Raw genomic sequence first — 52763 nt, 5'->3', positions numbered from 1 at the left:
CTCATGTGATCGTGCAACTGGCTATGCAAGGCTGGAGGACACAGACCATTTATTTTGCTCTGCTTCCAATAGTCTGAGAGTGTTGGAGGGGAGGGGGTGAAAGCATTAAATATCAGCAAATTACAAATAGCCAGGAATAAGTAGAAACAAGCAAGCACAGCGTTGCAGGATGAATAGTAAAACACGGAGTGGGTATGTGCACTTTCCCCTTGCCATGTGAGTGGACAAAGGGCAAGGATTGTGAGATTTAGTGAAGAATGCAGCACACTGCTGATCAGTGCTACTGATAGTGGACACATGGCCACGGTGCGAATGACAAACAAAAGACACATTATATCCAACTGATAAACAAATGAATGATAAGGCCAAAAACAACACAACCACGCACACACACACACACGCACACACACACACACACACACACACACACACACACACACACACACACACACACACAAACAGTTTTGCAACACATTAGTAGTGCAACTAAATGATGTGTCTGTCATGTGTTATTTGTGCTGACTGTGGTTGTTTTCCACTGCTTGGCATACTTAAAGAAACAGTTTCCATTTGAAAGAACAGAGTGATGTCAGCAGTGGATGTTTGGCTTTACTGGCAGTTATGGAGGGCACTGGCGCCTTTACATATACCGACCGCACTGTGTTGACCCAGCGGCCTCCTGCCCCGCTGCCTTCAGTGCACAGGAAAGTCAGTTTCCTGTTTTTCTGCCCCATCAGTTTGGAGAACAAAAGTACAATACTGGATTGACACAGGAGCATGATCAGCAGCCAGCACAAGTCCGTCCTGCACACCATCCAGTTATATATTGTCACATTTACACAGTAATGAAGATAAGGATGCTTCACGTCAGTACATCCTATTAACAGACGTCACAGTCAGTACTAACCCAAGTTAGTCCAGCACAGACGGCTGTAAACATACTGTGTGATACTATTAATAAACTAAGACATGCAGAATAAGGTAATGGTTTGAACTGAATGGACAGTGAAATGGTTTCCAAATAAATATGTCAGTGAGATTTATGCTACGTTTTTACAAAGCTCCCAGATGAAACTAAGAGGCAACGATAAAACTGTGAGGCGAAAATAAGATCATCTTGTAAAATCGGTGAGCTCCAGAACCAGAAGAGGTGAGACTGTGCAGCACAGAGAGAGCAAGAAAGCCAGGCGCCTTTTACATCCCGCCATTGTCCAGCTTCCTAAGGGCTCCAGAACCAGGGCTTCCTCAGGACACAGGGACAAGGTTAATAAAAACAGCACACACACACACACACACACACACACACACACACACACACACACACACACACACACACACACACACACACACACACACACATTTCACAGCACATAAGCTGACAGAGCAATGAGTTCACCACCTTACAATCTGTACCAAATACTAAAAGTATTAGGAGTTCATCAAGATTAAATGCACTGTGATTAATCAGTTGCAACTTAACTTTGCAAGTGTTTTAAATGAGGGGTGTAGAACTCATTTTACATCCTGGGCCACCCGCGTGTACAGCCAGATCAGTGAAAGTGCCCTTTCTGTCATTGAGAAGAAATAAAATATTGAATCCATGAGATGTTTCTCCACTTTTTCTACATGATAAGGAAACGCTGTTGTAGTAACGTCTTGATGTTTCCCCAAATCTTATAAACAGTACATTTGCATAATGACTGAAACCAGCCCAGTGAAGGAACAATGGGCTGGGAGGTCAGTTCCTTAATCATAATTATGCAAATTCTCATGACCATTGATCAACAACCACTGACCAAAGACCACTGATCAATGGCCATGAGTACCATTCACAGAGAGTTGGGGAATGGCTGCAATCACAGCATTGTAAGATGGCGAAAGATGTACCCTTAGGCCCCCTCCTCGATTCAGAGACGGTCTTTCCCTTTTCACGTAAATGGCCTCCTTGCCTCCACGCTCAAACCAGCGTTCCTCCCTGTCAGGATGTGTACATCCTCATCATTGAAAGAGTGTCCACTGGCCTGTAGGTGTAAATAGACTGCAGAGTCCTGGCCTGACGAGGTAGCTCTTCTGTGTTGTGCCATCCACTTCGCCAGAGGTTGTTTGGTTTCCCCGATGTATAAATCCTGGCAATCCTCCTGGCACTTAACAGCGTACACTATGTTACTCTGTTTGTGTCGGGGGATCCGATCCTTGGGGTGGACCAATTTTTGGCGCAGCGTGTTTTGGGGTTTAAAAGCCACAGAGACCTGATGTTTAGAAAAAATGCGTCTCAACTTCTCCGATACTCCTGACACATATGGGATCACTACAGGTTTTATCTTGGGCAGTGGTTGTCCTTCTCTCCTTCAGTGTATTGTCTTCCACAACTGGTCTTGCAAAGATTGTACTGCTGGAAGTCCAGGGGTATACAGAGTCATGACTCTGAGGCACAGGGGTGCTAGATGAATCCTACGAAAATGACATGAAGATCCCAAAAAATATCGACTTTTAATTTTTTCTGAAAACAAAGTTTTTAAATTATATAAGTTATAGTGATAACTACAGGGACAAACAACCCTACACCATGTGAGAAATTATCCCACTATCGGGATGGTTGTCACAAAGTATCAGTATCATTAATGTTTCGTTTTTGTTAAAATTAATTGCAAAATAGAAAACTGTAAAAACAAAATGAACACACACACGCACACAAAAGACATTTCTATAACTCACAGTGAAAAAACAGGAATTGTTTTTTAATTATTTCATTGTTTATCTGGCGTAGTATGAATGGGGATTTCTTTATCTGCAGGAAAAGCTGTAAAACTTATTAAAATACATTTAAAAGTGCAAAATTTATGCTCTCCTCGCCTGTTTTCGAAGATATCCATTGGGCAGGATTGACTCTGTGCAAGGCCGATTCTTGCTCCCAGGCCTTGTGTTTAACATCCCATTCCATACCTTTAGAAATCTGACAGCAGATATTTTATCTTCTGTCTCCCTAACCGAAATAAATATCGAGTTTTCTTTATCGCAGCGTTTTATCTTCAAGTTTAATAAACCACTTGTTATTTATGTAATAGTTAATCCCTTAAATTGGCCTTTTAGCGAACTTCAATTGTTTCCTTATGGCTACTGGCTCATACCATGGGAAACAGCGGATGGGTGTTTCACGCGAGCTCTAAGATTGAAATCTTTCCACGTTGATGCCAGCGGACCTGGTGAAGAAATATCACTGAGCCATAAAGGCAGGGCAGCTTTTAATCTCGTGGCAGAACTAGCTAATGCCTTTCAAGGCAATTGCTGTGAGGTTGAAAACAGGTGAATTCATGAGATGTTTCAATACATATTAACAGGTGAAAACCGTGGAAACAAATCCCTCCACAGTTTCTAAATTAACATGGCCTCAGCAGCAGGTTCACCGTAAATAATCCAATTAATTTATTTGCTTACGTCGATTTTCCAGAAGAGGGCGGTGTCATATCAGTTTTAGCAACAAGCCCAGCCCAGCACTGCTAAAACAACAAAGTGGTTTTATGAACGCTCTCGACCTTCTCTAAATAATTTTGTTTTAAATATTACATGCATCTCTTGAAAAGTGACAAATGTGTTCCGGCCCAGTTTCAATTCAAGATGGCTTTGCAAATGAATCTAAAATTCTCATCTTTCTGTTAGTCTTCCTTTGCTTTGGAAATCGACTTAAAAGGAAGGACTCGTGAACACGTATCACTTATTGCAGAGTGATGTAGGGTATAGTATCCCCAAAGCGCTCACAGCAGCCCAGAGTGACGTCGTTAACCTAGGATAGAAAAAAGAGCGCAGTCAAGTTGGGCTCAGAAACCCGGAGCAGTACCGGAAATGACTTTACTTTCATAAAAAATCAGTTTTGAGTAACCATAAAGCTTGAGCTTTCAGAAATCGTCAGTGACACTTTCATATATATATGTAAATGTTATATATATATATATATATGAATGTAGTTATGATATTCAGCCTAAAGTCTAATATTATTCGAGAAAGGACTGAGCTTGTGGGAAAAAGTTACGTTACAATTACAAAAGTATTACTTCTTTTTTATGTGGGCTTAACATTTTAGTTCAAGTCACGTACTTAATACATTGAAGACACAGTAATAACGTACAGTTGGGAATGGGAATGTTTTGTAGCCAGGTTCTGGTTTAATGCAGGTTTTGCTTTAATGGTGCATTGAATTAGCTACCACTTAAATAGATATTTCAAATCAAAATCTAAATTAAATAATAACTTAGTGTTAGCTTATTATAAAAATATATATGATCAAAGACTGTTATCGCTGAAACATCGATTTAGGTTGAAGTTGTCAGCGTTTATCAATGATATTCGAGGTGCATGCATGTCTTTTGTAGGCTAATATTTTAATTTCAGATATACCAAAATCCTTGTTTTTCCTTTCTTTTCACGCAACGTTCACATGCTAACACGCAAACGTGTTTGCTTTATTTTGAAAACCTCAAACGGAAAAATATATAGGGAGGCTGTGTTTACAGCGCGTGAAAGGCGCACGATGACACGCCAGGGGAGCGCGGCGGAGCTGGGATCAGCCGGCAGCGAAAATGTGAAGGTGGAATCCGTGTGAGCAGCATTGTGTGTTGTCACTGGCGTCTTTGGGGAAAAAAGAAAAAAGAAGAAGAAGAAAGAAAATAATAATAATAAAGGCAGCCGACGTTCACACAGCAAGAGAGGGAGTTTTATTTGGATGTTGTAGCTGAGTACGGGTATTATCCTACCTTCTGTTTCTTTTTTCTTATATTTTTATACCCCTCTATGCCCACCTTCTTCTTCTGACAAATTGACTGGAAGCAGTGCTGCTGGGAGTGAGAAGCATCATTTGCGTTTAGTGGATTATTATTATTATTATTATTATTAATTTTATTATTATCAATAATATTATTTCAAAATTGCGAAGGAGTAAAACTGCCGAAACTGAGGAATTCCTCGTGCTTTATGGGATTATTTTCTGACGAAGCCGCTTTGTTTTGGATAACAACCGATATTGGGCATCATGAGTTCCAGTGGTAAGTGAATGTGCGCTCCACCTCTCCACTTGAAGCGCAGGGACGATTTATGTAGGTGAGAGCCGAGAGAAGTGCCATAGAACAATAGTAGTCTAGACTATGTCACGTTTGCTCAATTATTTATTATAAATAATAAACATTTTAAAATAAGGATGACTTGCAATTTAATGTAATAAAAATAGGAAATTGGCATTTTTGCATTAAGGAAAAACAAAACAAAACACAAAAACATACAAACACACACACACACACCAGTGTGACTGTGGGTGCCAAGTCCTTATAATAGACTTGGAGCAGGTTTAGAGATTAGAGCTAAGTATATCTCGAGGTCAGAGTGGCATTTGCCCTGAGTTCATCCAATGAGGAGCATTTTTGAAATTCTTCATCCACATAACAGTTGTTTTCTGGGGCCTTCACTCGCTTCTTTCACTTCCTGTCTTTCATCTTCTTCTCTCCCTCCTCATCCTCCTTCCCATCACTCTTGAGGGAACACCCAAGCCTCCAGCTGTTGCTTCTTCTTCTTTTTAAAAATCCACCTGCTCCTTACTGACACATTCCTCACAGGATCAGTAAGGCCTTTGGTTGAAAGTTCCTAAGCTGAGCGTTTGGGACTTTAGTTGTGCATCTGTCAGCCTCGGGGGCTCCTGTCATATTTACCTCAGAATGGCTCTGGGACAGCCATGATGCTAAGCTGACCTTGTATCACCTGACTCTGACCCTGATCCTCTGTCAGCTGAATCAGGGCTTTCCCCGTAGGGCTTGTAGGGTAATGTGTATTTGTTTTGTTTACAAGTCAGACCGCATGTGGATCTCAAGGTTAACTTTAAAAGAAAATTCCACCACCACCCCACCCCACCCCACTCCACTCCACCCCCGCCCCTTAGCTGTCAGTAAGGCCTCTTGAAGTTGATGTGCACCAGGTGCTCCGTGAACTGATGGTGTCAGGCGCTTCCTGTCCACCCTCTGGTATTACTGCCTGTCATTGTGTGGCACTACATTATTCATCCAGTGCTCTTAACTCTGTGGCACAGAGTCTTGCCTGACAGCCCGGTGTCTTTGCCATTCGTGCCAGGAGTGATGTGGCAGCTTCTTGTGGTCTGAGTAAATGACTATAATTCCTTTGTTAAGCTTCAGAATGCTTTTCTCAGCTGACACAGAAGGAGGGGGAGGAGCACACGCGGCCAACATGTGAAGAGCTGTCCAAAAGCTCCCCTGAGTTAATAGCGTGAGCTCCTACAGGTTTACACACAAACACGCGCAGAAACAACATGTCAACATGTGGTGTTTGATGTGTCAGAATTTAAAAGTGTTTGTTTGTGTGTGTGTTTGTGTGTGTTAGCGATGACACAGCAGGCAGATGGTGGTGTGACATGTGTCTCTACTCTGGCTTTAGGCATTGAAACAAAGCAAACACGAACATGTCCTCTTCTCTCCTCTCCTTCAGTCAGTCAAACGTGTTTCCTTCTGCTTTCAACACTTTTAAGGTTTAGACATGAACGGGCCTGTTAGGCTGTGCTGTGTGCAGTTGTTCCGCTGCACTGGGTGTTATCAACGCACATAGAGTAATTACACACAGCTCTGATAGTCTGTCTTCATCTTCTGGTCCTTCTGTCTGTCATGGTCACCAGTTTTTTGTACGTGCGTGAGTGTGTCTGGTCTGGTCTGGTCTTATTTTCCATGTGGCTGACAGACGGTGCAGTACCCTGGGCACGGGAGGTACATTTCTTGCAGAAGGAGCCTTATTTTTCAATAATTAGATATAGAGAAAGTATGTGGGTAGCTATGATGACAGATTCTGAGTTGTTTTTGCAGAATTGGCTCCAGACAGTTAGTGTGTTTCAGGGAGTGATAAAACACATGTTGATCAATATACTGATCATCGAGCTCAAGGACCTGAGGGGATCTGCAGAGCAATACATCACAGGCAGCTCTGACACGTCTCCTCCTTGCTCTCTGTCTTTATATAGAGAAAAATTCTAAGGCTATTCAACAAAGTGCATTCAGAAGACTGTAGCTGCATAGTGCAGCATATGGGGACTGTAAAAATGTTTCCTCTTTGGCTGTCTTAACTTAAAAAAAAGTTGTATTGTGTCTCATGAAAAATAACACATATGGTTTAAATGTTACAGCAGCAGTTTCCAATATGTTGACCATTTGGATTTATTATTTAGTCTTGTGCAAATGCTTTGAAAATACAGCAAAGTCACAAACAAAAACCAAAGAGACTTGTTGGAATGAAACCTGAACCTCTCTAAACTGCCGAAACATTATTGCTAGCTCCTACGTGCTCTGCTGGCTTTCCTCCTACGGTCATGTACTGGTTTGTCAGTGCAGTGCTGCCACATGATTTAGGTAACTCAGAATAACAAAGAATGGAAATGACTGCAGAAGCCAGCCCGTACTTACAGATGCTCCTTCCAGCTATTTCAGCTAGTGTCAGGCCAATATCTGATAATGATGTTGCTGCTCTTCTAGTCACGTGGAAATGAAATTTGATGCAAATATTCATGTTCCCATACATTATATTCTAATGACTAGCTTGTGCCACCATGAGGTCAAAGGTGGACCTGTAGTGCTAAAACACCAAATACCTGCCTAATGAGCATCAGCTGTACTGTCTAACGAATGCTTGTTGGAAAATGCTAGCATAATAAATTAAGAGGAGAGTGATATAGATGTCTGCTGGAACTTCATCTTTCAGGGATTTGCTTGAGATGTGCATCCTAAAGTGCAGAATCAAGCAAACAGATCTGATTAGATCAAGAAAATCTGAGAAAAAAAATCTGCTTTAAACACAATTTGATTTGCGTTAGCTTTAGCTAAATTTTACCTTTAGTTATATAACAAGTTGCTTATTTACAGCTTCAATATGAAATAAAATAGAATACGAAACAGGCAATCAGTGAAAGATGACTTTACAGATGAGCAGCTCATTTGACACTTGAGGGCCATCCATAAATGACCTGCTGCCAGATGCTATCCTTATTGGGCCCAGGAACACTACGGTAATTAATAATTATGTTAATTAGGATAATTAATTGATTTATTACTACATTAATTAATATTTTTTGTTTATTTTGCTGTTTTATTTACTGTTCATTGTTTTCCTGGTTTTATGGGTAGCATCTACTGGAGCAGGGCTAGTGAAGGAGGAGAAGAGCCGTGTCATGTGGTGAACAGTCCAAACCAGAGCCAAATGCTATTTTCCCTCTCGATACAAAATGCCTTATTATAATAACACAGAGAACAAAGATGCACAGATGCAAACACAGATGCTGGTATAGACTGATGAATATTCATATGCAGTAATCACATACAACTGGTGTGTTTTTCTTACAGGCCGACATTAAAATCGAGCACATGTTTTTTGTTGTTAATTTGCAGCGGAGGCCATTGTTGCTGCTTATAGGTGAGGTTTTTTTCTTTTTCATTTCTTTCTTTACAGTATTAAAAGCCACTTTCAAATCATAATAATAACATTTAGCATTTGTTTTATCTTAAACTGTAAGTGCTCTGTTCATTTCATTGGACAGTTTAATCAGTAGACTCTTTTGAGCCAGACCGCTGTTCTGTCCTCAAGGATGCCGTCTCCACGACCTTGGCTTCTGGTAGGACTGAGTGATTATTCAGATTGTCAGTAGCGACCTGACCCTTCTCACTCTGTGGAGCAGCAGGATGTTTGTGATACAATTGGACACTACCATTGCTCTGATAAATGCTTCTACCCAAAGGGGATATAAAGACAGGGGAAGGGGGAAGGCATGGAAAAACATGACCACTGGCCTCTTTAGATCACAGACACGGAAGATATGATGTTGCTTTGTTGTGAAATTATATATCAGAATTACAAAAGCATTGCTTATGATTTATGTGGTGTTGCACTCACAAGTTGATTAACTGTTAAGATTATTATCAGATAACAAACTTTTTTGATCATCTGACAGATGTTTCCTTGCTATACATTACTGTGTAATCTTTGAACATTAGAGAAACCAAGACATTCTTCAAATCTTTGTTTATGGGCCTTTTTGTCCAAAGTTTGGTCTTCAACAAGTGAAATGCATGGCTGACTTGGCAATTCAGGAAAATTCCACTTCTTTGCTTTAATAAACAGCTTTGGCTCTATGGTTTGGATCATTGTTCATCTGTATTATGAGACGTCGCCCAATCAATTTGACTGCATTTAGCTGGATTTAAGAAGATGTCTCTGAATACCTCAGAATTCTTTTGACTGCTTCTGTCCTGTGTCACATCATCAATAAACACTAGTGTCCCAGTGCCATTGGCAGCCATGTACACCCAAGCCATGGCACTGCCATCACCATGTTTTAGAGATAATATGATATGCTTTGGATCAGGAGCTGTTCCACGTCTTTTCCATGCTTTTTTCTTGTCATCATTCTGGTAGAGGTTGGTCTTGGTCTGGTCCAAAGAATGTTATTTCTAGAATTGTGCTGGCTTTTTTATATGCTTTTTTAGCAACGTCCATCTAGCTTTTCTATCCTTGAGGCTTATGAGTGGCTTGCATCTTGCAGTGAACCCCTCCTGTATTTACTTTCTTGCAGTCTTGAATTTATGGCGGACTTGGATATCGATACACCTCTCTTAATTTGTAAAATATGTGTACACACACACACACACACACACACACACACACACACACACACACACACACACACACACACACACACACGTAGAAAAATATTTAGTATACACATCCAGAAATGCATATACTATTATATATTGTACATATATTTATTAGTTTCAGATGTAGCCATTCTTGTATTTTGCTTGTTTACATTATTGTATTTTGCACAACTCTGTTGCTTGTGAAGCTCGCACACAAGAATTTCACTCACATGTGCTGTACCAATGTACCTGCACATGTGATGTGACAATAAAAGTGATTTGATTTGATTTTGATTTGACCTCTCCTCCTGGAGAGTGTTGTTGGTCACTTGGTTGGCTGTTATGAAGGGGTTTCTCATCACCATGGAAATGATTCTGCGATCATCCACTGTTGTCTTCTGTGGACATCCAGGTCTTTTTGCATTGTTGAGTTCAGCAGTGCTGTCTTTCTTTCTCAGGATGTACCAAACTTTAGATTTCACAACTCCTAATATTGCAGCAATTTCTCATATGGGTTTTTTCTGTTTTCGCAGCTTTAGGACGGCTTGTTTCACTTGCATGACTGCATGTTGTCTGTTTACAGCAAAATCTTCCAAATCAAGCACTGCACCTTAAGTCAACTCCAGACCTTTTATCTGCCTAATTGATAATGACATAATGAAGGAATTACCCAAATCTGGCCCATGTTAAAGAGCTGAAACTTGTAAACTCTTCATCCAATTTAATTGTGGATACACTAAAATGAAAGCTACGAGTCTACACATTATGTCCATGTCCATTATATAACTATAACTGGAAAATATTTCAGTAAACAGTTTAAAAAAAACAACCCTTCAGTACGTCAGTATCCTAACTACATCAGTTCTGGGATCTTTTTTTCCGATTGTTTCGCATTGCAAAAGAATAACATGGAGCTCATGGCAGTCAAATGTTTGTACACTTGAGTCATCTGCAGTCCTTATTTGTACTCTGTTTTTACACTGTTTTCATACTTGGACAATGAAAACCTCTGTAGGCCTACTCTTTTCCTGGTTGTGTCGTTAAGGGAATCGATAAAGAATGAGACCCATGAGCAGAACTGATAATAACACTGGTATCAATAACATTTTTTCAATATCTATGCTTGTGGTTTTACTCTCCAGCCTGTATAGACAGTAACAATAGCTGGACCTAGGCTGAGTATTTTGTTCTTGATCAAATACTGTAATGCTTTTTAAAATTTGCCACCAAGACACACATGTGACTTCAGGCTTGTAGAAAACAAAAGCTAATATAATTCACAGAGAAGTTGGGGTTTTTCCCAGTCATTTTAACAAAGTGAGTCTTTTAGAGCCAGCATCTAGCTGCCGTACTTCTCAAGTGGCTCCAACTTTTGGCATTGCTGGTTGCCGCTTGGATTTCATGGCACTTTAGAGTTTTATAAGAGGATTTAGTGTCTGGATCAGAAAACGGCAAAAAACAGAATTTGAAAAATTCATCAGCAGCTTTCTCTAAAGGGCTTGAGTTGTCGCCCAGATACATGAACGACATTAGGCATTGATGTTTTGCTACCAGCTGTCTAATTGTCCAGGAAGATGCCTGCTGAAAAATTATGGATGAGATTCTCACAGCTTGTGATAGATTATCTGCTACCTTACCAGACACTACAGCTCTGTTGCTAAACTACAAGTTGATGGTTTTGCATCAAAATGACTGTCAGTCAAGTCTTTTTGCAAACTTCTCAAACTGCAGTTCCTATGCTATGGATTTTAAACAATAAAAATTACAATTTTAAGATGACTACCAAATAAGTTTCCCTCTGTAATGAATTCACCTTGATTTAAGTCTTGTGCCTGTGGTCTTTGTTCAGTAGAGATCAATTTCAATTTGTTAGAATTCAACAATGAAATTTAAGTTTTTGAAAACCAAAGAAAAAGCTTTGGAAACTAATCGCAGATTGCAAAGCAGTTCTTTTCCTTTTAATAATTCATCTTAATTCCTAAAGGTCTTTGTATTGGCTCGCTTAGAATGTCCTATTCTTTTTCTCATTGCTACCCAGCATCCCTCATGACTGAACCCACAGCATGTCTTTCCCTGGGGCTGTCAGGTCAGGGGTAGAAATAGCAGCAACCTCTCAGTCCCTGGGGATGTTGTCTGCCTCTCTGACCAAAGCCCTGTTGTTATCACCTGTTACCAAAGGCTGTATTCTTCCAGGCTACTCTCAAATGATTTGGAGTCAGTGGATTAAATTGGTAGTCTGGTGGCCATAATTTAGAAGAACGACTCAACACCTCACTAGGGGAGAGGAAGGAGGATTGTTAGAGAGGTGCCTATAAGGGGCTTGGACTTGGAGAGCTTTGCTGCAGTTAATGAGAGTGAGTGTGTTGACACAATTAGATAGAGTTACATAATGCTTCGGCTCCTGAGCTTCTTTTGGACCTGGATCCTCGGCTGTCTTTCTCTTTCTGTCACAGACATTCAAGAGGTTAAACAAGCACCTAGATCATTAAAACAGACTTGTTGAGTGTTTGAAAAAAATTCTTGCCATTTACCTCACCCCTGCCTATAATTTAAGTACCTGTTGATAACTGCCATTCCTTACCACGGTCAGATTTGAGCTACATTGTTAATTTTTGTACAATGTTACCTACCTGTCTTGTGTGCCAGAGGTTTGTTCTGGCCCAGATTAAGAAGGTCAGACCTGTAAGTAAATACTCTGTCTTTTACAGGTGTTGGCACAGGCTTACATGTTCTGCCGTTAGCTCCCATCATCTCTCATGTCCACCTGCTGGGAACAGTGTTAATGAATAGTTGTTTTTTACATTAATAAAAAAAACTAAAAAGACAAAAAAGAGATAGTTTTACGGAAGTGCTATTGTTTGAACCATCGCCTTTGCACTTATCAGTCAGGTTAGTGCTGCCAACATTGTGAGGAAAGTTATGGATTTACAGAGGCTCCAGTGTGGGAGGTGGGGAGTGGGAAAAATATGCTTGCATATTTCCAGTGCCCACAACTCTGTCCAGAGTGAGAAAATACACAGCTACAGTTATGCCTACATGCACGTCCTCGTGTTCACGTGCACAGTGAATATCCTGTTGTCAACTTCGAGGCACGCAAGGAGCGCTCAGACTCTGAGATGTGCAAGGCCCTTAGACTGTTTAAGTGATGCCAGCCCTTTGGGATTCACTCGGTGAAATGGAATCGGTAGCACTGTCATGGCAGCCCATATGCTGCTGCTGCTTTGACTTTAGCAGCGCAATCCTTCACTTAGCTATTCAGGTATTCAAGGCCAGCTGGTTACCCAGCCATTACACCCCTTCCACAGAGAGTATGACCTCTCATACTGCTTTGAAAGATAGAGATAAATAAGTGATAAATCCCAGCTCTTTTGCCATTATATATATATATATATATATATATATATATATATATATATATATATATATATATATATATATAAACAAAAACAACACCCAGCACGCCCCTGCGGGCGGTTTATCCTTCAAGCTCGGGTCCTCTACCAGAGGCCTGGGAGCTTGAGGGTCCTGCGCAGTATCTTAGCTGTTCCCAGGACTGCGCTCTTCTGGACAGAGATCTCCGATGTTGTTCCTGGGATCTGCTGGAGCCACTCGCCTAGCTTGGGAGTCACCGCACCTAGTGCTCCGATTACCACGGGGACCACCGTTACCTTCACCCTCCACATCCTCTCGAGCTCTTCTCTGAGCCCTTGGTATTTCTCCAGCTTCTCGTGTTCCTTCTTCCTGATATTGCTGTCATTCGGAACCGCTACATCGATCACTACGGCCATCTTCTTCTGTTTGTCTACCACCACTATGTCCGGTTGGTTAGCCATCACCATTTTGTCCGTCTGTATCTGGAAGTCCCACAGGATCTTAGCTCGGTCATTCTCCACCACCCTTGGGGGCATCTCCCATTTTGACCTCGGGACTTCCAGGTTATACTCGGCACAGATGTTCCTGTACACTATGCCGGCCACTTGGTTATGGCGTTCCATGTATGCCTTGCCTGCTAGCATCTTGCACCCTGCTGTTATGTGCTGGATTGTCTCTGGGGCATCTTTACACAGCCTGCACCTGGGGTCTTGCCTGGTGTGATAGACCCCAGCCTCTATGGATCTTGTGCTCAGAGCTTGTTCTTGTGCTGCCATGATTAGTGCCTCTGTGCTGTCTTTCAGTCCAGCTTTGTCCAGCCACTGGTAGGATTTCTGGATATCAGCCACCTCCTCTATCTGCCGGTGGTACATACCGTGCAGGGGCCTGTCCTTCCATGATGGTTCCTTGCCAGCAAATTATATATATATATATATATATATATATATATATATCAATATTGAATGACTGGTTGTCCATTGTCCATTTCTTTGCCTGTGGATTCAAGTGTGTTTACAACCCAGAGGACAAGATGGATCTTTAAAGAGCCCTTAATAGCCCAAGAGATTTAGATTCAGTTAATAGAATATTTCTACCTTTTTTCCTTGTGTTTGCATTTATTCCGATACTCTTAAGGCTTTCTGTGTGAACGTGCTTTCCTGACTGTGTGAAATAGCTATTGGGCTTGCAGGAGTCTGACATGTAAGGTATAATGAGGTAAGGGGATCCATCTCGCTTTCTCTACTGACACAGCAGTGTGTGTGTGCGTGTCTATATGTGTGTGTGTATATGTTTGTGTGTGTCATCCTGTATAACTGTGTGAAAAATAGAGACAGTGAGAGAGAAAGCCTGGAGCTTACCAAGCTTACATAGGTGTCAGACCTCACAGCTTCAGAGCAAGTGTTGACAGAGCTACACACTGATCTTATTGTTTGAACTGCACACAGTGGAGTCTGTAATGTACTCTCTCCTCAGATAACACTTGAAAATGAAAAGCCGCGTTATGTCTTTCACCCATTAACAGAAGTATTATCATGCTGTTTAAAGAAATGGTCTGTATAGTGCTTTACTTGGTCCTAAGGACCCCAAAGCGCTTTACACTATACACAATCATCCACCCATTCACACACACACTGGTGATGGCAAGCCACAGTGTGGCCACAGCCACCCTGGGGCGCACTGACAGAGGCGAGGCTGCTGGACACTGGCGCCACCGGGCCCTCTGACCACCACGACCAAGACTGTCCAAGCCGGGGCTCGAACCGGCAACCTTCCGATTACAAGACGAACGCCCAACTCTTGAGCCACGATCGCCCCAAGAAGATAGTGTGTATACTGTATAGTTTCTCTGAATCACATTTGTGTGACTGACAATGGCAATATCAAACTACATTAGTATGTAATTTTGAGAAAAGATCATCTGCTGCGATTGCAGCTGAGCTTGATTCCCTGGCCTGCTTGAACTCATACCAGACTCCGTTTATACTGCATATTAAAATCAGAATACTTTATTAATCCCAGGGGGAAGTTGATTAAATTTAGTTTAAGAGGGCAAGAATTAAAAAAATCAAGAAATAGTATTAAAAAAATGGCAGGAACGACGGCAACATGTCCATGCAGGTTAATGCACACACACACACACCCATGTATATAGATAGATATAGATATATATATAGATACAAGTAACTATAACTTGGTGTCTTTAAAAGCTAGCATCAGTTACATATAAAAGGCCTGTGAAGCTTAGAACTTTGTCAGAGGTTGAGAACTGCAAATGTGCTTTGAGAGAGAGGAAAACTAAATCTTAAGGAAACTGGGAATGGGAACAGTCAACACAACTTTCAAAATTATGTTTTAATGTGTGTGTTAGCGGACCATAGCTGAGTTCAGTAAATGTTCTTTTTATGCCTTCATCAGCTTATCGCCAAGACTCAACAGGCGGTCAGCGGAGCTCTGGGCCAATCCGGTGCCAGCGATGTCGGGAAGTTTGCAAAGGCGAAGTGGTACGAGTACAAGAGACCCACTTTCATGTCAAGTGTTTCACCTGCACCGGTAAGAAATGAATCAGTTATATAAAAATCACACAAACTGGAGCTGCCTTGCACAGTTCCCAAGCCTGGGTGGCCATGGTTAGAAAGAACTGGGAATTCCAGTGGTAGGCCAGAAACAAGACATCTATCTTGGTCACGTCTTCGTCTGCTGAGCACACACCCACATGCACGCTTGCAGATACTGCCCATGCACTTTTTCATCCGTCTTCTAGCGTACATGCTGAGTGCTACTATTAGTAAACGGTGGGGATTGGAATGGATCAGAGGTGCTTTGCAGGCGACTCAGGCTCCTGCTAAGGTAGCCTGTTAATTTGCTGGCAACTTAAAAGAGATTGTATGCTGTGGATTAATGAGACTGATTTAGCTTTGCAGTGGAAGAGCACCGGTGACCTCCAATAGAAACAATGGTGACATAGTCACACACCCTCTTAGTGTAGGAGTTGTGTGGAATGCCTTTCACTTTTGTAATTTGTGTTTGTCTATTGTGTAAAGCACATTTACATGGCAGCATGCTCTATAACATGTTTTACTGCAGGGTTAATTGACATTTTGAGAGCTACACACCCAGGTAAAATGTACACTGGTTATGCTGTAGACTTTGGAGGCAAAATGTATTCACACTGTGACCAACTGACATTCAAGTTGAGGGAAATTTAGGAGGTTGACAGTCTGATGAATGGGATTTGTATTTTTATGTGGCTCAGCAAAAATCAGACTGACTCATAGTTCATTTCAAATGCAAAACTGACATGTACAATTGGCAACATTTGCAGAGTGAAGGGCAAGTCTGAAAGGGGCTCGTGATAAGCACGTGTCTGTGCATGTGTAAAATGAAAACTGGAAATGAAAGAAACGAGGAATGCTGTTTGTCACACTGCTGTACAGCCTTGAGCAAGCGCTCTCAGAATTATGTTAATAGTTCCACACTAAAACAAAGACAGTCAGTAAGTTGTGGGTTGCTTATCGGTTCTTTGTAACATTTGAGACCAAAACTGTTACAGGACAAATGAAAAAGGAATCGCTTTGCCACATCTTTTCTGTAATATGTTTGCATTGGTAGCACGAGTTGCTTAGAGGAATGGTTTATTATCGTTTAATGCTCTACAAGGGATTTGGAGCAAACATTTATTATATTATATTATATTATATTATATTATATTATATTATATTATATTATATTATATTATATTATATACACCCAAATCAATCGACAGTGTGCTAAAAGAGTCTTGAGCCACGCCTCATTTCTTTATATTTTCCTTCCAAGCAGCCAAGCTTTCTTGTACATTTTTAAAGTGGTTTTAATCACTAGTTTGTAAAGGATTTGTAAGGGTCTTTAAAAAAAAATTCTGTGGACATTGGCTACTTTTTCAATCATTCTCTGTTCAGTTATTATACCTGACCATTTTAAAAGGAATATTTTTTTTATAAAGCCCTTTAATTATGAAGTACAAATTATTCAAGCGCAAAAATAGCGAGGGATGAACCAGTGTTGCATTACGCATAACAGCTTAACGAAGAAGCATTTTTTTTGTATCTTTAGGCACTTTGCTAGCATCAGTCTGTTGCAAAAACACATAATTTTTCCCATTTCTTTATATGAATATTTGAAAAGTGCCAAAAATAAAGCAGTTTGACAAGCACAAAACTTTATGTGTGCACCAACAAAACGAGAACAAAAAGAGCTATTAGCTGAAAGCTTGGCAAATCTCAGCATCCTGTGCAGCATGTCCGTAAAAAAATTGAAGAAACTGCACAATTGAAGGACAAAAAAAGAAGAAGTGACAGAGCTTAAAAAGAATCAAATGAACTGTTTCTGAAAGTCATGTCCTTAAGAAACAGCAAACAAATGAGCTAATAGATGCATCTGGTCAGATTTTCATCCACCACGCAACAACATCGTGAAAGTGTACGACTGTTAAAGCGTGATTTAGGGTCCTGCAAATTTGTCTGTCGAGGGGGTTTTTTACCCATCGCAGACATGCTCCTTTGTAGTCCTCCAAAATCCTAACTGCATCCAGTCACTGCATCCAGTGACATGGAGTTAGCCAAATGCTGATTGGTTGATAGGTATGGTGGAGGAGCTAACCAGGAATGGAAGAACTTCAGAAAAAAGATAAAAAAAAATACACAAAAAAAAGCACAGACAGTAGTGGACACCTTTTATTGTTTTTAACACTAGTTTCCCATCAGCTCTTTGAATGTTATAGCTTTGCTCTTCTCCACGGCTGGCTGACGCACCAACAATAGCACAAGTAAGAGTTGTCCACAGACTGGTTGTACCACATACTTTGTACACTGCATACATCTGATAACAGAGCTCTCTGCAGGTGCACGGGTTATCCCAGGACTACCAGCGGAATATGAATACACTACCCCTGCTGAACCATAAATTCGCCTTCATGCCTTCATTTTCAGCATGACAATGATCCCAAACTCACTGCCAATGCAGTAAAAGCATACCTGGATAAAAAAACCACACAATGGAGTACTGTGAGTCAGTGATTGGTCACCCCAGAGCTCAGACCCCAACATTTTTGAAGCAGTGTGGGATAATTTTGACACAGAATGGAACTAAAGGCAGCCGACATCCAAAAAAGAGCTTTGGAATGTCCTTCAAGAAGCCTGGAGAACTATTCCTGTAGACTACAAAGGACAAGAAAGCTTTGCTCAGAGAGTTCAGGCTGTGCCAAAGAATAAATGCTGTCGTACCAAAAATTGAGTTTCAAGCTCATTAGAATTGTGCAAACTCTTCCACTGTAAACATTATTCAGTGCAAATTTTTAAAAAATGAAAAAACAAAAAAAATATTATTTCTTTTTTTTTTCATTCCCTGTTTTTTTTTTTGTGAGACAGGACAACTGTCTTTTTCTTTTATTTAACACCCCGACAACTTTTTTACATAAGGAAACGTCCTGAGTAGTAGGGCTGGGCCATATCATACCGTTCACAGTAATACCGGTATAATGTTGGGCAACGATAAGAAAATGAAATAGCGCGATAGAATATGGGTAAAACGCGCATGCGCAGTGCATTTGTTTTCATACGCACATGACGGAAAAAGCATGACGGCGACGGAGAATGTGAAAGGCGAAAGCAGATCGTTGAATGAAGCAAATGAACCAGAATTGGTTTTTAAAAATGCTGCAACTTCAGTGGTGTGGAACTGGTTTAGCTTTCGTCCGTCAGATACACAACAAAGCACTATTTTTGGTAGAGCATGCTAGCGGGCCGTCTTTATTACCGTGGTTTTTTGGAAAATACGGCACACTTAAAATCAATCCTTTGATTTTTCTGAAAATCGACAGTGCCCCTTATAATCCCGTGTGCCTTATGTTTGAATTCTGGTTGTGTTTACTGACCTCGAAACGATTTTATGTACACGGCGCTCGAAAATCTGTCAAATATTTTAGAACGACTTTGCTAAGCTACGAAGCCGCACAGCTTGATGGATTGTCGGAGCATTACGGCTGTCGTAGGCAGGAGCCTCGCGGAGTGATATGTACTGTGATACTTCAACATAACATTACGGTATTGTGTGTGTAGAACCTCTTTTTAAGTTTTGTGGATATTATACATGGTTATGCTGAGGATATGTCGGCCAATTTCCACTGGAAATGCCTTTTGGTTAATGTTAGCAAGGAATTTGCATTTGCACTGTTACATTTTTATATAACTTTAATGCACATAAAAAACAGCTGCTTGTTTAAGTGAAAATACATTGATGGGGTTTTTTTGCACTAATAAAGTTGTGGAGTTGTAAAGCATTTTGTCTAGTGTCAATTATATCGTCAGTTATATCGTTGTCGCAAATTTTCAAATGTATATCGTGATAAATATTTTTGGTCATATCGCCCTGCTCTACTGAGTAGTCTTTAGATAATCGTGAAGCAATGGTGGGTAAGTTGGGTTTGTTATTCTCTGCACTACAGTGCTGTGCAGCTCCCAGACGTTCTACAGTTGATAAACTCACAGAAGGCTATTCTTCTGAGGATTGTTGTTACATCTAGCTGTCACACATGTAAAAAAAAACAAAAAAAGCTTATTGTGCACACATGCAGTCGTGTTTATAAGCACGCACGTCTACTGTATACATGTGTGCACGCTCACTGTGGTTGTGTGGGGTTGCTGTGGTAACGATGTGAAGGGGCACCCGGGCCCTGGTTGGTGGATATTCTCAGCATCTCTATGGTCCTATTAACCAATCGAAAGGCTCTGTTCTGTGCCCCAGAGAAAAAGGGGGGCAGAGCACCGAAACCGAGCAGAAAAGAGAAAAAGAGGGGGGATGGGGGGTCGTTTGTGTCGCCTAAACATTACATCATCACTAGTATAATGCCAGTCTGATTCTCACTTTCTTTTCTTCCTTTTCTTCACACTCGTAGCAGCGCGATGCTAATGGAAAGCTGTCACTGATCGCATCATCTTAGCCTACACCTATCTGACAAATCTCTCCCTTCGTGTTCCAGACAGTTCTCCTGCTCCCATGAGGCAATGGGGGACTATTGTGTGGCCAGGCTCTGACACAAACCTGCCCATAATATGCTCTCCCGTATGGACTGCTGCACACCCAGCAGTTTTCTAAAGCTTTTATTGTTCAGTGTGTAAATCCCCCTCACACACAAACATGTTCCATGTTCCGTTGAACTTCGCAAACTCCATCTTTCCCCTTTTGTCTGCATTGACTTTGGCTTTTAGTTTGTTCTCTGTATATTTTTCGAGAGTGTAAAAATGTCCTGAATGCATTGGTAGGATTTTTCCCGTGTCTGTCCATCTCTGTCATGTGTTTTTTCTGATTCTTCTTCTCTCTCTCTCTTTTGCTTTCTCCATCTTCTTCTTTTTCCTCATGACAGTCACTCAAGCATGAAATCAATTTCTCATCTCGGGGCAGGATGACATTGGCAAGCGGTGTGTGCAATTTGGAGGCTAATGGCTAAACTGTATTATGCCAACACACCGTAGTGAAAATTCACTGCCCGGCAGCCAATATCTTTATCTATCACTCCTGGTTATGAACTTTGAGACCGGGATGTGTTTCATCATTTGATTTTGCGCTTTCCTGGCCTTTTTTTTCTCTTTTTAGAAATCAGAATGAGTGCGCAGGTTATTGACCTTGACCATTTCCTTCATCTTCACTGTGAAACTATGACAAAAAATCTCCCTCCTGTTTTTCCTACTTCTCCTTTTCTGTCTGTATTGCATCCAGCCCCCTTTTCTCCTCAAAAGGGCTGACTATGCCCCACTGAATAGCTCCTGATCATTCAGTCTTAAAAAGTCTGACACTCTCAGTTACTGTCTCCCACATTCTCTTAGCATGTAAAAACACATATGGACATACAGCCACATCATTTATCATTTCATTCTCCCTCTATCTTTGCCCACACTTATGAACCTTCTGCATGCTACATTAACATAATTCATCTCTCATGCATTAGTTAGAGGAGGAACAGATCACTAATCATCTCATTTGAACCCATTATACCGCAGCTGATTATGGCATGAAAAAGCAGCCACGCAATCAGCTGGAAAATATCAAGACAAAAAAAGAAGAAGAAGTATGGAAAACGCTGAAGACAGAAGCCAGCTCACAGAATGATTAAACAGCCCCTGAATACATGCATCCTGTAGCGCTTGTCAGCAGCTATAGTGTGTAACGATGGAGTGTTCTATTACTGCTATATGGGCTGACTAGTGCATACTGGTTCAGTGACATAGTGACCACATTTACCCAAAGCATAATTGGCACTCTTAGATTCCAGCAAAAACAGAGGGAGCCTGTCAGTGTCACAAGCATAAGGCTAACTCAAACATAAATCAAGGTGCTTGCTTCCTATGCAGCCAGCTCACAGACTAACAAAGAACACAGACACAGAGAAGCAAATATCTAAACAGAGCAGGAGACAGATGCAAACACAGACACCTTTGCACATAAACTGCAAACCTGCTCCCGGTAGTTATTTATTTTCTGAGACAAAGCAGATTTCTCTCATAAAACAGCGCTGAGGGGAATACAAGATTTATTCAGACAGGTCAGATAAATACTTGACTGCTCTGCTAATGCACCCTTTCTGGCTGATATTCTCACCGGGGCTTTTATAAAGTAGCAGCATCTTTGGCTCTTTCTCTGCAGATCTGTCTCAGTCAATCCAGCCTCCCTTTGGAAGCCATCAGCCACCATCATATTAACATCAGCCTACTGTACTGTACTGCCACTGCTCTCTGAAGGCAAGGGGAGAGACTGTAATGGAGAGAAGTACAGTGGGGAGTAGAATATAAAAAAAACAAAGAGAGAAATAAAGACAGCAAGGTTATGAGGAGAAACAGAGAGACAGACACAGAAAAAGCACAAAAAACCACACAAAAAAACGAGGGGGTTACAGGAAAGGGGAGCTTCCTGTAGCTATAGCAACCGCTGGTACGCCGGTCCAATCACCACGCCAATGCATGGTTGCTAGGGAGAGATTCTGGCGGAGGGAGAAGGGAGTGTGGCAGGAAGTGGCGCTTTTCCCTTACGACTCTGGATTCGGTTTAGATGGCAGGCATTATACCTCTGTTCGTTTCTCATACGAACATGGCTTTCACATACTGAGAACCTTTTTGTTTCCTCTAGGTGTGTCTGTGTGTGCTTGCTTGGAACAGTGAGGTGCAGCTTCCTAGGTGTGCAAGTGTCTTCTTCAGAGAAGGAGTCTTTTCTTGATTGTAAAGAAGAAGCCGTGTTAGACAAGCGCATTCGGACATACCGACAAATGGAGCATGTTTAGGGCTTATTTCAAAGCGTCATCTGTAGCCGTCTGGCTGTCTCTGTGTGTCTGTGATCTCGTTCATGTCTTGTTTTCCCTTCCCCTCAGAATCTCTCATCAGCTCTCTTAGGGTTAAAAGCTGAAGGCCTCAGTCTGCTGGTATGAAGAGACTCCACTGGGCTACCATCTGTCTCCATCAACTACAGCAGCCAAATATGAGGGAAGCCCTGCCACTCATGCATGCTTTCTCTCTGCTTTAGCCTTTAGCTGTCCACCCGCCTCCTCCTTCTCTTGCCCTTTCCTATAAAAACATCTCCGTCTATCTTCTATTGCCGTTTTCCTTTAGACGTGCTTGAATCAGAGCTCAAGGGGTGGCAGCACTGTCCAGTTGGTCCAGACAAAAATGTCCCAAAAACTACTGGATGGTTGAACCTTACTACATCTCTTGATATGGATCAGAAGTTTAGTTATTTACTGAATTCACCTGATTAATTGTCACAAATTTGGTATGGATGTACAAATTCTTCATAGACAATGAATTCATGCTGTCATCAGTTCACTTGTATGCATATTGCTAAGTAGTGAGCTTTAGCATGCTAATACATTAAATTAAACTGCATGCACTGTAAAGTATGTGCAAAAGCTCAACCTGCATTACCTGCATATCAACTGTACGCCTCTTAAGAGTATTGAGATTGAAGCGCAGTGCCTCACAGAGCTGCTAGTGTGCCTTTTGTCTGTCTCCTCTTCCTGTTTGTCTGACCCCTTCTTCCAGCGCCCCACGATTTGGCACAACTTGAGAAAACGCATTATTTACTCTTGAAGTGTTCCCTCCTGTCAGAGAGCCTCAGATCCGGGGGGACAGGGAGAGGGCAGCGAGGGCCCCATGTTGGTACCACAGATGTGCGTCTGAAGTTCTTTCTCTAATGAAACTTGTCACTGCCCCACTACTAAATGTCCCTTTGCTAAACTATCTGTGACTGCCTGTATTTTCCTGCAAAAGGTTGGGAAATTAGCACAATGCTGACAGCAATTAAAATGTGCCGCGAGGCTACTTTACAGTACTGCAAAAGCATGTCGATTCACTTAATAGCACATTATGAAAATCTAAGTGTGGCGTAATAAGCAGTGGGAAAAAGTTACAGTGACAGACAGAGCAAGGGAAGGAACACTGTAAAAAAAAGGCGAGGTTGTGTTGAGGTACAGCTCTGTAGTGGTGAGAAGAGAGGGTGCAAATTGAGATAAAGCGGAGACTTTGTGCTCAGAGCCACAAAAATTTGGAAACAGTCTTGAAACGGAAAGTCACAGACAGAGAAGGGGAGAAATGGGGGGGGGGGGGGTTTAAGGAGGTGACGGACTATTTTAGAGTTCCGTTTTGGGCTGACTTTCAGAAGGGAATTTTAATTGCGTCTGTTGGCTGGAGATAAATACCCAATCAGGCAGACCCCCCGTGGATGCCTAATCAGTGCTGTTATAATGACCACAGCTGCAGACACCAGCCTACATGTTAACCTCTAATAAGGAGACTTATAATCTCTAGATGCTTCCTGCACGGCCCCAGAATGAAATACATCAAGAAGACAAGCGTCATCCTTTGGTTTCCCTCATTAGCATGTCATTCAGGGAGAGAGCATAAAACAAGCAAATAAATGAAATTAAGTGTTTGATCTAATTTGGTTCTGCAAAGCTCGTCTTTATTTAGGCATTTAAATGACAATAAATCTCCACGTCTCCACGGAATAATACACATTTCTTACACAAACAAACAAAACAGTCTTTTTATTGCCTTTTGAGTTGTGCACATCGATGTGGGACGTGCACAGTAAAAATCCTCACGGTCTATTCAGAGGATATTAAAGCAGACCAGAAAAGTTTTCAGTCAGTTGTGCTGGGCTCTTGTTTTTATGGGTGTGTGCCCGCACCCATGTGGTGCTGGTTGTGTGGCTCTAACCAAAATCTTTCTTCTTAAAGCCAAGCTGGGCCACAACTGTGCAGCAGCAGCAGAGACACCGGATTCACTCCCAACTCCACCCACTGTGCTGGCACCTAAAATTCTGAGGGATGAGCTTAGAAAATATGCTTGATGGTCACAGTTGAATTGGGAGTACTTGGAAAGTAGAAGGACTCCTTCTGAGTAGGCTTGTAAAAGTGGAAAGCTTTTTAGGAAAGTGTTATGAATGGCACTTTTTTTTTTCAAATATCTAAAAAGTGTAATTTTCTTTTGGTTACTCACTCAGGTGCACATTACAAAGTGATTACCCTGTTAAAGCAAACAAGCAATACTTGTAATTTGATCTGATGTAATGATTGATTCGTAGTAATAGGCATGTTTGTAGTTACAGAAATATTGTGGAAAGTCTTTAAATCCAATAAAAAGAGTAGCTGCAAAAATTCTCATTTCATCATTAATGTCTGCTAAAGGTTGTTTGTTTAGGTTAGAACTATATAAATCAGAACATGGTATAATCCTTTATGTCACAATTACAGTAACAGAGAACCTGGCTACAGATCATCAGATTATGAAAGACGAGGTTTGGTATTTACAGCTTCCCGTTCAACTAAAGCTTCTCCGAATGAGTTACCACCAGTACCACCACCACCTCATCACTCAAACTGGGACCTAGCTGTCTCTAGGGCAACCGTGGAAGGTTTATATCCTCCTGGCAACTGGGTAAGGGGGGAAGTCCTTTGCAATGCAACCGGCTTATCGCCTGAAGAAAACAGCGCGATAAGCCAACAGGTGAACCACACATCTCTCCCGTCCAATCCAGGCTGAGCTGATCAGTTCAGCTGGCTGTGGTTCGATCCAGCATCCATATGCTTATATATACAGTGCATTAGGCTAATTGAGCAGATTTCACTTATTTAGAAATCAATCTGGGCCAAGACTGAAAAGCAAATCATTTTGAGAACGAGGGTGGAGAGACTGAGGAAAAGGAAAAGAGAGAGGCAAGCGAGAACCAGACGAAATGAATCCAGTCATTGACTTCAATTTAGTTTGAGAAGATGAAAACATTGTTTTTATTAAGTGATTGGCATTTCAAGACACAATGATTTTTTTTTTCCATGGTGAAAACATTAATAGAGTGGAAATATTTACCCTCTCATTCCCTTTTTTCCGTAAAGGAACTGGATAGCCTGTGATTTGGGTTTCTGGTAAGAGCCTTAGTAAGTCTGGCTCAAAATGCAGTCGAGGCACTTTTTGAAGCTATGTGCCATTGTTCAGTGGTTCTGGAAATGTGGTTGGCGCAGGCACACACACACATTTATATAAACAAGCTATTTTATATCTGAGAGCTGTGGATCTCCTTATGGATCTTCTTATGCTCCTCCACTGTGCCTCAATGCCAATGACCTGTCAAAATGATAAAGATCTGCTGCGATCGCATCTCAGTGTGCACGCTGTCCAGTTCTGTCATGCTATCTCTGCATACGCAGTGTGCCACCTCATCGGGGATGGATTTATGTGTCTCCATCCTCCTGAGGGAGATTGTTTTGTTTTTAAGTGAGGGCCCATTGATCTTTTATTACACCATTAAGTCAATGTGCTCCACTCATAAACAGCTTGAGATTAAATGAGCCCCTTTGAAGGGTTTATGTGTATGTCTGCATGTCTGTGAACTCTCAGCCTGCCAACAAAAATTGAAAACTGGGCGGCTGTAGGGAGCCAAGTACTGCCTAGAGCAGTCTGTAGTATGTGGCCAGTATAAATCCATTTTACATCAGTAAGTTATTGGTATTGAAGGTGATTCATTCCATCGTAAGAAGAGTGATGCCTTGGTAAATGAAGATATTTATTTACTGTGGCAGTCATTTAGCAGCAGTTAACCTGATACTGTTAACCTACTGATTTTCCCTAAAGCTTATATTTCCTTTACATATGATGATGATAGTCAGTGGTTTGGCTTCAGTGTAGAAACACAGGAGTTTCTCATGCATCCAGAGTTTCACAAAATAACATCATGGCATTCATATTTCAATGCATTATTTTTTTTTCACAGTTATTGAGGTCAGGGTCGTGGTGGGAGGCTGTAGCTTATTCCAGCTGTCATAGGACAAAGGGTACATCTTGGGTAGGCCACCGCTCCATCATCGGCTGATTAAAACATCTGAGTGAAAATTAAACACACACAGAAACACACACACTGGAGTTCAAATTTAGAAACATGGGAGGCAAATGCTGGATGTGTTTCTAACTCACTGACCATTGCTTGCAAGACCTCCTGCTTCACCAGGGACATGTGATGTATTTCTGCACAGAGTCTGCTCTGGTCCAACAACACCACAAGTTCACCTGTCTTTTGGAGGTCATTTATGCAAGAGTCTCTGTGTTCAGCAGGTGATGTTTCCACATGGAACAAGCACCATAACAATATCATGTCAAAAAGAGTTTATTAATACTTACCAGCTCAGACCTACTGCTTATGGTGTTGATATAGTTTTTAATACATAATTTCCTGACATCATAAACACTGAATATTCTGTCTAGGTGTAGTGATAATTTAACAGTCACTTAACGTCCTGGAGGATGGGTTTTGTTTATTTTCTAACTGCTGCTACATGTTATTAGCTACTTTCACGGGACTCTATGCACTCCTGTGAAAATTAACTACACGTCATGATTTAGTATCTTGTAGAACCACTTTTAGCACTTGGAATAATTGTTGTTTTGGAGGAATTTTGGCCCCCTCTTCTTCACAACAATGCTTCAGTTCATTGAGGTTTGCAGTTGTTTGTTTATGCACCACAGCATTGAGGTCTAGACTTTGACTGTGCCACTGTAGCACCTTGTTTCTTTCATTTTCAGGTGGTCTGTTGTAGATTTTCTGCTGTGCTTGGGAATCACTGTCCTGTTGCATGATCCAGTTTCAGTAAAGCTTCAGCTATAGGACAGATGGCCTCACATTTGAGTCTAGAATACTTTGGCATAAAGAGGAGTTCATGATTAGCTCAGTAACGGCTGTGTGCCCAGGTCCAAATTGTACTGTCATGAAACTTAAGATCTAAAATGCTAACTGAGGTCTGTAAAGTCTGAGATGTAGCGCTTTTGTTTTTTCCAGTTCCACTGAGCATTGCAAAGTCTGACCTCTCGATGGGAAGATTTAGGGATTGTGTTAAGACACATCTGAATGCTCCTAAACAGCAAACTGTCACAACTTCTGGTTTCATAGAGGAGGTCACACTTGATATATGATCACCTATTCAAGTGCATATAGAAGAAATCTGGTGATACTTAACCTCTTGAGGCCTGTAGAAGCAGTAATGGTTTACTTAGTTTTTCCGTTATGCACAGAACTGCATAAAGTCACTTTCTTTTTCACATGACTGTAAAGGTCTAAGATATAGAAAAACACAGATTGTACACTGAGTCTCTGAGTCAGAAATAATCAATTGTTATGAATAATGAATTAAGTTACCACTCCTTTGCTATGTGCATATAAGCACACAACTCACTTGCTTTGGGGATACACATATGGATTCTGTAAGGGAGCCTATAAAGCAGCAAGGAAAGACTTCTACAAACAGCCTGAAGCATGAAATTCAACTAGAATTAAATTATGGTTTGTGACATTACCAACCTTAAACATGCAAACTGACATTTTGAGTTCAGTCTGATGTGTATGGACATGTGTTCACACTGAAATGTGGGGAAAAAAACATCAGGTTTCGATTCAGGTTTTGTTATGAATGTAGAAAAAAGACCCCTATTTGATATTAGACCAATGTTTAGTGAGAAGTGTTTAGATAAGAATGATGGCTGGCTCCATCTGAAGCTTTGCCATCTGAACTGTTATAGTGGTTGCTGCTATGTTACATGATAATTGTATACTATACAGAAGTCTAATTACAGTGCCCGTGTCAGCAAATGAGTAATTACTGGGTCAAAGCTATAATGCCGAAAGAGAGGGTGAAGTTCAGCATTGGCAAAGGTTTAAATACTCTTTATGTTGGTTTCAAGAATTTCTCATTTGGCTAAAACAATAAAAGAAACCCAAAATGTTTATACAAGTACCTCTCTAATGACCTTTATTAGTGCAATATGTATCAGGTAATAATAGTTTTTTCAGTCAGATGTTCCAGTAATTGTCAGCCTTTTCTGTTGGTTAACTGCATAGGAAGAAACTAGAGACCACGCCGGCCGCTGATCTGTGAAAATGCCTCTTGGCTATATTGTTACACCCACTGGAATTCCCTCTCAGTTACACAGCAAAGGGCTGTAGCACGTACTGTCTGCTTAGGATCCACAATATATAGAAACACATACACAAACTGAGCACTTACCTTGTGCATACACAGCAAGAAATGTTGATGTCTTCTCCAGTGAAATGTAATGAGACCGTAGTGGATGTCCTGATGATGTTGGGAGCTTGTGGTTTGTTGTTTTGTCTCCTTCTTCACATTGTTTAGCACAAAATGACTTTTCCACTGATTATATAATTATATTCCCATCACTGCAAATTGGCTCACCACTGTCTGGAACTGAATAACTTCCCTAGCAGCCGTGTGTGAAGACAAACAGACACACACAGCACAACCAAGCACACGTATACACACACAAACAGGTAAAAAAGGAGGGCGCTCAGACTGAATGAAAAACGTGCTGACTGAAAAAAAACATGTGTTGGTAGAGGAACAAAACAGAGAAAAAGAGCAGATGACAGATAAAGAAAAATGTGTTCTCTTAAAGCGGAAAACCAAAAATAGAAATAAAAACAGACATATAGAATTCTGTTTTGTATGCCTTACTGTTTCCAATGGCCCACTTTTCCTGTCTCTCACCATTCTGTCCACAGTGTGTAACTGTGATTTAGCACAATCTGGCTTCTTCCAGAAGAAGGGCGAATACATCTGTACAGCAGACTATCAGCGTTTGTATGGTACACGCTGTGACCGCTGTGACACCTTCATCACGGGAGAAGTGGTCTCTGCTCTGGGACGCACGTACCACCCCAAGTGCTTTGTCTGCAGTGTTTGCAGGTATGTATATTCCTTCTCAAAACACACACACAATACTATATACAAGTATGTATTCTGATGATGTTTATGTGCACCCAAAAGACTAAAGAAGAGCGCAAGAACTTTATTCTGAAATATGAATTTTAGGTCAAGTGGTTGATGACTTCCGTCCATCTGTCCACAAAAAGTCATAACAATTGCTCGTCGTCCTACAGTAGTGGTCAGAATTTTATCTGACCGATCGTGGCTCAAAAGTTGGCAATTTGTCTTGTAATCGGAAGGTGTCTGGTTCGAGCCCCGGCTCCGACAGTCTCGGTCGTTGTGTCCTTGGGCAAGACACTTCACCCGTTGCCTACTGGTGGTGGTCGGAGGGCCCGGCAGCCTCGCCTCTGTCAGTGCGCCCCAGGGCAGCTGTGGCTACAATGTAGCTTGCCATCACCTGTGTGTGAATGTGTGTGTGAATGACTGAATGTAGTGTAAAGCGCTTTGGGGTCCTTAGGGACTAAGTAAAGCACTATACAAATTAGGGCTGCCACGATTAGTCGACTAGTCACGATTATGTCGACTATTAAAATCGTCGACGACTAATTTAATAGTCGACGCATCGTTTGAAGCTTTGTAAGATCACAAAGGACGCAGGAATGAGTAGTAGGATTTAAGAGTGTAATAACGGACTGAAACAGAAGATGGCAGCACTGCATGTACAAGGATGCCAGCTGCCGTTAAACCCCGAAGAAGAAGAAGCTGTGTCCCAGAATTCATAGCGCAGCTGTCAACAATGGCGGCAGCTAGTTAGTTTTAACTTTACTCTTATTATTCTTTCTGGGTCACAAAATAAACGTTTAACATATTTTCAGGCGAGAATGTAGCTGTGTAAACCTCAAATATCTGCTCAGTTTATCAAGACACCACATATTTTCAAAAGCGCTCCGACGTTTTCGGAGACGTCTGTTACCCACTAGCTCGTTAGCTAGGCAGGGGCAAGGCTAACTAGAGCCGTGAGAACACCGGACTCCCGGCAAATCGTTTTCAAACCCACCGCCGTCTTTCGCTAGTCAGGTTAAACATATATATAAGTCACTTAGATAACTTAAAAATGTTATTGTTTGGCTTTCTTTAGTATTTTATTTGTTCCTGAGTAAATCGGTTTGGCTGAGATTAAAGTTATAGTTTTTGCACAGCTAAAACTGTCAAGCAGACAGCTGATTATCAGAAGTGTGAGACGCTGGAGAATATACTCCGGTGTCCTGTTATATTTTAGAAAGCAAGGAGTTTATTAAACTTCACCGAAACAATCTGCAAATTTCATTAAAAATTAATAAACTACCATCTTGTCTTTATTTTTAGTTAGCACAAACACTTCAAGCTGTAAGCTAATGATAGTTATATAAGACCAGATGCTGCTGGTGCAATAAGCTGTACGCTGTACGTCCAATGGATGATGATCTGATTAGTCGACTAATCACAAAAATAATCGGTGACTAGTCGACTATCAAAATAATCGTTTGTGGCAGCCCTAATACGAATACAGGCCATTTACCATTTAAGGGGCCTTCACCCACAGTTTGCCCAAGGTCAAGGTCACTTTCATCATTTGCACACAATTTGTCACTCCTCCTAGAGTATTAGTGTATTTTTGGCAAAACATGGACACAGTGATCACCTAATGGCCCTTCACCCAAATTGTGCTCTAGGTTGCGCTGTAGTTATCTTGAAAAATGTATATTATATTATATTATATTATATTATATTATATTTGGCCACTTTGGAAGATGTAAAGATGATACAGAGTCTCTTTTTGCTCTGCTTTGGTTTCCACCGATTCAAAATGACATAACAATGTCTGGCTCATTACCGGCAAAATGCTGTCCTCATCTGCTAGGCAATGTTAACCAGTTATTGCAAAACAGAAAATGTATTATCACTTATGTGGATATTTTCCATCGACTTTATTGCGTAACATTTTATTTGATTGTATTTGATGGCTTGGGCCCCAGGAAGACTACCAACCACTGTTGTGGAAGCTAATGGGGTTCCTTATAAATAAACAAATTTCATGTGATTAAAAGTTGCCTATGCAACAGTTACCTTAGTTATTTTGGATTAGCTTGGAATTGGATATGTATGATTATAACAAATAAACAGTATAATATTGTTATTGGTAGCTACTATTTGCAGCATGCACTCAGCGTGCTGCTTTATGTATTGCACAAAAGATATGTGAGAACTGCCGGTTGACTTCTTTAGAGTATCTGTGCTTTTCTCAGTCTATTCTGTGAGACTTCATTAGTAATTTGTTAGAGAACAGCATGATAGAGACGACGGGAAATAGCAAACAGATTGTGGAGGCACTGAATAAGAAACGCATGACTGTTTTTTACTTTTCGGCTATGAGTCACTATTTTCAGCCTCAAGACCTGAAGTGACGCAGCAAAAGTTGCATCTTTAAAAACAAGAATTGGCTAATTGACTGACTTTTTTCATGGAGGATTTAATAATTAACTCATGATTCATCTTCTGAATGTCAGCAAATGTGTGATTGGAAAGCTCAAGTGTAGGAAAGATAGAAAGCTGACCTGGTGTATCGCACATTTAGGTTTAGTAAAAGTAGGTCATCTCTCCTATGAACTCCATCAGTGTTCATGTGAAGCTCCTTCAGAATGAAATCTCAGCATCAATGTTGGCTCCTTTCTTTATTTTATTTAACCGTGTCCCTCGCTTTCGCTTCAGAGCATGCTGCATATATGGGATAACCTGTCTCTCATTTGCACCCTCTCACTTGCTGACTGGTTTTTAATGTGTTGTTTACATTATAAGGATCTTTACTAACAGTATCCAGAGTAAATCATATTGTAGTGGTTTACACATTCCCCTAACAAGCGAAAGATCCCTGCTTTGATCCTGGGAGAAGACACAAATCCCTTGCGGGGTTGCGTTCGGAAGGGCATCAGGGCGTAAAAAATCTGACAAATCAAACATGCAGAGTTACCTGCTGTGGCGCCTCCTTGTGAATAAGCGAGCAGCCTTTTAGCTTACTTATAGTATCGTCTTCCAGTAGAGTAGAGATTGTTGTCGGGTATCTGCTTGACATTGCCTGATAAACACACATTCTGACCCAGCAGCTGTGGGCAAAAGACAAAAAACAACACCCCCCCCCCCCCCCCCCCCCCCCCTTCCAAAAAACTGAAATGATACCAGCAGGACAGAGACAGGCAGTGGAGCAGCGCTGGCAGTGACAGTATGTGTTGTCAGTGTATGTGGAGTAAACTAGAAGAGACAGCAAGAAGCCAAAGGGTGAATCTCTTCTTTCGTGCTCCGTCTGCCCCCTGTCACATTGCTGACTGTTCCATCTTGTACGTCCTTTCTTCCCCTCATCTTTCACTCCTGTCTTCCTTCTGGACGCACCTCCTTTGCTCTTGCTTCTTCTTCGTCATTCGCATTATTCACAAATAATAATCTTTGCGCTCTTTAATCATCAGCCACATCGCCCTCTCTTCCTTTGTCTCCTCATCATTATTCCACTTTGACTTCTTTGTCATCACTGCTTCAGCTTTAATGGAGTCCGAATGCAAGTTTCACTTTTACACGTGAACGTATTTTTAACGCAGTGGTGATCAAAGCAAGAGGACATACCCCTAAAGCCAGAAATAGCTTTACTTTTTTGGCCAGTTAAGAAAAAGAAAGCATTAAATATGTAAACAGAGTAAATTTTTAAAGCGCTGCAAAGGGCTGACAAGGCAAGAGTGTCTTGAGGGAGTGAGAGCAACACACAGGTAAAGACAAGGTCACAAATGCGCGGAGATGCTTTTCTGCACCATCACAGCATTTCTGGTGCTTCGTTCTGCTGAACTATACAATGTGAATGCTATGTTCAGACATGTAGAAGAGATTTAGTCTGTCGTGCTTGGAGCTGGACACAAATATTCGCATGGACACATGTCTGAATTTTAAAATGTGCAGTTAACCTCTGGAACAGCCGAAGAGTGACATTCAAAATAAAGCCTTAGTGAAATCACTTTCCAGCAGCTTGTGTTTACCATAGCTTTTGTTGCATAATTTGTGTATCTGCAGCTCAGCTCTCATGTTTGGATGGTGCCCTTTTGTGAATAAAATAAATGCACAGAGGAGCAAGTCTCGAATATGTTGTTAGCAAAGACACACAGAGAGAGAAGACTTTATACATGGTCTGAGCACCTTTAAGTGACTACATGGGTGTGCTGCACTCATGTGTGCTGACTGGGGCCTCTACTGGAGACTCAAGCCTCCCTCTGGGTCTTGGCTCCGGCTCCAGGGCTCGGTGGGGGAGTAAAAGGATTACTGCCATCTATGTTTTTTACACAGCCTTCTCTAAGCCTTTTAGCTCCCCATTCATTCTCATATCGTCCCTGGTCATAAGGAAATCAATCTGTCTCCTTTGAAAAGAGAGGAAAGCGAGTCAAAACAGTGCATCGTGATGTGGCAAATTTGATTTCATTGGTGTTGCCTGGTTGTCATATTCTCCGCCTGTCAGCAGGCACATGTTTTTGCTCTTCTTTCTTTCTTTGAAGCCTTGAAAATGGTGACCTGGTGGCGTCAGTGTAGGGAGGGCAAGCTGGATGGCTAGACTGAGAGAGCAATAGGCAATTAAAATTAGTATGCGCTCCACAAAGTCTCCCTAATAAGTTTTTATTCTCACTGAGAGAGCCAGTTTTCCTTTCAGAAGCCTGTCGCATTATCGCCTCTTTAATCACAGAGCAGCCAGGTGCTCCTGTAACAATCAGCATCCTATTAACTCATCATCACAACAGTTTGCAAATGTATTTTCATTTGCAAACTGTTGTGCAATGAAAATGTATTTTCAGTTTCATAGAGGATGTCGGACCGCATTCAGCTTGTGTCAGCAGGATTATGGCCTGTCTATCACCGAATCATGTCTCTGCCAGCACCCATTTGTTATTTCAATGAATACAGTAGACTTGGATGTAAACACAGAATTACTGCAGGCGTTTTAACGCCCATTGTGCTCCGCTTTCTAATTCTCTTGTCTGTCTTTTTTTTTGCCTCCTCAGTAAACCCTTTCCAATCGGAGACAGGGTGACGTTCAGTGGAAAGGACTGCGTGTGCCAGCAGTGCTCCCACACACTTGTCAAGTCAAATGAACCGATCAAGATCCACGGGCCCAGCCGTAAGTCCAGCGCCCACCCCGCTCTGTCCGTTCTGTTTAGGGCCACCAGGCGCTACGGTGCGCTAAAGCTAATGCGACATGTCCACGAAGCCTACTTTGCTCATTTAGCTAATCGTGTGTCTGTCAAATCAGCGGAGTGACCTGCCGCGTTGATCTGCCAGCTGAGAATTATGCAACACAAACAGACACATAATCCACCTGCCAATTTCCAACATACAGGGTTTAGTGGTTTTGTTCACTGCATGCTCACAGTTGTTTATTAACAGGAATCATGAGCCTGCTACCATGTGTGTTACTAGATCTTTGACTGCATATAAAAAATGAATCTAGCCTTAGTGATGTTGGGTTTGTGACTGTTTTAAAGACTCATTAAGTTAATGTCAAAGTGCTTTAATCTCACATTCTATCTGAAGGGCACCAGATGGCGATAGCTATAACTACAAAAAGACTTCCAGTCCTAACGAACTGTGTCTTGTGAACAAGCTCTTGCTGAGTCAGTCACTCATTTCGAGTCAGATTGAATAAAAAATGTGGTCTGTTTTTTAATCTCAGTCATACTGTGTTTTAAAATTTAGGATTATCTGTGGTAGGAAACCACTAATGGCTAATGGTTTGTCATGGTTTGAGCAAGCAGTTAGACCAAGCTGGCAAAGGTGTTAACGCTCATCTAGATGCTTCATAACAGAACTTTCGAAACCTACAGGTGATGTCACCTGCATCCATCTTATTTTACAGTCTATGATAAAATCTGAGGATGAATGACAGGAAGTAGAGACTAAAGTTTTTTTTTAAGATGGTTGGTTTATTCCTGGTACCAGAGCTGGATGATCTACATGCAGTAGCAGAGAGGAGTTGGTGTTTAAGCTCTGTCTTGGAAGTCTCCCACAGTCTACACAGTCATCCTGCTGGCAAGAGTAGCCCACTCAGAAAAAGTCCTAATAATGACAGAATATTTCAGCGAAGGTCACAGAGAGCTCCTCCTTCCTCAGTTCATTCAGATATGCGTAATTCCTCCTTCTGCAAATCCTCCACAACTGTTATGCAGGAATTTCCCAGAGGGATTATTAGTAAAGTTATTTTTCTCCTTCTCGTTATTTAAAATGACAAATTACTATGATACAGCAGCAGGATAGTGACTGATAGTGAATCATTTGTTAAGCATAGCATACAGACAGCAGTCTGCTGCTCAGTGGCTGTGCAGTAACAACAGATGGCGTATAGGCAGTGAACAACAGTCCTCCCCAAATTGCTCCATTCAGCAGAATAAAAATCGAACAGCTCCCCAGGTACATGTTCATCACTCTGTCTTATGAGGATGCAGTGTGTGTGGACGGAATAGGGCACACGCACTAATGCACTGCCTCATTTTGCATAACGATCGGGATATTTAAGAAGGTAAATAAACGCTTAGTTTGCAGAATTCTTAGAGGGAAAAAAAGAAAAAAAACAGAGCTAAGTAATTATTAAAGTTTTCTCATGCATACACCATCCATCCATCCATCCATTCGCTTCCGCTTATCCTTTTCAGGGTCGCGGGGGGCGCTGGAGCCTATCCCAGCTGTCATAGGGCGAGAGGCGGGGTACAACCTGGACATGCATACACCAGTGGAAGCAAAATATAAAGAAATGAGGGGCGACATAAGATTTTTTACACAGTGCTGTAATTAACCGCGGATTCGAATTCATTTCATTCAAGATTTTAACGTGATATATTACAGTGGGGTAAGAGCTTAGTGTGTATGACATGAATCAAACTTCCCCAGTTTTGTTGGGCACCTTTGTTGCGTATCAGCCCCCTCGCCTACTCCTTTCATTTTCTTTTCACACTACCCACACAATAACAAACACACCACCTTACATGATTGATGAGGCTATATGTTTTGGGTCATAAGCAGTTACTTTTTTAAAAGTTTTTTTGGGGCTATTTCTGCACTTTGAGAAGTGTGTATTCACACACGTTCACCAAAAAACAAATTATATATATAAAAAATGAAATTAAAACTGAATGTATTTTAAGGTCTGAGCCAGGTGCGCATGGCTAAATAAGGCAAGTTGTGTGAAGAAGAACCATACCATTTACCATTTAAAAAACTGCTTTGACATCACAGATAAAGCCGTGGTGAGCAGCAACATTCCTGCATTCTTTATTGTACATTTTTATGCGTCCATAGCCGGCTGCTCTTTATCACAAACATTGGTACGTAATTTTAGATGATCTAATACCTATTTCATCCAGTGGCTGAAATCAGAAGTGTATAATGACTCAGTAGAAGAACGGTCTGGGACTAAAATCCCAGCCCTTTTACACTCAGCACAATCACCACTAAATCACTTTTTAAGATTGATTTGGACGCCAGAAACCCAGCCTGCACTGTACACTGCAGTTTTTCACTACAAAACACAATTTGTCTTGGCTGACGAAGCAGACTGGAGTGGTCCCTAGAGTGACTTACTCTCTTGTGTAACAGAGCGGGTCAAAAAGGTTAAGCTAAAACCAAGCCTCCATCTAGTACAAACAAACAGAGGGCTGACCCTTTTTTAAGCCTCCCGACGCTCCTGTTGGTCAGTAACACCTGCTGAAGCATCTTTCTGAGGGCAAAAACGATGCTTGTATAATCAGCAATTAAGCTAATGTACTTCAGGCCAGAGAAAGGTGAACTTTGGTATCAGAGAACCTTGCTGGTTGTGCAGCTAGTGAGCTGTGTGTGGTGGTCTGTGGAGACGAGTGTGTGCTTTGCTGATTTACCCTTTTTTGATTTACATGAACTTTTCAGTTTAGTGATGAACTCCTGCTTTTTGTTGCATTCCTACTTATCGGCTTGCCCGTATCTCTTAGTTTAACTAGTGATAGAAATTTTAATAAAAACTTTTAATTTAACAATTTTGCCTCCCTGTCTCCTTTTTTTTTTTAACCCGGACACTTTTTGTTACTTTCCCACATCCCCTGGACCTCTTAGGGGAGTGTAAAAAGCACAGTAGGTTTTATTTAAGGTGGTGGCAGTGATGAAAACTGCACTTAGTAGCTCAGAAAGTGCTTAAAGATGTACACTTAGTCCTTGGGCTCATTTTGCCTTTCTCTGTCTCTTACAATTTCTACCACTCCACAACATTTTAACATCTTATCTCTCTGCGTCCCTCTTTCTTTCCCTCCCTTTCCCTTTTCTTTTTTTTCTCCAGACTGCGCTGGATGTGGAGCCGAGATCAAGCAGGGTCAGTCTCTCCTGGCACTTGACAAACAGTGGCACGTCAGCTGCTTCAGATGTCGGACGTGCAATATGGTCCTCACTGGAGAGTACATCAGCAAGTGAGTGTGTAAAGGGAAGGAAAACAGAGAGAAACAAAATGCCCAACAACTGCTCTGTCCTTCTTTATCTGCCGTTTCCCCAAGACAAGGCAAATTGTGTCGTTGACACTCTACAAGCAAGTTTCTTTTATATGTTCTATGTTGCAGGGATGGAGTGCCATACTGTGAGGCAGATTACCACGCCCAGTATGGGGTGAAATGTGAGACCTGCAGCAGATACATCAGTGGAAGGGTTTTGGAGGTGAGAACGGAACCAGATGTCAACATTAGATGATCCCACCGCAGCAGCAGCACAGAAATCCAAATTGGAGTGAACCGCGGAGCGTAATCAGCGTTATCGTAATTGAACGGCCGCGTTGCACGTCCTCTGCGGAGTTTAAGCCCGGCTGCGCTTCAGGGAGTGACCGACTTAAGATTGAGGGGGTGATAAAACATTTTGTGAAGCTTTACTAAACCGAAACCAATTGAGCTGCACCACGTCGAGCGCGCCCGACAGAACATCCGAGCAGATTGACTGTTTCTACTTGAGGTCAAAGAGAACACAAACCACCCTCCACTCTGAGGAGGTTAAAAAAAAAACTAGACTGAGGCACAACTTTGTGAAAAGAAGGGAGACAAAAAGGGAGTTAAAAAAAAAGATCAGAGGCTAAAAAGTGAAGGGTGATGTCAGAGGGAGACACAGAAAGCGGGATTAAAAAAGCACAGAGTGAAGCAGTTTTTTAAGAGATTGCAGAAGGAGTCAGCAGCAAAGGATCTACAGCAAAGAGTTAGGAGTTGGGCTTAAGAAAGAAGTGAAGGGAGAGTAATGAGGAGAGCAGGGCTGGAAATAATGAAAGTGATAAAGTGCAGATGCTAATTAAATGTTTTGGAAGAGTCTCTGGTGGGCGTCTTGCGTCTGAGGGGACTTGAGGAAAGGGAGCAGATGTAGTAAAACTTTGTCAGACGCACACACAAACACACACATGCACATACAGGGTCTTGTTGTCCCTTTGCTCCTTCGCCTGTCAGAATAGCTGGTGTAAAGTGCTTTGTTCCTGACTGTCAGCCTCTCTAGGCTATTTATAGACATGGGGACATGTCAGCCTTCATGCTGCAAGTCTCTCTCTCACTTTCTTTTCCCACTGCATCTGTGTCGTTTGTTCTCTGAACATGTGTATCTGCGCTCGCTTGCATTCGGTCTTCTGTCAGTTTCTGATCACATAATGATGCACTTCTTTAAGATGCAGCGTGCATCGAGACTGACTCAGGGGAAGTCTCATGCAGAGGTTTGTAGCCCTACATATGCAAAATGCAGTTCATTAAGGATAAGAAAAACTTAGGAGCTGATTATTGGCACATTGGCAGATACCAATAAGTCGCACAGACGTCTGTTTAAAAGTATTGTTTTCATTTATGCTGTCCGACGTCAAACACTCGGATTAATCTCTCTGCATCTGTGTCGATAATTAGACTTTTTTTTTCCCCACAGCGCAGCGCTTCCTTTTAACTTAACACAGCCAAAGGTTGTTAGTTTAATGAGTAGTTATATAGAAGATGGAGGAGGGGAGACATAAAGGGGGAAAGTGGAGGGTGGAGGATCATAAAACCGTCTTTCTTATGTTTCACTTAATGTCTCAGTTTGGCAATAAATTTAGCAGCCTGTTAGTGCCACCACAGAGGTTCCTCATTTGAGATGGTAACAGCATTTGTTTAACTGATACCGTTTGGCCACCGATAGTAAACGCTCCACTGCTTGGAAAACAGACAGAAGTGCTGCATCCTCCCCCTTTCGTAGTAACCTGAGCAGATAGGGAGCGCGGTTAAGATGTGTCTCGGAAACAGCTGAGCGTCTTGCTGCACAGTGGGAGTTCTTGGAGGGAGCTCGCTCATCAGGTGCAACCGATTTCTTGGAAATCCAGTAAAAACGTGCGATTTATGAACACCAGGAAGATTCAGTGCAGCTTGAAATGATATAAAGTACCTCACCGTGCACACAAACACACCCACTTTAACTTGCATGCCGTGGGAGTTCAGCTGACACAGTTCAGGTCTCCTCGTCTGCAGTGCCTCTATAAATAGAAATTCTCGAATGGTGCGTTTAGGGAAGGCAGAGGTGATGGGATGGGGCCACGCCTCGGCCATCAGCCCCGCAGGGTTGCATGTGAGAAACATCAGGAGTGTGATCACTTTTCTGTGTCCATTTCAGCTGCGCCGTGTGCTTGGATTTATCCCCTCGAGGCACCTTGCATGTTCAAGGGCATATTTCACACTCACATGTCCTTCACTTACATGATTCTGTATTGTACATACACATGCATACACATGCTTCCTCATGTGACTGACCTACGGGGATCTTTGCTCTAATTATGTCATAGGGAGAGAATGGGTGGTTTCTAGCATGCTGATGAAACAGCTTCAGGCAATCCACTGGTCTCCTAATACTTTCTCAGGCTACCGGTGGCCAAATAAAGCGCATAAAAAACATATGGAAACAGTGACCTGCTCTGCTAGGCGGGGTGCGATTTTTAGATTAGCCCTCAATCTGTGAAAATCCTTGTGGCGATGATTTACGTTCAGCCACGTCCTCTCCTCATCACACAGGCAGGAGGGAAACACTACCATCCAACCTGCGCTCGGTGCGCCCGCTGCAACATGATGTTCAAAGAGGGCGAGGAAATGTACCTGACAGGTCGAGTAGTCACACATATGCATGTTTTAGATTGTGCTCACCAATTTTAGAAAACGCACGGCATGCGGGGAACACCCAGCAACTGTGTGACTGCCCTCTTTCTCTTGCTCCTCAGGATGCGAGGTGTGGCACCCGTTATGCAAGCAAGCGGCGAGAGCAGAGAGGAGACTCAGGGTGAGTTGGACTTTCAATTCAGTCTTTGTGTTTACGGAGCACTAGTTGAAACAGTCCTAAGAGCATTTGACAGTGGTACAGAGAGAAGCCCACAGATATAGAGTGAAACTTCCTCACTATGTGAATTAACTCCCTCTTTGTCTGATTCTAACCCACAGCACAGACGCCTGTCCGAGGCCTCCATCTCTCCCCCGGGCTCCTCAATAGGCTCTCCTAGTAGAGTTATATGTGTAAGTAACCTGTGACTCTGCAGCTTTTAGTCACTTTTGGCTGCCACACTGCCACCGAGCCTACCCTTGAAGCACCTTTGCTACACTAGAATCACGAGCACTATGCTTAGGCTTGAACAGTCAAGCACAAAATAAGAGAGGCTGCTCGCTCCCTTGGCCTGTTCACTTTGTCTGTGTCCTTAACCTCTGTTGTCACTGCTGATGTGCCAGACATCCCATTAGATTTGAAATAAAACAACTGCGGTGCGACTGAACTCCTGTCGTTTAGTCTCAAGGGGTTGAACTGCATTGCTTCATTTATTGTTATACACATTCCCATGTTTTCAGGGGGCGGTTCAAAAGTTCGAATTCATATAAGCATTTTATAAACTGATTATTTTAATGCTTTAATGACAAAAAACTGTTTTGGCTGCAAGGACCGCCTGAAGTCTGGAACTTAAGAACTGCCAAAACAATGGGTTTGCTCCTTTTGCAAAGCTTTGTCGGTCCTTTACTGAATCTCTCTCTTCAGTTTTATTTCAAATCAAATGGCAAAATTGTGGAAACAATGTGTCACTGTCTTCAACCTGACTGGATATTTCATGCTCATTTTCAATATTCAATGACCAAAAAACACTCTACTCATTATACACTAAGTAAAAAAATTAAAGGAACACTTGTTAATTGCAGTGTAGCATCAAGTCAGTTAAACCTCTGTGATATTGATCTGCTCAGTTAAATATCAGAGGGGGTTGGTAATCAGTTTTAGCTGCTTTAGTGTTAATGAAATTAACAACTAGAGTGGCAACCCTCAAAACAGGCATGGTTTTACAGCTGGAGGACAATGATATTTTTTTCTGTCATCTGCTTTCTCACTGTTTTGCATTTGGTTATGGTCAGTGCCACTAGGGGTAGCATGAGGCGATTTCTGGACCCTACAGTGGTTGCATCTCAATATGTACCAGAAAGTTTGCTGTGTCTCCCAGCACAGTCTCAAGAGCATGGACGAGTTCCAGGACAGAGTTACTGTAGAAAAGCTGGACAGGGCCACAGAAGGTCCTTAACCCATCAGGAGGGCTGATATCTGCTGGTTTGTGCAAGGAGGAACAGGATGAGCACTTTCAAAGCTGCAAAATGACCTGCAGCATGGCACTGGCGTGAATGTCTGATCTAAAGACTGTCCAGGAGCTCAGTGATGCCCTGATGGTGCCTTCCAGATCTGCAAGGAGATCCTCCAGGCACCATCTGTCATGTTATTAGCAGCCTGCCCCAACATACAAACCATACAAACTACTAAGTGCCCCTTTGACTTACTGGAATATAATTTAATCAAAATGGACTAGCCTGTTGCATCATTTTTTAACTTTGATTCTCAGGGCGTCTTTGAATTCGGACCTCTGTAGATTGATAATTGTCATTTCCATTAAACGATGTGGCATCCTTTCGTTTCTAACACATTACAGAGTCCATGTTGGTTTAGATATCCAGCATGATCTCCCCCTCCAATCTAATGTGTTGTCAAAGTGTTCCTTTAAGTTTTTTGAGCAGTGTTTATGCTGAAAACCACATCAGAGTGTCAGCCAGGCCTTATTTTTTGTTTAGTGCTTAGCAGTTGCACTTGTAAGTCCTGCCTTTTTGGCTGTCTGAATTGTTGCTGTATATCACTGCAGTATTAGCATGTCAGGGGTTATCTGCATGCAAGCAGGAGTCACTGCTCCTTGCTCAGCCCTGCCCTGCCCTGCTCTCTTCTCATAATCAATGACCTTTCTGTTTAAGGTGATGGATGAGGGGGAAATGCAGTGTAAGCACGCTTGTCATCCATACTGTCTCCACGCTTCCTCCCTCTCTTTCTCTCTCCTGCTGTCTGTGCTTCCTCTGCTTTCTCTCTGACATTTGCTGATATCCTGAAGGTCAACAGCTTATAGTGCTGTCAGCTCCTGCAGCGTGTTCGTTTGTACCTGTGTGTTCCTCATCAAGTTTTCTCTGCCCCCCCTCTACGGCTCTCACTGTTTCACGATCTGCTTGCTATCACTGGTGAAGTTCTCATTCATTGTCCATGTGGTTGATGTCGGGTCTTGTTGCTGTAGCGCTGTCTTTTGGTGGGTGTATGTGTGTCCTCTCTCCAGGCCAGAGTGGAGAATGAGATCCTAGATTATAAGGACCTAGCTGCCCTGCCAAAGGTCAAAGCCATATATGAGGTCCAACAGCCAGACCTCATATCCTCCTCATACCAGCCGTACCACAGATACATCTCTGATGACAGACTAGACACTTACAGCTATGGGGAGGTACTGCAGCCACACACTCCAGGTCAAACACAGCGTTGCACTCGTCACTCGTCTGTTTTCAGGAAGATCAAAAGTCGGTGTCGTGCAGTTTGATTGGGCATATTTTGTTAGTTTTCGATTTTTTTTTCTGTTTTTGAAAAATAATCCCAGAAATTATTGATATTTGTTTTGGTATTTGACTGATGTGATGTTTACAGAAGTACTTTTAAAGGTGAAAAACAATCAAACTGTCTTTTGTGGATGAGTGAACTGTTTAAAACATTTGACCTTTTTTTACATAGCAGCCAGTTATTTGTAGTGCAAATGTGCAATTAAATGTAAACATACTTACAGGAAATTATGTTTTCATGATTAAAATTTTGATTATATTTCATGCCACTCTCACATCTGTCTTCTCAAGAAGAAAGAGCTTGCAGGTGATCGGTTTGGGTTTTAAACAGCAAACCTTGCAAGCTTCAACCAAGAAATAATGCATGCTAACCCTCATTTGGATTTTGCAGTCTAAAAAGAAGATAAATAGCCACTTTCCCAGACAATGGATTAAACCTGGTCTTTGAAAAAACAGAAAAGAAAAATTAAACTGAAAGTAGTCTAGACTCCGTGTCTGGGAAACTGAGCAATAAAGTTTTAATCAGTCAGCTTTTGAAATCTATGAAAGAGGTATGGAAGAGGATTACAGCCACAGATTCAGTTCAGCATCTTGAGAAAAAAATCACAATTTACAATTTTTTTTCCATCCTGACATTTTTCTCAGAATTATTTACTTTAGTCCTACAATCTCATTTTTGTTTCCTACATTTGTATTCTGAAAACAAAGTCATGAAGCCCTATTTTCTTTTTTCTTACTTTCTTTTCTTTAGCCCCTCTTCTTCAGAGTGGTTATCTAAGAAACTGAATGAGTTGATTTCGTTAAAATTTGAAACTTTAATTGTCTTTTCCTGTCTCCCCTGCAGTCACTTGGGACTCTCTCTCCCTATTCTCAGGTAAACACTCTGAACGTAGCAGTGAATGTAGTACAAGTTCACCCAAGTGAGCTGTTGTCATTTCGGTGAGCTGTGTGTCTGTTTGCTCGTCTTTCACCTGACTTGCTTTGTTTGTCCCTTTTAGGACTATAACAGCCTAGATATAAAGCAAAGGCGGTGCTCCAGTCCCGGCTACATCGACTCACCAACTTATAGTCGCCAAGGCATGTCACCCATCATGCCTCGCTCTCCACAGCACTATGGCTACCCTGGTAAGATGTCTATTTTAGAAAGTTTGGAAACCAGCTGCTGGAAACTTCATTAAGTCACATAACAACTAAGTAATAATCTTTTAATTAGAAGCTCCTGTAGAAGTTGTAGCCACATAGTTAGCATAAAGACAATGAATAAACTCAAATGTGTCGTCCAACTAGTTGCACAAAAGCAAAATGTCAAACTATTCCTTTTACTAGAGATCAAAGTTTTGTCATTTCCATCTGTCATTACCAGTTAAGACAAATAGCCCCTAATATATTTGTACTGGTGACAAATATCTGCCACAGTAGCTGCTTGACTGTCACCTTTGCTGCAGTTGCTCCTTGGCTATCATTTCATTTAACTCTTACACATGTGCATTGAGGCTGTAATTACTAATTACAGTTCTAAACAGCCCTCTATGCTGCTGATAAGTCAATAACCTTTGTTGTTACACAAGTAGAAAGGTTACTGAGTGTCACCTTGTAATTTTAAACACACTTTTGAGTTGTTTGGCTTTCATCTGCATGTGCTGATGCCTTCCTTCATGCTCGTGTTTCCTTCGCTGTGATTGGGCCATGGCTGGCTGCAGGCTCTGAGAGTGGCAGGAGTTCACCTTATTATAGCCAAGACGGGCGACCAAGCACACCCACCACAAACCAGCCCCCTAAACATTTTCATGTACCAGGTAGGACTCCTCATCTCCTCACATTCACACTACTCTCAGATTTATTTATTTCTTTTTTCACTTCACAGAGAAGATTTCATCAGCCATTATTCACTGAAGGAAGTCCTTTAAAAAAGGTCATATTAAGTTCCTCAGGAGTGAGCGTGTGTGAAAATGTGAAAGTTGTATATTTATACAACACATAATCAATCTGGCATATTCTTCCCCTCATACTGCATATTTACTTTTCTTTACAATCATCCCTCCTACCTCGCCTGGCAGTAGTTCGCATCCTCTCCTCCTTTACTCCTCCATGTTTCACGTCTTCATCTCCTCTTTCTCTCCTCAGCCACAGGGGATCCCAACATCTACAGGAAGCCTCCCATCTATAAGAGAACGGGTACAGTGCAGTTAGTCCTGCCTTAGCCTGCCTGTCCTTCTGTCAGTTTTAGTCATGCTTTGTTTAACCCGATGTAGATGTGTTTACCAGCCTCTCGCCATTCAGCTTCGAGTAGTGTCGATGTTCCAGCTGTTCAGTGAAACCGAAGCCTGCACAAACAAAAACAGCAACGATTAGAAGTGCTAGAAAAAGCACAAAAGGGATAGAGTTTTGACTTGCGCGGCTCGTTCCAAAGTTGAGGAAGGGGATCAGTCAGACTTCTCGCATTAGCGGCGCTGAGTGAATATAAAAGAGCGATGTTTTAGTGTGCATGCCACAAGCATATGAATATGCAGCTCCCGACAGGTTCTTGTTGGCAAATAGTGCTGGAACGGGCCATGAATGAAGTGAAGGTTGCTCAGGCGTGAGAAGCGTTGAGTACAGAGGGCTCTGAGGACAACACAGTTCACCAGAATAGAACAGAACAATGGAACAAAGCGCACTGGAAAAACTGTTTTGTAACAGAATTTTAGATTTGCTGTGGAGTCTTCTTTTATTTGTCGGCCTTGCCTTTTCTTTTTTTTCTTTTTAATGTGGGCTTAAACCATTTGTTACAAGTGTTCCAGCTCTAGAAAACAAATAGACTTGTTGTTTAAAGTCTTTATTACGTTCAGATAGCATGATGGTGTGGTTAACACGAGATGCTGTTTTTTGGGGGATTTTTTTTTCACAAGGCCCAGCAATTAAATGCGCTTGAACTTTCTGGGTAGTGTGCATCAGTAACAGAGTCTCTTTCATTAAACTGCATTTTAAAGGCCTTTTCAGCTGAGAGTCATAAGACCTCTTGATTGAGGACAGTCTTATCTCTGTTGTTGTCCCGCATGCTTTTCCGTGCTGTGCGTGTATGTGTGTGTGTGGGGGTTAGTTAGTGAGCAGCGTGTCGACTCCCGTCACCCGTCAGTGTCTCTGTTCTAAAAATTAGTACATCACTGGTCACGATGCTGCCTCGCGCAGTCCTTTACACATGATTAAGAAAGTAGCATGTACTGTAATTGGCAGCCTTTGTTAGCTCGCCTTGTTTGAATAATGACATTTAACTCATACATCAGTGATATTGATCCCTGTGCTTCATGTCTTCCTGAATAGCCATTGATTAACATGTTCTCTTGTGTCAGCGCCAAACACACCCCATGTAAACCCAAGGCCACAGCAGATACATGTACTTTAGATTTGCTTTGTTCGCCAAATGCCAGTTATGTACTAATCAGTTAGCACCCAGTCATATACATGTATGCCTTCCGTGTGGGTAGCAAAGCACTCGCATTGGATGCTCCAATAATGTTGCCCTTTATCTTTGCACCTCTTTTTTTCTTTTATTGCATCCAATCACTTTTACTCACTTCCCTCCACCTTCTGCTCCACTTTACCCGGTGACCTTGCCTCTGTAAGTATCTCCCTCCTTTCACTGTTTCAGTTACCGTCAGTGAATAGATACAGAATTTCATTTGTCTTCATGCGTGTGTGTCACTGTATTTCGCATTCAGTGTTGTGCAGCCATACTTCCTCTGACAGAAGTATCAAGAGCGTTCAATATTGCTCTGAATATGTGTTGGTGTCGTGCATCGTGTACATGGGAATTCAATGGGCCATGGATTGGATCTGGCATGGCTAATGGCTAACAGAGTGAAGAGCGATCTATGCGACATTACATCGCATGTCACTCCCATTGACTTCCGTTGACTATGCTTTAGTGCAGAGTGGCATCAATATCGCCGCCTCACACCATTCGTGAAATGAATGTGAGCCTCAGGCTGAGCCGTAACAGAACTCCCTTTTTAATGCCGGCTATTTTCCCGCCGTTGGCCGGAATATTGATCTTCTCTGACAAGAGCGTTGGATATCATAAGTGTGAAGCTGTGGAGTGAATGCGCTTCATCGCTGTACGTCTTTGTGACGCTCATTAAGATGTTTTTGTTAGTGCGCTGCTGGTGCGTGCCGTCTTAAAGCAATAGTTTGACATGTTGGGAAATTTCCTTTCACACTGAGAGCAAGATGAGAAGATCAATACCAATCTTGTTAAGTATCTGTCTGTTCAATATGAAGCCAGGAAACATCTTCGCTTAGCTTGACAGAAAGAGTAGACGCAGGGTGAAGCAGCTAGCCTGGGTCTGTAAAACGCAAGGCCCTAAAGCTCATTAACAATCTAGTTTGGGTAATTCATTCAGAAACCAAGCACCATATCTTTCCTGTAGTTTATAGACACCAGGAGTACGCTGCTGCAAGCCAAGAAATAATCCACATTTATTTTAATTTCTCAACTCTGGTATTGCAAGATCCTGTTTATATCTGGTTTCTACTAAAACCAGAGGATTGTCATCATAGTGAAGTTTCCAGCCTTTGTGCTAAGCTGCGATGACCCTCTAATAACATAGGTGGGCAATTAATTTTCCCAAATGGGCCACATGAGAAACCGGGACTGTTTTTTGAGGGTCGCACCAATAAGCTGAACTCAGTTCTCCTCATTATTAATTTTCTCTTTATAAGCTTGTTGATGTATTTCTTCACAGCAGTCCCGACTTCTCATGTGGCCCTTTAGGAAAATTAATTTCCCACCCCTGCTCTAGTGACTCCAGAATCATATTGAACTAACAGATATAAGAATGGTTTATAATTTCCCATCTAGCTCCCGACCATAAACTGAACAGGCAAACTATTCCTCTAACAGGCCAGTTCTTTTGGTTCTGCCTCTTTCTCTCTTAATTCAAACAGACAATCACGTGGATGCAGCCACCAAAAGCAGGACCAGTGAGGACATCCTCAGATCCTCCAGACTGTCTACCTACTCTCCAGAGCCATACAGCCAGTCAGAGTCTGACTACTACCCCTACAGCAGCTCCCCCAGGGGTACGAAACACTGCTGTTTCACTTATTCAGAGTGTACCGATGGCACACATGGGAGAGCGGTTCATTTTGTAGCCATATTGTCATGTTTATCCATTTACTCGCACTGTTGCTGTGCTCCCCGCAAAAGTGCAAAATTCATAAAGGGAATCTCTTTCATCTCTTTTCCTCTCCCAGCCTATCGGGCGCCGAGAAGACGCTTCTCCACGGGAGGAGATGAAGAGACTTGGAGTCACGGTCTTCAAAGAGTAAGAGCTTCATAATTTTCTCTCTTTTCTTCAACGTCACACTGAAGTAAGTCCCCACCTCAAAAAAAAAGAAAAGAAAAGAAAGAAAATCACCCATAAATAAATAAATGCACTTTTTTTAATCGCACGGCGCCTGTGCCGTCCTCCTTATTTGCTTCTCTTGCTCTCTTTCTCTGTCTTTCGTTTAATTCTACAACGCGTCCTTCATTGTTTCCTCTCCACCTTCTGCTTCTCTCCTCGCCCTCTTTCCTCGCAGATTGGGAGTGGCATCGGGAGGATGATTCTAAAGGAGGAGATGAAAGCCAGATCTGGTTCCTATGACAACGACCCCTGGGGCAGCGCGAGGAATTCTCGTAGCGGGAGCAAGGAAACACTGAACACAACAAGCTATGGCACCACGGCGTACAACAACACCATCAATGGCTGTAAGGATCCACCTATCCCACCCACCCCCACACCCCCAGTACATCCACCTCTTTTGTCTGCTGGTTTCTTCTGTTTCAGCAGGTTTATGACTGTCTTTCTGTACAGCCCTATATGTTGCCACAAGGGTTTTTTTATGAGCCTCAGTATGTCGCCGGCGTTGTGAGGGCGAGGGCGATGAGGTTTGCGGATGCAGGTCACAGAGGGTCACGGCCGCTGCTGGAGGCTGGGTGGTGTATTGAGATGGAACGATGATGAGTGTGCTTAACAGCTGTGGTAGGCCAGCGGCAGGGGCAGATGTGGCCTGTCAGTGTTGGAGGGATATCTGATCACACTGATTAAGAAAATTTCAAGCTAACTGAAACAGAGTGCTCAACCAGGTGTGCTGAAATTCCAGATGTCACAAAGTCACATGCCGACTTGTTTCTCTTTGTAATAGTCGCACTTCGCTGCTCATACAGTGTATAAGCTACTGGTTATTTTATCCTCTGACATTCAGCCTCACCTCATCTCTATCAGACAGGTTTTTTCCTGCTCCCTTTGCTTTCTCTCTCCAAAATTGTTCCATATGGGTGGATCTACCCTTCCATCTACCCCTGCATCTATGTGATTCTCTCACTCTCACAGCTGGTGTCCCATATCCTGTTTTATTTATGAGCGGTAAGATCTCTCATTAAAGCCGCTTCTCAAATGGGAGTGAGCGGGGCTGAATGGGACTCGGCTCGCTGGTGGTGTTTGAAAGGCAACAAAGGCTTGTAACTGTGCAAGCTTGGGTGTTGCAGTTAGATGTTGAAGCATGTAGTGTGTTTTTTGCACACTTGTGCATCTTATTTTTCTCGTTTTTTAAAAGATGCTTGCATGTTCCCTGGCCTTATTGCCCCTTTGATGTTTTGTGTTCCTCGCAGGGCTTGATGAATGTGGAACTTGCCCCCCTTTTTTCTTTAATTCCTCTTTTTGTCAAGCCTATAAAAGACAGATTGATGTCAAAGCTCTACACTTATTTTCCCTGATGAGGTTTTTCATGAATTTAGATTAGGCTCATGTGCTGCAGCATTTATTGTTTTATTATTGTTGTTTTTTGTAACAGGTAATCGTATCATCTGTTTATTTTACAGCTCCTCGGTCACAGTACAGCACCGATAGCGGTAAGTTCATCTGCAGAGCGTTTCAATATGTGGCTCTGATTTATTTAAATAGCTGTTTTTTTTAAGGCATCAGTTTATTATTGATCTTTTCCTGCTAGTTTTAATACTTCTTCGACCAGCATCATTTGCACACATCTGGAGATATTTTTTGTTTTAGGTTAGGCATGAGCGCCATCTTATGGCGCCAGAATGCATGAAAACAACTGAACATTTAAGCAGCTCATGGCTAGACTGATATCATGCTGATGTGTTTTCTTTTTTCTGCTTCAGATTTTGTTTGTAAGTCAGCTTCACTACCGGGATATGGCCGCAACGGCATCCAGCGGGTGAGATCACACTGAACCTGGCAAAGCATGAATAGCTGTGACATATTCTATCATACATATTATTTGGCTTAATTCAAATAACTCTTTTGGCCCCTTACACTTTTCATTACTACCTTCGACCAGCTTTCAAGCTGTTTTATTAGTTAATTCCCCGAAGCTCGCTGCTCTTGTTAATCTCACTGTCCTACTCTGTTCCTCAGCCTCAGAGTGCAGATTGCTACCAGTACCAATATGACAGTGGCAGCGAGGTCAACTGGGGAAGCAGAGGTAATTTAATATGAACTAAAAACACCTTATTAGAGCCAAGCAATTAATCTAACATGCTTTTTTTCAATTGCACTGATTTCATTTTCTCTCTCTCTTTTCTCCCAGCAGAACACAAAGTAAGGCTTTTTTAAAATAATGAAATTCCACTCCTTTTGTACCCGGGTATCTGAAATGTGTGCGTGTGTCCTTTCCTTTATCCTGCAGATTTACCCCTATGAGTCGCTCATCGTCACCACCAGAGGGCGCAACAGGCTGCCCAAAGATGTAGACAGAGCCAGGCTGGAAGTAAGTTAACGGCCAAAGAAATCCCAAAACCATGACTAGAATTTGAGACTTAATTTCTGCTATGATGTGTTTTTCCAGCGCCACCTGTCCCCAGAGGAGTTTGTCCAAGTGTTCGGTATGACCGTGGAAGAGTTTGACCGGCTGGCTCTGTGGAAGAGAAATGAACTGAAAAAACAGGCGCGACTGTTTTAATAACATTCAGACGTGTGTTGAATACTGCCATAGAGTCGGAGACGGACTAACTGTAGGAGGGGACGGATAGAAACGAAGACTCCTACACAGTTACACTGCCATGCCCGAGAAACCTGTTCTACATCCCCTCACGTGATAAACCAAATTCTGGTCCCACCAGATGGACTCCTGGGATACCGAGAGACATTATGCACGCTGGACTGATAAACTTGTGTGCAACTTGTGTGGGGTGCAAGCAATAGAGACTGTCATACAGTAGTGTTTTGCTTTTGTTAAGCCTAAAGGATGAAGGATGGCGTGACCGTTAGTGACCAGAGCTGCAGTAGTAAAACATAATGAGGAGAATTTTGGCTTTGCCTTATTTGTTACGTTCTCTTAGGTATGACTGTGCAGCACCAGCAATCTGAATGAGTAGAATGTAGGTATAGCATATCATTTATGACACTTTATCAGTGAGAATGACTAGATGAAAAAGAGTGTGAGCCTGCGAGCATCGCTTTGCTTTTTTTTCTCTTTTTTTTTTTGGCTTAGGGATGCATGTTGTTTACCTGTGCCCCTGTTTTCTTGCTCTCTCACAGAAACTAAGAGACCTGTAGTTTACAACAATTGATTTAGATATGAAAACCAAACTGAGAACGCAAATGTACAATTTATCAGATCACTCTGGTTAAACTTGTCAAAGATCACCAATAGATTCATCTCACTGTGCAGCTGTGCGATAACCTAAAAGAATGTGCAATCACGGCGGTTCTGTCCTTCTGCTTTTCTACCCGTTGCAATAGAACAATGACTAAATGTTTTAGGATGAGAGTTGTAGTCATCCATTTGCATTTGCTTTTTATTTATATACTTTTAGAATGGTAATCTAATAATTTTGTAGCTCCAGAGATTATATCACTCACAGATAAAACACTCTGCAAAGGATTTAACGTGCCGACAAAGATCCAGGGTTGTTGAAGACTTTGAATACTGTTATTTTTGATTTTTGTCACTAAAATTAAACTTCAAATCAAAACCAGCCTCCTCTTTTTTATTACTTTACTAGCTACACTTTTAATAGACTGTGGAATATTTGTTTTAGGCAACTGCCCTTATTTGCTTTCCAGGTGCTTGTGTAAGTATGAAGACTGATACCACCAGAGCCTGTTCACTTCCTGTTAATGCCAGCTGGGGTGCTCAGTAGTACTCACTGCATAGAGTACCAACAGTGTCGAGCCATCCCTCATTTCTTCATGTTTTATTTCAAAAGACTCTCTGGTAATTTGGTCTTGAGCAATAGTTATCCAGCCTTTTGAAGGGTGTTTTAACTGTTTGTTTGTTTTTTGTTTCCTTTTTTTCACTCATTTTCAGTCATGCCACAACAGCAGTCACTTCAAGATGCTTTACATTGTAAGGTAAAGACACCAGAATAATACAGCCTCTACAGCTGTCTATATAATACGGTAGAGGCTCTGTCATGGTTTCGGGCTCCCTTTCAGCCAGTGGTGTTGGGGATTTTGTTAAAACTGATTGAATCATGAAAGAAAGAAAAAAAAGTACTGTCAGATTTGTATTCTTCAGCATGAAGATCCGAAACACTGCCAAAGCAGTAAAAGCACATCTTTAAAGAAAAACACACAATGGAAC

The 52763-nt window shown here is 41.9% G+C and overlaps 1 protein-coding gene across 3 annotated transcripts; it reads left to right on the top strand.

Annotated features, from left to right (window-relative positions):
* Positions 1 to 4532: 4532 nt before the first annotated feature.
* ablim3 (actin binding LIM protein family, member 3) lies at positions 4533 to 52146 on the top strand. Of its 3 annotated transcripts, XM_085421143.1 has the most exons (23): positions 4533 to 5036; positions 15453 to 15587; positions 29118 to 29301; positions 34329 to 34444; positions 37622 to 37748; positions 37896 to 37989; positions 40329 to 40416; positions 40532 to 40590; positions 40749 to 40820; positions 42926 to 43087; positions 44041 to 44070; positions 44195 to 44321; positions 44897 to 44992; positions 45321 to 45371; positions 48120 to 48254; positions 48429 to 48499; positions 48756 to 48924; positions 50038 to 50067; positions 50338 to 50393; positions 50594 to 50660; positions 50766 to 50776; positions 50865 to 50945; positions 51024 to 52146. In XM_085421143.1, the coding sequence occupies exons 1-23, from the start codon at positions 5024 to 5026 to the stop codon at positions 51135 to 51137; spliced, it is 2088 nt and encodes a 695-aa protein (XP_085277269.1). In that variant the 5' UTR covers positions 4533 to 5023; the 3' UTR covers positions 51138 to 52146. The 3 variants fall into 3 exon arrangements, with proteins under 3 accessions (XP_085277269.1, XP_085277288.1, XP_085277278.1); XM_085421162.1 differs by lacking the exon at positions 42926 to 43087; XM_085421152.1 differs by lacking the exon at positions 45321 to 45371.
* Positions 52147 to 52763: the final 617 nt, after the last annotated feature.

Source organism: Rhamphochromis longiceps, linkage group LG2 (genome assembly GCF_057381845.1).
Source record: "Rhamphochromis longiceps isolate RC_006_pf linkage group LG2, R_longiceps_female_GT1.1, whole genome shotgun sequence".
In the NCBI taxonomy this organism is placed as follows: Eukaryota; Metazoa; Chordata; class Actinopteri; order Cichliformes; family Cichlidae; genus Rhamphochromis; species Rhamphochromis longiceps.
This window is presented reverse-complemented; position numbering and strand designations above follow the sequence as displayed.

Excerpts from the sequence above, each read along its gene's own strand:
- ablim3 (XM_085421143.1), top strand. Across the intron at positions 15,588-29,117 it reads CAAGTGTTTCACCTGCACCG|TGTGTAACTGTGATTTAGCA; the intron begins GTAAGAAATGAA and ends TTCTGTCCACAG. Across the intron at positions 48,500-48,755 it reads GGAGTCACGGTCTTCAAAGA|ATTGGGAGTGGCATCGGGAG; the intron begins GTAAGAGCTTCA and ends CTTTCCTCGCAG.